Source organism: Vanellus vanellus (genome assembly GCF_965231255.1).
Source record: "Vanellus vanellus genome assembly, chromosome: 21".
In the NCBI taxonomy this organism is placed as follows: domain Eukaryota; kingdom Metazoa; phylum Chordata; class Aves; order Charadriiformes; family Charadriidae; genus Vanellus; species Vanellus vanellus.
The window spans coordinates 6,542,290-6,603,237 of record NC_138926.1 but is presented as its reverse complement, the minus strand read 5'-3'; the positions used below and the strand labels follow the sequence as shown (position 1 = coordinate 6,603,237).

General features: G+C 62.8%; 4 protein-coding genes across 7 annotated transcripts; all 4 read right to left on the bottom strand.

Annotated features, from left to right (window-relative positions):
* Positions 1–1,269: 1,269 nt before the first annotated feature.
* On the bottom strand, positions 1,270–4,088 carry C1QTNF5 (C1q and TNF related 5). Its single transcript, XM_082493874.1, has 3 exons — positions 4,036–4,088; positions 2,884–3,116; positions 1,270–2,294 (listed from the first exon to the last, which is right to left on the bottom strand). The coding sequence occupies exons 2-3, from the start codon at positions 3,095–3,097 to the stop codon at positions 1,777–1,779; spliced, it is 732 nt and encodes a 243-aa protein (XP_082350000.1). The 5' UTR covers positions 3,098–3,116; positions 4,036–4,088; the 3' UTR covers positions 1,270–1,776.
* A 2,249-nt stretch (positions 4,089–6,337) lies between these two features.
* Positions 6,338–10,404, bottom strand: MFRP (membrane frizzled-related protein; the record flags this gene model as incomplete). The annotated part of the gene is made up of 12 exons (XM_082493903.1): positions 6,338–6,562; positions 6,636–6,763; positions 6,911–7,045; positions 7,559–7,689; positions 7,878–8,026; positions 8,166–8,242; positions 8,396–8,521; positions 8,679–8,809; positions 8,901–9,144; positions 9,768–9,896; positions 10,135–10,246; positions 10,351–10,404. The coding sequence occupies 12 exons, from the start codon at positions 10,402–10,404 to the stop codon at positions 6,338–6,340; spliced, it is 1,641 nt and encodes a 546-aa protein (XP_082350029.1).
* Positions 10,405–11,357: 953 nt separating this feature from the next.
* USP2 (ubiquitin specific peptidase 2) lies at positions 11,358–28,450 on the bottom strand (the record flags this gene model as incomplete). Of its 3 annotated transcripts, XM_082493827.1 has the most annotated exons (14): positions 11,358–12,813; positions 12,932–13,052; positions 13,288–13,395; positions 13,500–13,578; positions 13,726–13,806; positions 13,880–13,983; positions 14,077–14,141; positions 14,309–14,419; positions 14,500–14,611; positions 14,910–15,033; positions 15,327–15,377; positions 23,045–23,814; positions 26,494–26,569; positions 28,145–28,450. In XM_082493827.1, the coding sequence occupies 12 exons, from the start codon at positions 23,771–23,773 to the stop codon at positions 12,726–12,728; spliced, it is 1,773 nt and encodes a 590-aa protein (XP_082349953.1). In that variant the 3' UTR covers positions 11,358–12,725. The 3 variants fall into 3 exon arrangements, with proteins under 3 accessions (XP_082349953.1, XP_082349952.1, XP_082349954.1); XM_082493826.1 differs by lacking the exon at positions 26,494–26,569; XM_082493828.1 differs by lacking the exons at positions 23,045–23,814; positions 26,494–26,569; positions 28,145–28,450 and adding an exon at positions 18,028–18,168.
* Positions 28,451–29,893: 1,443 nt separating this feature from the next.
* THY1 (Thy-1 cell surface antigen) lies at positions 29,894–35,684 on the bottom strand. 2 transcript variants are annotated; one of them, XR_014269908.1, is made up of 5 exons: positions 35,616–35,684; positions 33,175–33,256; positions 32,703–33,038; positions 31,523–32,043; positions 29,894–31,110 (listed from the first exon to the last, which is right to left on the bottom strand). XR_014269908.1 is itself a non-coding variant. In XM_082493748.1 (4 exons), the coding sequence occupies exons 2-4, from the start codon at positions 33,209–33,211 to the stop codon at positions 31,931–31,933; spliced, it is 486 nt and encodes a 161-aa protein (XP_082349874.1). In that variant the 5' UTR covers positions 33,212–33,256; positions 35,616–35,684; the 3' UTR covers positions 29,894–31,930. The 2 variants fall into 2 exon arrangements, 1 of the variants encoding a protein (XP_082349874.1); XM_082493748.1 differs by having other exon boundaries at positions 29,894–32,043.
* Positions 35,685–60,948: the final 25,264 nt, after the last annotated feature.

Here is a 60,948-nt window from a genome sequence, read left to right as displayed (position 1 = left end):
TTTGCTCCTGGGCAGCTCTGCTTACAGAAAAGGCCATCATCAACCCAAACAGATGCTTCCGCTGCAACCCAATCCTGCGGCTGGGGCTGGGAAGAGGAGCCTGCAAGACGGCTAGCAAAGCCCCTCTGCACCCCAGGGGAGCGAGGCTTTGCCCCTGGTGCCGGCACCTCCACAGGCCCCTATGGGTTGGGGGTGGCCCTCAGCATTGCCGGACTGTGCATCCCCCCCAGTCCCACACAGCGAGGCTGGTTGCAGTGACATGCCCTTGGCACCAGGCCCCTGCATGGCCCCCAGGCCCAGGATGGGGAGCTGTGGGTAGCCCCCTTTGGGGGCGGCACTGGCCCTCCACAGGAGCACACAGGCTGGCCCCAGGGCTGCTGCCAGCCTGCCCCAGCTCCCGCAGGGTTTGCTCATCCCGGATGGGCATAGCCATAGTCCTGGAGGCTCCGTGCAGCACGTCCTGGGGGGCAGCAGGGGACCCAGGCCAGAGGAGAGGTGGCTGCCCGGCAGTGTAAGGGGGGTCCCAGGATGGTGGGCGCCTGCAAGGTCCTGCTGGCATGGCCGGGAGAAGAGCTGCCACCCCACGGCCGGGCAGAGCACCGTCCCCAGCCCGCTCCGGCAGCAGGGCCCAGTAAGGAGTCCGGCCGCCGGCCAAAAAGCCCCCTCCCTGACTGGTCCCCGCAGGGACCTATTTTGGGCAGGAATGTGGAAGCTCTTCATTCCCCTGCTAAAAATAGGGACCTTTCCCAGCGGCGGGTCACCGCGTTCACACTGGAGCGCGGGGCTGGCAGGGGGGCAGGCAGGAAGGGGGCCCCGCAAGCCCCGTCCCGGGAGCCTGGGGCCAGCGCAACCCCCACCCCGCCTTCGCCCCCCCGTGCCGGGCCGGGGCCCCCGCCCCGCCCCGGGCCAGCCCGCCCCCACCGGGGTGGCCCTCGAGGCAACGGGACCCTCGTGCCCAGCGGGGCGCCGCAGGGAGCCGGGACACCGGGGGGGAAGCGGAGCCTTTGCGGGGGGGCGGGGGGGGGGCGCACGGGGGACTGTCTCAACGGCGTGTCCCCTCGCCGATGCCTCCATCTAGTGGCTCCCGCTGGCCCTGCTGCGGGGGGGGGCGGCCCCCCGGGCACCGCCGGCCCCCCTCTCTGTCCCCGGCGCCCACGCAGCCCCGCCCGTCGGGCGCAGCCCCCCAGCGGGGTGCCAGCCCCCCGAGGAGACACACAGGCAGCAGGCACACGCGTGGCTGAGGAGCCCTTTATTGAGGGGGAGGGAGGAAAGGGAGGCGCCGGGGCGGCCGGAGGGCGGGCAGCGGGGGGGTGACTGCTAGCCCTGAGGCATGCCAGGACCGGGGCGAGAAGGGCCCCTCGCCGTGCCAGCGGCCAGGCGGCCTGGGCGAGCTCTGCGTGCGGGGAGAAGCTGGCAGCACGGGCCGGGGCACCGTGCAGTGCCCGCGCGGCTGTGCTGCGTGCCGAGGCGGCTATGGCGAGTAACATAAGACAACCAGGTTATTGCGGCTCCCCAGCGCGGGCATCTTGCCCCGCAGCCAGGTGCCAGAGATAATACTTAGCTCTTACACAGCGCTGCTGAAGGGATGCTCCCTGTCACCCCCGGGCCGGCAGAGGGGCCGTATTCCTGCCCTGTGCTGGGCAGCAGCAGAGGAGTGGGGCAGGGGTCCCCGTGTCCCGGCTCCCACGCAGCCGGACCCCAGCACTGCCCTCCCCGGGGGCGCCGGTGGCTGGGAAGGGACACGTGCCCTGGTCCCGACCGCAGCCGAGGGCAGGCTCAGGCGAAGACGGCGGAGTTTTGCCAGTAGGAGTAGACGAGGAAGCCGGTGAAGGTGCTGTCTGTCTTGACACTGGCGTAGAAGCCGATGTAGTCCCCCACGCCCACCTGCACCCACACCTCATCCTCGGGCTCCAGGCGGACAAGGGCCCCCCCTGAGAGTGAGGTGGGCTTGGGCCAGTTCCCATAGTACTGGAAGAAGGAGGCAATGGACTGGCCATTCTTCATGATGTCGAACTGGAGGCTGGCACGGTAGACAGTCGCGTGGACAGCAAAGTAGTAGAGGCCAGGCACCTCGCAGGTGAACTTGCCCGTGGCTGGGTCGTAGTGGCCCTGCTCGTTGATGAGCACCACATCGAAGCGGATGGGCTGGTCAGCCAGCGGTGGGCTGCGCGACTCAGAGCGCTTGGCGCTGAAGGCTGAGCGGGGGGCCACCGCGCACTCGCCCTGTGCCCCTTTCTCGCCATGCATGCCATCCACGCCGGGGCTGCCCACCTCCCCGCGGGGACCGGGCGCTCCTGGGGCAGGCGGGAGGGGGACAGGGTTACCTCTAAGCCACTGCCACCCGCACGCCCTCCCGCCATCTCAGCTCCTCTAGACCCCCACCCAGCCTCAATTCCACCGAAGTTACAAGATGCTTGTAGTGAATACCCACTGTGGCCAGTGCTCTGCCTGGGGAAGCAGCGCAAGACGGGGGGACTAAATGCATAAGCAGGCACAGCAGGAACAGAGAGTTGGAGAAACCCCCACAGGATGGGAGAAACCCCAGCCCAGGAGCCAGGGTGGGGATGATGCAACCGTATCAATGGAACAGCTAGGTGGGCACTCCTAAAGCAGGGGTGGAAGGTAGGGATGGCAGTGAGGATGGGGAGAAATGCAGCTTTGCCGGGGACTGGGAGCTGCCGCCTGTTGCAGGACCACAGGGTCACCACAGGCAGGACTGGAGGGGCAGTGATGGCACGAAAGGGGCACTTTTGCAGGATTTGCTCTCGGTTTGGCAATGGGGGGCTTTGCCAGCATCCAGGACTAACTCCCTGGAATGAGGGCATTCCCCACAGGCAGGGCAGAGCAGGTCCCCCTTCCCGGCCAGGACATCTCCTTTCTTACCAGGTGGGCCCATCTCGCCCTTCTCCCCTGGCATCCCCATCGCCCCATCCCGGCCGTCTCGTCCGTCTCTGCCTGGCAGACCCTGGCCCCCATGCAGGCCTGGGGTCCCCGGGATGCCCGGCTGCCCTGAGCACAGCCCAGGGATCTTGTTGTCTTCAATCTGCAAGGAGCTGGCGATGAGCCCGAGGAGGAAGAGGAAGAAGAGCTGCTTCATCTTGTCTGCCGTGGAGGGGCTGGAAGGGGGCAGAGAGGGGTAATGGCTCTGGGGACCTCAGTGAAGAGGGCTGGCAAACAGGTTTGCAGTGCCCAGCAGGGAGTGGGTGTGGGGCGGGTGGGTGGCAGGGGACTGTTCCTCCCTTCTTTCCCCCCTGCCATTTTGTCAGCTCCACATGGCAAGGCTGACCGCTGGCTGCACCTGCCACAGCATCCCCATCACTGGCTGTGCCACCGCACGGTCCCACAGCCCACCAGCATGCTCCTCCACGGGACAGCTCACGGAGGTGCCAGGGCCAGGGAGCTGGGGAGGGAGCTGTGGCATGTGCGGGAGGCAGGAGCTCTGTGTGCACGGTTGGGGGTTGTTTGGGATGGGAGCTGCCACATCGGCGGTGTGTCCGGCTATGGGTGTGCATGGAGGTGCCGGCGGGGGACTGTTGGGGTGTCAGCTGGAGGGCAGCAGGTGAGCTGCAAGACATGCGTGCGTGGGGTGGGGTTGTTGCATCCGGGTGGTGCGTGGCGGGACGGCAGCTTGGGGAGCGTGGGGCTGCGTCGCGGCCCAGCCCTTGGCAGCATCCCTGCTGCCGGCAGCTCTGCTCCACGCCCGGCCGGCTCCCTGGGGCACAGCTGTCTGGGGCTGCAGCATCCCTGCCTGTGCTGGACCACCCCAGTGCCGGGGACCACCCTGCCGCCCGGGATGCCCCCAGCCCTTCCCACACCAACGCAGTGAGAGCAGAGCCCCACGGCCGGCACTCGCCCCCTCCCTGTGGCCTTGCCCGGGGAAAGCTGCTCTCTTCCCCCTCCTGGACGCAACGGCTGCAACAAAGAGGAAAAGGAGGAGAAAAGTGTCTCTCCTCCGCCCAGGCGCCGGAGCCAGGACCCCATCGAGTCCCGTCTCCCCCCGGCACGGGGTGGACGGAGCTGGGTAGCCCCACTCACTGCGATCCTATGGCTCCTGCCCCAGCGCCTCGCTGCTCTCCGGCGTGGAAGGGCTGCGGCTCTTCCTGACCGCTTCGCTCTGACGAAGGCCCTAGGAAAGGCAGCCTCTCCACCCCCCACCCCCCCTCCTCCTCACGTCTCTCCTCCCAAACTCCAAAGGAAATCAAGGGCCTTGGGAGCCAAAAGCTACAAGACAAGGGGAAAAAGAAAAATAATCCCATGGTGTCTGAAGTACTGTAAGCAAGGGGGAAGGGAGAGTAAGGCAAACAGCCTGGCAAAGGGAGAAGAGGAAGGGGTTGCAAACCACCTCGGCTGAACACATCTGGGCACCCGGGCAGCAGGACGGAGGGCGGGGAAACGAGAGAAAACAGGCAGCAGAGTGGACGTGGAACAACAGAAAGGCCAAGGGAAGGAAACCCAGCAAGGACAGGCAGGGTTGGAGCGGGAGAAGGAAGAGGGAGCCCTCGGGGTGTGTGGGTCCCCTGACTGGCAGCCTCAGGGCTGCCTATGGCAGCAGGGCTGAGGCAAGGGGGACTGGCAGTGCCAGCCCTGGGACCACCCGCAGGGAGCTGCGGGACCCAGCCGGGGTGTGCCGGCGTAGGGCCCGGCGGCAGCTCGCGCGGCTGAGCAGGCAGGGACCTTCCAGGCAGCAGCAGGCAGGTGGAAGTGCAGGCAGAAGCGCAGGCAGAGCAGCACTGCGGCCATGCCAGAAAGCAGGGCTAGCCCTAGGGGACCGCAGGGCACGAGGCAAAGCTGGGACTGTGCCGGACTTTCGAAGGCACTCCCAGCTTGCCTTTAGCTCGTTCCAGCACCAAGTGCATCCAAGGGACACCATCAGATGCCAAGCGGTGGGGCGGTCCTGTGTCTGGGGGGAGTCCCCGTGCCCAGCAGCCAGCCTGCAGCAGCTGGGATGGTGCAGGGAGCGAAGGAGCCGGGTGGGCTCGAGCCGCCTGAGCAAGAGCAGCAGTGCGGGAACAGCAGTGCTGTGCTGGCTGCAAGGGCAGAGTGGTGCTGACCCGAGCAGGTCCTGCTCCCAGTAACCCCAGCTGGGCAGAGGACTTTCCCACGCGCTCAGGGCAGGTGAGGGCAGAGGGAAGCATGCTGGCACTGCTGGCTCTCTCCTCCCCATGCTGGTGCCTGCAGCGGTGCGTGTGACACTGCTGGCTGAGCCTTCCTGCCCCAGATGCCCGGGGCCAGGCTGGGTGCTGGCAGGGAGCTGCCTGGCTCCTCTCTCCCAAGGTGTGAAGGGGCTGTTGTTTTTGGCCAGCTGGGAGCTGGTTTGTGGCCGTGGGGTGTTGCCAGGCCTGTGGCCATCAGGATGGCCTGAAGCCAGCATGGCCAGCTCAGACAGTTAAGCCAGCAGGAGCACACCCCCCTTGCTGGGGCAGGATCCCCTCCCTGCACCATGGGGGCACCAGCCTGACAGCCTCTGACACGCATCCATTTCCCTGGGGTCCTGCAAGCCCCCCAGCCCACCAAGGGCACAGCCAGCAGACCGTTCCCCCTTGCAGCCAGGCAGTCTCCGCTGTGTCGCTCCATTCCTGCTCAAACTCCCCAGCCCAGCCCTGGCTTCCCTCCCTTGGCTCCATGACTCAGTTTCCCCTCAGATCTGGCAGCACCCGCACACAGACCCTCCCCAAATGAGCCACCTGCTCCATCGGGTTTGTCAGCTGCTCACGCTGTTTATTCTGCTGGCTTTGGGGCTGCGGGACATGGGCAGCCCTGGGCTCTTCTTGTCTCTGCAGGCTGGCACACCAGGGCCCAGTCTTGCTCCATTTGGAGAGCATTAACTCTTCCCCTGCTAGGCTAGCACCTGCCTGAGGGCTGCAGGAAAGAGGCTGCGCACAGCCTGGAGAGGCTGAAAGAGAGAAGTGGGCTGGGAACCACACACAGCTCTGGCCAGTATCCCTGGGGTTGGCTGAGGATGGGGAGGCATTGCCCAACCCTCTTGCCACCGTCCTGCTGCTTGGCAGGGGGACTTGGCATGGTGTCCCCAGCACAGCTCCAACCTGTGGGCACAGCTCCTCCAGCACAGGCCTTTCCCTGTAGCAAGGCTGGGAAGGGGCACCTGGTCTCCAGGAGCTTGGTCCTGAGGGCAAGCCCATGGCGTCTTGGCTCAGAGCAGAGCGCTGAGCAGAGGGGCTGACCCCAGGGCAGGCGAGGAGCCAGGCAATGGGGTGCTGCTGCTGGGGGCCACCCAGCAGCTGAGTATTTGAAACAGGAGGAGGATGGGAGGGATATCTGGGGCAGTGGGTGGCTCTGGGCAGGCTGCTTCAGCCCCTGCTCCTCTTCTCTTGCCCGGTCAGGGCTGGAAGCACTCTACAGGGTCATTGGAGTCGGGCAGGATGTTGCAGTTGATGGGCCAGAGGATGCCAAGAAGGCTGAGAGACTGCTGGCAGCGCAGCTCAGCAGCCAGGCACACGGCACGGCATGGCTGCAGGACACCACCATCTGGGGTGCACTTGGGCACGAAAAGGCTGCAGATGAGAAGGCGAAGGTGCTGGTAGCAGGCGAGCTCCATCAGCGTCTGCAGGAGAGTGGCAGTGAGTGTGGCACAGTGTGGTGAGGGCAGACCCCTGTGCAGCCCCTGCGCAGCCCACCTGGTAGTCCTGCAGCACCTCGGCAGCTCCCTCCTGGTCCGGGATAGCCAGCCAGATGTTGGGGAAGGAGGTGGCATTGTAGCCCAGCCCCAGGCACATCTCCACTTCCACAGGTTCACAGACAGACCCTGCCACAGGGTGAGGAGCTTCACTTCTTATAGCAGCAGTGATACCCAGGTGCCTCAGGCAGATGTTAGCCATGGGGCAGCTGCCAGCATGTCTCCTGGGCTAGGGGGCTCAGGGGGGCTGAGTGGAGCACTTGGGGGGGCACTCACCGAAGGCTGGGTAGGAGACCCCAGTGCAGTTCAGCTCGTCTGTGCCATCGGGGCAGTCGTGCCAGCCATCACACACAGACTCCAGCGCCCGGCACTCGCCATTTCCACAGGAGAACTCCGCAGGGCTGCAGGTCTCTGTAAGATGAGAGAGGACAGCGCGGCAGGGCATGGGCTTGGGTATGGGTACAGGCAGAGAGCAGGCCTCCTTGCTGGGAGTCAGCCTGTTCCCATACTGACCACCCCTGTCTCTGCTCTCCTTGGTCACTGGCCAGGGGACATCCAGGTGAGTGGTTGCAGAGCACTGCCATCTGGCAGCCATGGCTGATAGGTGACCATCGCTGGCCCAGTTTACGGGGATCCCAAATTCCCTGGATTATTTGGGGGCAGCCCTCAGGTGATGGATTGTGCCTCTGTGCAGGTGAGCCCTTGCAGGCCACATCCCCATGGCTAGGATCAATAGGGTTATAGGGTAATTCAGGTGAGAAGGGACCCCAGGGGCCTGTAGCCCAACCTCCTGCTCCCAGCAGGGTCAGCTATGCGGTGAGAGCAGTTTTTCCCAGGGCTTTATCCAGTCCGGCCTTGAAACTCCCCAAGGATGATGACTGCACAGCCCCTCTGGGCAGCCTGTGCCCCTGCTTGGCTACCTACTCTCTGTGGCATTGCGGGCTTGGTAAGTGGCGAAGAACCCATCGTCGGCTACTCCCTCGTCCGCCACGAAGAGGATGGTCATGACATGGCGTGAGGAGGTCAGAATGGGTGGCAGCTGGTGGCCGCAGAACCTGCCGGGGTCGTGGGGTGAGGGATGGGGTCAGGGTGGGCAGCGGGGCTGACCAGCACCTCCCGAAACCCTGTCCTCTGGTGGCTTGTCCTCCCCAGCCTACCCTGTGCCTCAGTTTCCGCAGCTGAGCCACAGGAGCCCAGTGCACCCAGTGCAGCAGGGCCGGAGATATCAGGGGTGTGTCTGTACCTGCCCATGAGGCTGGCGGCCCCTGTGCCCGCGCTGTCGTGCACCTCCACGAAGTCAAAGCTGCAGTCCTCATGTGACTCCAGGCTGAAGTTGTGGAAGTGCAGGTCGATGACGTGGCCCACGGGCACTGAGATCTGCCAGAGGCACAGCTGCAGGGCAGGGGGCAGCCGGCGACACCCATGAAGCCAGGCAGGGGCACCCACAGCTCTCCCCGGTGGGAGGTTGCCTTCCTCCCTGCCTGCCCTCACCCTCCTCCTGCCCCCATCCCGCTGGCATCCCTTCTCTCACCTGCTGGTGCGGGTATGGCTGAGGATGGCTTGGGGTGGAGAAGTGCCCCTCCAAGGCGGTCAGTGGCCCTCCACACTCTAGAGGGACACACACACATGCAGCTTTACCCCCTGCCCGTCTCCCTTCACCCTGTGTCCCCACTCCCCCGCCCCTGCCTCCCACTGCCCATCGCCATGCCCTCTGGCTGGGTGCCCTGGAGGCTGTGGGCTGCAGGCGGGGGGCTGGCCCACCTTTGTGTTTCAGACTGCAGTTGGCCTCATCACTCTTGTCCACGCAGTCATGGAAGCCGTCACAGACGAAGCCCAGGTGGAGGCAGAGCCCCTGATCACACAAGTGCTCGTCCCAGGCACAGCTCTCTGCAGTGCAGGCAGAGATGGCCAGGCTGGCAGTGGTGTCCCATGGGGCATCCTCCCCTGCCCTGGTGCCCTGGGCATTATGGGAGAGCATCCGGTGCTACCCACTGCCTGCCCACAGCGAGGAGTCCTGGCAGTGCCCGGGGGCAGGGGTACTCACTCTCGCTGGGAGCCACGGCGCGGTAGCGGGCGCTGAAGCCTGGGGCACCCACGCTGCTGTCGGAGACGAAGATGACACGCAGGTGATTGGAGTTGGTGTTGAAGGTTGGGGGGACCACGTTGCCGCAAAACCTGGGGGCACAACAAGGGGCAACACTGCTCACCCTGGGAGATGCTGTCTCCCCCCCGCACTGCCATGCTCCCTGGGTGCGAGGGGCCCTACCTGGTTGGGCCCACCCTATCCGGGGCAGGATCCGTGCTGCCGGCCCCCTGCTCCTCGTAGAGCTCCACACGGTCGAAGAGGCAGGAGGCAGTGCCCTCCACGCTGAAGGTCTCCATCTTCAGCTGGATGGCGAGGCCAGGGCCCACCTCAATGCGCCAGATGCAGAGTGTGTCGGGTGGGTAGGGGCCAGGGTAGTTGGGAGAGCTGAAGGAGCCCTCAGGGCCCTGCAGGGTTCCACCACAGGCTGCACAGGGCAACAGCGTGGGCATGAGGTAGTGCTGCAGGGCACCGCCACCCTGCACACCGCCCCACGCGGGACTTACCCGGTGCTGGCGGTGCTGGCGTGCCGGCTGTGGGCAGCCAGCTCTGGGTTGGGGTGGTAGCTGTTTTGGGAGCCAGGGGGGCCCTTCGGGTGGGTGCTACGGTGGTGGAGCCGGTGCTGTGGGCAGGCAGGGCTGTAGCTGGGGTGCTAGGTGGCTGCGGGGACGTCAGCTCTGCGCCCAGGGAAGAGCAGGGACAGCTCAGCCCCAGCAGGGAGAAATGCTGCAGTGCAGGGCAGGGGCTTAGGAAGCCCACCCAGCCCCATGTCCTGTGCTCCCACCCTACCCCACACGTGTGCAGGTCCCGGGGGATCCCACACAGCTCTCATAGGACCCAGTGACCTTGCCAGATCCCAGGGAGGTGGAGATCCCCCTTGCTCCTAAGCACGGGGGCGCTCTCTCCCCACGACAGGCAGACCCTGTGAGGTCCTGTGTAGGGTGGATGTCCCCGCTGTGGCCCTCTCTGCCTCTGAGCCCGTTCTGTGTCCCACCCGCCACGGTCACAGCCACAGCCCGGTTCCCCAGCCCTCCCTGCTCAGGCACTCACGGTGGATGACGATGCCCAGCAGGAGGGCGATGAGGAAGAGGAGGATGGCACTCATCAGAGCCACGCAGAGCCAGGTGAACTTGCAGTCAGCGTGGTACCGCCAGCCTGCCTGGCCCCAGAGCTGCCGACCTGTGGGAGGGCAGAGCCAGGGTGCTGCTAGCCATGCCCCCACCCTGCCACCTTCCTGCGCGGCCGGCTGAGCCCTGGCTGGGCATATCCCGACCTCTTGTCCCCAGGGTGTTAGTGGGTCACCCAGATGGCCCCAAAGCCCTGTGGGGAGCTTGCCCAACCACCCCGATCCCAGACCCATGGCTGCTCCTGGCGGCCCCATAGACAGGGGCATGTGTACAAACCCCCAGGTGGGTACCGAGGCTGTCCCGGGGCAATGCAGGGCTGGTCCCATCCTCCTCTGGCGGGTGCTTGGCATTTGGCGCTGCCTGGGGCTCCTCACCCTCAAAGACAGGGTTGCAGAACTCGGTCTGCAGGAGAGCAGGCGTGGGTGGCACCGCGGGTCCCATGCTGCAGGGACCCACAGATGGCCAGGCAGGAACCCTCCAGGCAGCACCCCCATCCCCAGCCCTACCTTGCTGTGGTCCAGAGCCTCGGGGCAAAGCGTGATTTCAGTGAAGTCTTTCATGGCAGCGGGCGATTCCCAGTGCAGCCTGGCTAAAAGCCTCCCCAGCGTGCTCTGCCCCCCGGCACAGGTGCCTGCCCCACCACCCGTTCCTCCCCAGCCGCCCCCATCGGCCCCGGGGCGGCGTGGGGACCTCTGCTCCACGCACCGGGGCAGAGGCGGTGGCAGCACCGACTGCCTATGCGTGCCACCCCAGTGCCGGACTCCGTGGAGCCCCAAGGGCCATGTCCACTGTGCCACAAGTGCGGGGAGCCCCAGGAGGCCAGCAGCCCCAATCCCCTCTGCAGGCCCCTTCCCCCCCACCCTGTTAATCCAGCTCAGCTGAGGATGCCGAGGTCAGACTCTGGCACAGAGAACCAGCGTCTTAAAGGGGAAGGTGTGCTCACACCCGCCCCGCTGGGAGCCCGTCCCACTGGAGACCCTGCTTTTGGGTGTTGGGAGGGGCCGTTGGTTTGCCTGCTGCCCCTGGGCTCCCCGCCGGCACAGGGCGGCACTGAAGGGGCTGTGTCGGGGAGCCCAGGCTGAACATGCCCCTCCTTCCCTCGCGCCATCCAGGCACTGGGTGCCTGAGCCCCACCGCCTGAATTCCCACTGCCCCTTAATGCCTCTGTATCCGTCTCCGTCCCTAAGCAGGGGAGAAAGGGGCCATTGTTCAGGGGCTTTGGAGGAAGAGCGTGGGCACTGGGAGCTCTGCAGGACTGGAGGAGGAGGAAAGGCTCCCTCTGTCCGCAGGCACCACAGGCGGCTGGATGAGAGGGACTCCCAGCTGCACCCACATCTCCCTTGCTCCAAGCAAGTGCAAGGGCACAGATGCTCCTGGGCCTCTGGAGCCACAGACAGGCAGGCTGCTCTGGCACCAGTGGTGTTGCAGTCCTGCTTCGTGCCTCAGTTTCCCTCCCACTACTGGAGGCAGTCCTTCGCCTGCCCACCCAAAGACAAGCACACGTACACAGCACTCTGTTCAAGCTAAAATTTATTCCTGCACAAGTTTCCCTTGTACGAGACACTTCCCACCCATCTTGCTTACACAGTAAACAAGCCACCTGCCAAGCAGCAATGCTGCCCCAGTCCGGTACCTGCCGCGGGCAGCCCCTCCATCCTAGCCTGCCCTCCCCCAAGCCCCTCTGGGACGCCCTGGGCTGGGCAGGATGCTCATGGCATGAGTGCTCAGCCTGTGCCCGCAGGGCCAGTGAGGGTGAAGCAGGATGGGTTGCTGGGTTGGACGTAGCTGCCTTGCGGTCTGGGGCTGGGATTGTGCTGGGTCGGGCCCATTTCTCCTCCCGCTGCACCTCAGGCAAGGCAGGAAAGGTAGTAGAATAAATTAGAGAAAAGGCTAAAAAGGCCACTGGCTTTTGCTAGCTGGAGGACAGAGCACAGGGCGGGTGGGGACACACATCCCCGGGCACCCAGGGGGGCTCCTGATCACAGGGAGAAGAAAGCCCCAATTGCAGATGGTCCCGGAAAGCCGCTGTCCTCCCCTCCCTCTCCTCCGCAGGACAGACATTCCTGTGCAACTCCAATGGCCTCCCGCTCCCCTAAATGGTTTAAGGCACCGTCGTATGAGGAGGCAGGTAAAAACCTACCCAAAGCATCCTCTGGCACAAGTCCCTGGAGAGCCAGGAAGCCGCAGGGTGCTCCGGGTTGAGCGAAGTCCACTACAAATAGATATAAATTCCACAAAATGTTTTCCTCCCTCCTGTCTGAGTCTAGGCCTGAACTCAGGCTGCTTTGAGGAGTGTGCACAGGGCAGCTGGTGGGGATGTGCTGCCTGAAACGGGACGGAGGCAACTGAAGGGCTGGGGTCCTTTGCCAGGAGGTTCGGAAGTGCTGGGAAGAGGCTGGGAGCAGTTCACGAATCCTCTGGTTCAGCCAAGCAGAACAGGAGTGCCAAGAGGCCAGGAGGGATGCAGGATGCTCTCCTGGGTCCCCAGCTCTGGGTGCTCCCCCAGGGGAGCAGAGGTCCTGGCCTAGTCAACGGGGCAGGAGGCCCCATGCCCGCAGAGTCCCTTGCTCAGTATTTTTATTACACACCAAAAAAAAAAAAAAGAAAGAAACTAAAACGTACCCCAAGGTAAGAACCAAACGCCAGCAACCAGGAGGTGCCTGAGCTGCCTGGGCCCTGCCCTGCCATGGGCTGCCCTCCTCAGTTCAGAGCTGGGGCGTCCTTGCCTGGGGTCTGCTCCTGGCTGCCCCCAGCCTCCTCCTGCAGCCGCCTCGGGGTCTCTCCTCTTCACCTCCCTCTTGCACCTGGGGGGCAAATGGCCAAAACCTGGAGGGGCTGGCTCTGAGGGGTGGCACAGGGGTCCCCAGGGAGGCAGGGCTGGCTACATGCGGGAGGACGGGCTGGCCAGCTCGTAGAAGAGCAGGTAGGCATCGCTGCTGCGTACGTGGCTGGATGACATCGGGGTAACACTGTGGAGATGAGGAGATGTGCTGTGAGCAATGGGGATGAGGCACTGGGATGCCCTGGGCAGGGGGGTCCCTGCTCACCCCAACCCCACAGCCACCCCTGTGCCACCCACAGCCTCACCGGGAGTCGTTGAAACTATGCCACTCGCTGGAGATGGGGCTCTTGCAGTAGGCGGTGTAGTGTCCCCCCATGGTGGTGCCCGAGTGGTTGGAGACGGCGTAAAGGTTGTAAATGGCGTGGTCTGTGGGGAGCGAGGGCAGCACTCAGCCATACTTACTGCTGCCCCTCTGCCCCCCAACATACTAGCACAGAGCTGGGGCCAGGAGGGACTGGCACACTGGATGTCTGTGGCTCCCAGCCCCTGTGCCTCTGCCCCCCCACCGCAGGCTGCAGCACCCTGGGGGGCTTGAAGGACCCAGCCAGGAGCTGCCGGGAGCCCAGGGCTGGGCTGGAGCCATGCAGGGCCTGTCACTCACTGCAGCTCTGTGAGGCAAACTCCCGGAGGTCCAGGTCCTTCAGCTGGAAGTTGACGAAGGTGGTGAGCTTGCTCATTCGTATCCTGGCCTCTGAGAAGCGCTTCAGGTCTAGGGGGACATGTCAAGGAGACGAGGGACAAAGAAGAGCCTGCGAGGAACCGCCTGACCCCCCACCAGCACCCCTTGGCCCTGTCCCTCCACCTGAAGGATACGAAGCACCAGGATCTTGGGGAACTTCTGGATGCTGAATTTCTTTGTGCACCTCGTCCTGGCTTTGCAGCGACAACACGTCTGTGAGAGACAAACAGCATGAGCAGGAGGGTTAGAGCAGAGGCCAGCCCCACCGGGCACCAAGCTCACAGACCTGGCAACACAGGCATGGAGGGAAAGGGCCCCAACCTGCACCAAGGCAAGCTCACTTGTCCCCATGGCCCGTACCGGTTTCTCATCCCCATCCAGCACGTCCTCTTTGGTGAAGAGCCGCAGGCAGTCCATGAGGGTCACCTCCCCGTAGCCTTTCTGTGGGAGCACAGAGCAGGTCAGGGACAGGGTGCGTGGGGCAGGGGGACGGGGGTTGGCAGGGACCCCTTACCTTGGGGATGGGCAGGGACAGGTCCCAGAAGGGGTCGAAGGCTGTGGAGCAGTAGCCGCACTCGCTGCAGGTCAGCGAACTCTTCAGCTGCCCAACAAAGAGGTCTGGTGGGGATGGGACAAAGCAGGGTGAGACCCCCGGGAGTGAGCCCCACTCCCAGCCCAGCCCTGCCCTCCTCCCCTCACAGCCCTGCTCACCGCCAATGCGGCTGTCCTCCCTCTCCTGGTACCTCCTCCACATCTGGCGGCTCTTCTCATCGTCACTGCAAGACATGGGGAGACAGAGCGGTACTGAGTGTGGCCTGGCAGACGCCAACCCCTGTGACACAGCCCAGAGGGACCCACATGGTTACTGTCCCTGGGCCAGGCTTGCCGGCAGTGAGCTTGTCTGTGGGGCTTGTCCACTGCCTCTGTCCCAGCCAGAACTTACGGGAGGTGGTCCAGGGTGTCTGTGCTGGCCCGTGGCCGCACCAGCACACGGTTCACCTCGCTGTGCAGCCCGTCGAGCAGGAACCGCAGGAACTCCTGTGCATCCTGCTGGCTGCAAGACATGGGGCATGGCCAGTGAGCAGCAGCAGGGGCTTGGCTCCTCCCTGCCACCCCCACACCAACACCCCTTACTTGTAGCCAACGAAGCGGGGGGCGTATCTCTGGATCTGTGTCTTGAACTCGGAGGGGCTCACGCTATCATTGGGGGATGAGGTCCAGAGCAGCTGAATCAGCTTTGCAAACTCTGTGGGCAGAGAGGCAGGTCAGTGGCACAGCTGGCCATGGTGGCATGGCATCACTGTGCCCTCCAGGGGATAGCTCAGCACCCCACTCTCGGGTCCCCATGGCCAGCCCCATTCCCTCTGGAGATCCCACTGGCTGGGCACCCACAGCACAGCACCTGCCCCAGCAAGGCTGGGGAGAAGCACCGACCTCTGGGTGGGGGTCCCCCAGGACATGGGGTGGCCCAGGGCAGCAAGCATGTGCTACAAGGGTGGGAGTCAGGGAAGGTGTGAAGCCAGGGGCCGGTGACTGATGGTTACCTGTCATGAGCGCGGTACGCATGCGGCTGTTGTTGTTGAGGTCCCGCAGGTACTGGTTCTGCAGGCAGTAATCCCGCAGCTCCTTGGTGTTGCTCAGGCACTGCAGGATGGAGTTCATGAAGCACTGGGGGAGGCAGAAGAGAAAACCATGGCAACAGGAGGCAGAGAGAGGCAGGCAGTGGCAGGGGGACACCTGGGGTGGATGGGCAGAGGATGGGGATGAAGCAGTGCAGAGCACAGAAAACCCTTCCGCCGCCAGCACCATCGGGAGCAGGGTGCAGGGAGCTGCCAGGGTGAGAGTGTGGGTGCTAGGGGTGAGGTGAAAGGACAGGGCTCCCCACTACCCCACAGATGTGCCCACAGAAGAGCACGGTGTGAGCTGGGGCTGCACAGCCAGGTGCCTGGGTAAGCACTCACCGTATTGCCGAGGTTTCGCAAGCCGGTCAGCCCCTGCACTGCCTTGGAGCTCTGCAGAGAGAAGGAATAGGGCTGAGACAGTGCCTGGCACAGGCTGGCTGTGCCTGTGGGCAGCCCAGGGAGGCTGTGTTGCCGTGGGCACCCATGTGGAGCATACCCTCAAGTGCAAGCAGAGGCAGCTGCTCTCTGCATGGGTTGCATGCGGGACCATGGCTGAGGACCTGGTGGTAAGCCACAACTAGCCTGCCCCATTCTGCTTGCCTAGCTGCTGCTGGCCCGGGACAATGCATACGGCTCAAAGTCCTCCCTGCCTGGCGGCACTGCTGCCCCATGCCCTGGGCTGCAGGCCAGAGCAGCCCCCCTGCTGCCTCCCCTTGCCAGCCCTGTGCCCTGGGAAGCTGGGGGGTGGCAGCGCCCCATGCCTGCCCACAGCTGCAGGAGGTGCACAGTGCCCCCACCGCTGCCCGCTTTGTCCACACTGGGTATCCCCTCCAGGACACCCTGCACAAGCGGAGCCCAGACTTTGGCACAGCTGTTTTGCAGGATAAAGTCCACCTGGAAAAGTGCAAGCCCAGCCCTGTGGCAGTCAGCCCGGGGGGCTGGGGCTGCATGCCCAGCGGTGCCCTCCCAGCTGCTCACTGGCTTGGCTGTGCTGCGCCTGTGCCGCAGGACTCTTCCTGGTCCTCAGGTACCTCCTGAGCCAGGCAGGCTCATGCCAAGCAGAGATGGGCATGAGTAGCTGGGCGCTGGGGCAGGAAGCATTGCCACTCTTTGCTGGAGAGACCGAGAGCAGAGTGGTCTGGAGCGCCACAGGGCTGCCCACCCCTCTCCTAGTGTGGGGGACAGGGTGCTGGTAGGGACGAGTGGTGGGAGCCCAGGGGTCCTGCTCCCAGCCCTGCATGCCAGTCTGGCACAGAGGGTAGTGGTGGGGAGAACCTCCCTAGAGCTGTGCCTGGAGCAGGGTCAGGGGCCGACAGGGCTTGCAGGGTCAGAGTGCTGGCCATGCCCCCCAGCCTGACCAGGTTTTAAGGATCCTCAGGCAAACACCCCAGCTGCCCACCCCAGGCGTGAGGAGTGGGAGGAGGAGAGGAGAGGAGGGGGCCCAGCAGCTCCGAAATAGCAGCAGCTGGTGTGTGTGTGGGAGGTGCTGAGCACCCAGCCCTGACAGCAGCCCAAAATAACCCAGATCCAGTTACACGTGCTCCTTAGCGACGGTGCAGGCATCACCCACTCCAGGGGAGCCCAGCACCAGTGGGGTCTTGGCCGCCCCGTGCAGGCGCACGCGATGCTACCAGACCAACCGGGTACCCTGTGTGCCATGCGAATGCTCCCTCGGTGCCCAGCGCACAGAGGTGTCCCCATCCGTGGCTGGCCACGGCGCTCAGTACTGGGGGGTGACTATGCAAAAGTGCCAGGCAACCCCACCGCTTATCCCCAGGCAGGGACCCCGGGACTGTGGGGCAGGCTCAGCCAGGCAAGGGGTGCCAGCAGGAGGTGGCAGGTCAGCGCCACACCGCAGCTGGAGGAGCTGGCCTGGCTCTGGTCCCTGAGCAGATGGGGCCAAGCAGGCAGCAGGAGAGGTGGTCCTGTGTCCCAACAGCCTATATCCCTTGAAGGGGCTGACCGTCTGAGGGCTTGCTGCTTGTGTCCCCATGCCTATTGCAGGGAAGGTCACAGTACCAGGGGAGGTAGCAGCAGCTCCTGGCAGCTGCCCCGGTGTGCCCCAGCCATCCCCACGAGCACGCTGCTCGTCCACTTGCCCTGATTGGGCAGCTCGCACCGTGTGCCACGAGGGACCAGAGTGTCCCACCAATGTGGGTGCAAACCTCCCCAACAGACCTGACATTTGCCCGCTGCCTGGCCAGGCCAGGACCTGGGCTGCCCTCCCTTCTGGGGCTGGGGTGGGGGGACCCACCAGGTGCCCCCGTACCGTGGCACAAGCCTGTGTGCACCGAGGTCTTATTTCCACCCACCCCCCCCCCCCCCAGTTTTCCCTCCCCTGGGTGACTCAACTCCAGCTAATCCCCATCGCCCGTCCGGGGCTTTATCTAGGACACGGCGCTGCTCAGAGGCGGCGAAGGAGAGTTGGCTCACGCGGCGGCAGCGGGGGAGTCCCTGAGGCTGCACTGCAGGAGGGGGACAGGGGACAGGGGATGGGGACAGGGCACAAGATTGGGACTGTCCTGCCCCGTTACGCGACCGCACACCAAGTGCCCGGCGGCAGGAGAGCTGGAGCAGCCAGACTTACATAAGTGCCGAGCCCCTGCCCTCCCTGCCCCCCGCCACCGCCGTCCCCGCAGGGGGACACCTGCCCGGCACTGTGGCTCCGAGGACAGCCAAGCTCAGTCCGGTGACACCGTCAAGGGGCTGGCGTGGCCAGGAGCCCCTTCCTTGCAGCGAGTAGGGCTGGGGCACGGGGACTTGACCAAGGTCACCGCAGGGCCAGGGCTGGGAGAGGGACCCCAGCGCCCTGACACGCGCTTTCACCTGCTCCCTGCCCCTCCTGCGGGACGCCGCGGCGCGCCGGCCCCACGGCCGGCCAGGACGGGCGCCCACCCCCAGGCACCCCATCCTCCGGCGAGGGGGACGCCGCGGGGTACGCCACGCTCCCCGGCGAGGGCAGGGGCTGCCCCTTCCCCACGCCCCCTCCTCTGCCCCCAAGGCGGAGGGCAGGGGCTGCGGGCAGCCGCAGGGCTCGTACCTTGGTCTTGTTGAGGACGAGCCCGACGAAGGTGGAGACCAGCAGGGACCCTGGCATGGAGGTGCGGGGACGCAGGTCCTTGTGAAGGTCGGGGAGCGCGGGGGGCTCCTCGGGCAGCGTCACCGTGTAGGAGTCCCTCATGGCGGCCCCGGCGGGCAGGGCGAGGCGGCGGCGGACAGCGGCGGGCAGGGGGCTGCCGGGGGCTGCCGCCTGGGCACCCCTCGCCGCGGGCCAGCGGAGCCCTGGGGCACGGGGTCAGCGCCGTGCCCGGGCGTGCGGCGCCGTTAAGCCGGTGCCGGCTGCGGGGCTGACGGCACCTGAGCGGCTCTGACATCAAATGGGAGGAGAGGCGGCAGCCGGGCTCCGTGACGGCCGGCCCCCGCCGCACCGCGTGGTACAGCCCCGCCGCCAGCCGAGGGGGCCCGCGAGGGGCGGCGGGGCCCGGGGGCCGCCAGCCCGGTACGCCGAGCCCGCGGCGGCAGCGCCCCGGCACCGGCACCGGCGGCCTCGGGGGAGGATGCGGGCAGCGCCCCGGGGGCAGCCCCGCCGGCGCGCCGCAAGCCCGGCGGCTCTCGGCCCCCGCGCTGCCCGTCCCCCAGCAGCGGGGGGGCGACGGGGCACTTAGCGCACGGCGGCGGCGGGAGGAGCGCCTGCTCCCCTCCCGGGCTCCCCCGGGGCTCCCCCATGCTCCCGGCTCCGGGGGCCGGGGGCTGATGGGACCGCCTCCCCCGGTGCTGCCGGCGCGGTGCTGGCCCGAGAGCTGGGCGGGCGCTGGGCAGAGAGCGGGTCTGCCCCGGCCGGGGGTCACTCGCCAAAATTAGCTGGGTAAAACGGGGGCAGCCCCACAGCGTGTGGGTGCAGGGGGTGCCTGTAGCCGGAGAAGGGCTGAGGGCTGCCTGAGAGGGTTGTGGGGCTGCCGGGCATGTGCCTTCCCTGCAGGGCTGGTGCCAGGCTCGCGGGCAGTGCTGTTCTGGGGGAACTGAGCAACAGCAGACAGCGCATACCCCCCTCTTTGGGGGAAGCATTAGCACCAAGCTCAGAGGGCGTTTCAGTGCCTTGCTTCCTTTGTTGGAGAAAAACTCCCCCCAAATCCTAGGGGGAGCAAAGACCCCGTATGGTGCCTCCCTTCTGAGTGCTGGGTAAACTGAGGCACGGAGCAGGCAGGGCTCCGGCTCTTCTGCAGCAAGGGCAGATGCGGAGGCTGGCAGGGAGCCCAGGTGTCCTGCGTCCCAGTCCTGCGTCTCCCTCTGCTTCACCCCTCTGACCGCAGCAGGGTGAGCGGTGGCTGCTTGCGACTGCTGTGTGTGCCCAGGTGTCTCACCCGCCTGCTCAGGGAAATTTCCATGGGCGACCGAGGCAGGGAGTGCAGCCGGGCTGCTCCGAGGACAGCCAGAGCCTCCAGCCTCACCCAGGGGGCTGGAGGCACCAAGCAGAGGCTGCTTTCCTCCCACGCCAGCCCCCACCAATACACCCCCAGCCAGAGCCAGTGGCTGCTGTTTGATTCCTAATTGCTGCAGATGCAGCCTTCCCTGTCCGCGGCATGAGCTCGGCACAGCTCAGAGGGGCTGACTGGGGGGGGGGAGGGAGGGAGACTATTTTTGGCACCAGCAAAAATATCTGAGGAGGCATCTTGCAGCGTTATTCATCTGCAGGGCCAGGGCTTTTTGCATCACAACAGGATGCTTGTCGTAATCTCTGCTTGCGTGTGCGTGCGCATGTGTATATATATACACACCCCATGGTGTGTACACCATACACACACAGGGACACAGCATGCACACAGGGGTGTGCACCCCACTGGCCTCGAGCAGATGGCGTGGGTGCCCTGCAACATTCTCTCGCAGCCCCTGCAGATCGGATCCTGGGCCCCAGGGCCATGACACAACTCCCCAGTGCGTGTACTGCTGTACCAGTGCTGCACACGCCAGCCAGGGCTCCCGCCACCCTGCCCCGCAGCCTGGTGGGTGGCCTGGGGGCAGGATACTCCCCAGTGCGCAGCCTGCCCCAAGCGCTGTGCAGGGTGCCGGTGCAGCACTCTCCCTGGGGATGCACTGTGTCAGCAGAGCTGGTTCCAGGGCAAGAGAGGTAGCGTTCAGCCACATCCCGTGCTGAACCTTGTGCCACGGTGACATCAGGCGCCCCGGGCCAAGGACCAAATTCTCCTCCAGCCAGAGCAACCTGCAGGCTCTCAGGGCAAGGCTGGAGCGGGAGAGGAAAGGGGAGCTCCAGCGGGATGGCATCTCTCAGAGACAGCTCTGTGCCCTCAGCCATCCCCTCTGCAGCGGTCACCTTCTGCCACAGGCAGAGGTTGCCACAGGCCCGGTCGGCACTGCGAAAGCAGGCAGGGCCGGGACTGGCTGCAGGCCAGAGACGTCAGCTGCTCAGGATGGGGCTGTGGAGAGCTGCTGGCAATTTTGTGGGTGGCTCTGGCCTTCTGACCCTATGTTCACGCAGGGTGGTTAATGGGGCGGCACAGCTCCGGTCCTGCCCCCCGCCAGCCTGCCCTCCCTGGGAGTCAGCATGGCCCTGCATGGAGCTGGCAGCTCAGCAGGCATGGCCACTCGCTGCAGCTGCATGTGCTTCCCTTGGCCCTGTGGGACGGTAAACTGAGGCGCGAAGTGATGGTGTGGGTAGGAACAAATGTGGGCACCCTTGCCTCCTGGCTGCAAACTCCTCTGGATGGTGGTTTGTGTGGTGCAGAGGCAGGAGGCGTCTGGGGAAGAAAGGATGGGAGGAGGCACGGAGCCAGCCTGGCCATGCCCTGGCTCTGGCAGGAGCGGGTGCTGGTGGCACTGCCCTCAGGGCTGGGTAATGGGGCAGAACTGATGGAAGCACCGGGACTGCACCATGTGCTTGTTTCCTGCATCTGGCATGACTGCCAGCACCCAAGTCTGTTTTATGATTGGTACATTTGCTTCCCAGGTTGGGAAAGGGAGGAAAAAAAGCACAGGAGTGGAAAATTGCAGGTGTGCCCATCAAAGCACCAAGGAAACCTAAGCCAGTGTCACCGATCCAGCCTCCCCGCCTGCTCCGGCATGGGTGCCCGCTCAGCACCCTGTGCCAGCTGCCAAGCCCTGCTCACCTTTGCTACCCGTCAGCCCTGGCTGGAAAGCCCCTGGCTGTGTTCACATGCAAGACCACAAGGCTGCAGTTTGGGAGTAGCACAGTCCCTGCTGCCCCACGGCCATCCCATGGCAGCAGGCTGACACCCGCATCGAAGTGGTGTGTGGGCACCTGGGGGTGGGGACCCCTGCCCTAGCAGTGGTGGCGAGGGCTCTAGTGAATGCCCGTGGCTGGCAACGGCTGCTGGGTCCCCCATCCATCCGCCCTACCAGGGCCTGGCATGCAAGTGGGAGGCAGGAATTCCCTTCCCCAGCATGGCTCCTCCTCTTGTCCCAGGGCTGGGGGCCAGGGACCAGGCAGGTTGGGCACAGGGGGTCCCAAACCAGGGCAGGGTACCACTGGCGCTGCACGTGGTGCAGCTGGTTCTGGGGTGGAGGGTGCTGGGGAAGGGGCAGCCAAGATGCCAGCAGCAGGCTGTGATGCTGCACCCCCTCCATTGCCCCTGCTCCCCTGCCTGGGGGTTCAGGTGGATGTTTAAAACCCAGGTGAGTGCCAGAGAGAGGGAAGAGGGGAGCCAGCCCTGCTAGGAACAGGATGGACAGCTCCAGAGGGACAGGGAGGACACCTTTCCCGCTGAGCCCCAGCTGCGAGCATGTGGTGGGCAGGAGTGGCTGCCTCTCCTTCCTACCCCATGCCTACGGCTATACCTCACCAGCCCAAGGGCACGGGCCAGACATCCACGCTGCTCCCACAGCCCTTATCCTCAGCCCTTGGGCAGAGGGAGGGATGTGGGGCCACTGGCTGGAAAGGGGAAGAGCTTCCTCTGCTGCTCGCAGGGAAGCAGAAAAGACTCCCCCAGCCCTTATTTTCCCAGTTTAGCAGACAGTATTGGGACAGAGCCACAGGGTAGCAAAGGGCAGGTCAGACCCTGTGCTAGGTCAGACCAGCTTCCACCATGGGTGAACGAAGGCTGACTGGAAAGAGAGGGAGACAACGCGGGCAGAGCCTGACCAGATCTTGGAAGGAAACCTGAGTGGAAAATTACCAGGCTGCTCTCCTGCGCGCCCGAGCCGGGCTGCGTTTGTGATGCCTGCTCCCAGCCCGGGCTGAGGCTCTGGGGATGGTGCAGCACTGATTGATACCTGGGGCACCGAGTGCCTGCCACCACGTGTGATGCTGTACAGAGCAGCTGCTGCCATGGAGAAACTGCTGCTTCCCACGGCCCATGCTGGGGTCTGGGGCACGGGGCCCCAAGATGGCAGTAACAGACTGTGCCAGGGATCAGGCATCACAAGGCACCAGCGAAAAACCTGACTGGCAGCTGGGCACCAAGTCACTGTGCCAGAGCCAGCACCAGCCAAACCAGCCTTCCCAGCTGGGTGTCTCCAGCAGGGTGAGCGCCCAGCCCGGTCATGTCACCTTCTCTAGTGGGGATGAGGCAGCAGGAAACCCCCTTCAGCGCCGCACTGGGTTAGGGCCAGGAGGGAGCAGAGGGCAGGGGGTGCGGGCACAGTCCCACAGGTGTGGGGACACGGTGCACGGTGTGCACCCATGCAGGTTTGCACGCACGGGGGTGTGAGTTTGCCTGCGTGTGCCATCACCCGCTGTCAGGCACACATGCAGAAAGGTGCAGCGCACACACTCCCAGCAGCACGTGGGCACCCTTAGCCCCAAGGCACCCGTGGGGACCCCCGTGAACTGTGCTCCCAGCAGTGCACAGCCGCTCAGAGGACACCTGCCTGCCTGCCCAGCAAGCTGTGCCAGCAAGAGCAGCTCAGACGGTCAGTGGCAGCCCTGGCATGGATGCAGAAACTGAGGCACAGAGCAACGCACCAAGATTCCCAGTGAGAGCACGCAAGGAGCCGCGGGCTCCCCGGCTCAGCACAAGCGGGCGTGGACTACATACCCCACTGCAGCCCGGCTTTGTCCCCCGCCCCCCGCAGGCGCCACGTACCGTGGGGTCCCGGGCGGGCATGTCGCAGTAGCCGTCATTCCTCTCGCAGGGCTGGCTGGCACAGCGGGTGCCCGAGGGTGGCAGGGCAGAGCCGAGGGTGGCCTGTGAGGGGCTGAGGGAGCCCATGGGGAGGCTGCCATGGCTACTTTTCCTCCCGTAGCTGTCCAGGTAGCTCCGGACGTAGTCAGAGTGTGCAGCAGCCTGGTAGAGACCCTGCAGGGCACCGAGCTCCTGGCGGCCCCGGGTGCTGAGGGGGCCAGGGCTGAGTGTGTAGGCGCTGTCTGAGGCGTGCAGCCCTGAAAACTCCCGTGCCAGGTCCGTGTGGCTGATGGATTTGCGGCGGCTGAGAGGCGCTGTGGTGGACAGGTAGCCTGGGGGGCTGCTGGGGGCCCCCGCGAAGGTGTAGCATGCACCCCCGCTCAGCCCTCCGTGGAGTGACCGGGGCTGGGTGCGCATGTACGTGGGGCTCAGGCGGATGCTGGAGTCAGAGTACAGGGGCAGCCGGCTGCTGTCATAGCCACTGGTTGGGGACAGCCCCGTGTGGTGGTACCGGGGGGAGGGCAGGTAGCTGGTTTTGAAGCCGATTTTGTCACTGTCTGCATACGATGTGGTTAAGGTGGATCCATAGGAGGTGTAGGAGCTGTAGCCACTGGGCACCTTGCTGTAGGTGGTCTCGGCATAGCGGGACGAGTCGACGTACCGCTTCAGGGTGGAGGAGAGCTGGGACATGCTGGAGGCTGGAGCTCAGTGGGCTCTCCTGGAGGCATCGACTGCAAAAGAAGAGCCCAGGGGTCAGTTTCTACAGGCCGTGGTCAGTATAATGGGGTGCCCACCACCAGCACCCACCCAGTAGCTTGCTGGCTCCTGCCTTGCCTGGAGACCCTAGGAGGGGTGGGCAGGCAATGGCGGGAGCCCAGGGGGTGAAGGGTGCAGGAAGGCTGTGGAGTGCAGTGTGGCCATGGCTCCTGCCTCCTGCCAGCCCTCCTGGAGAGTTTGGGACAGCAGGGCCCAGCTGGCACTGCCATCCGTGTGCCTTTGGGCACCTTGTACCACAGAAGTGAGCCCCGGGGCACAGCCAGAGGCACCCAGCATCCCATCATCCACGGTCACCGAAGCCAAGGGACCGCAGTGATGACCTCTGCCCCAGCCCTGGCATCCCGGCCACACCATCCTGTGGGTATTCCATTCCTGAGGCTGGAGGGGCATCCTCAGTGCTTCCTCCAGATAGGAGGCAGTTGCCTGGTGATAGAGATGATGCTTAGGCTCAACTCTGGCTGAGACAGGCAGATGGGATGGACTGATCCAGCCAGCCCAGCACCTTCTCCTGGTTATTCAGAGCCAGCGCCAGGGCTTGGCAGGGGGCTAGCATTTCCAGCTCACTGCTGTAACACACCCCGTTTGGCTGAGAGGGAAACTGAGGCAAGGTCAGGAATCAGCTTAGGAGCCCTTGCTGTCCATCCCTGCTCCCCACTTGGTGCCTGGCACCAGGCAGTGGGTGAAGACCTGAGTGCAGCCACGACCACCCAGGGTCCTTGGGGAACTGTGGGGACAGCAAGGGGTCCCCTCATTGCAGGGGCATGGCACCCAAGCAGCCTCCCCGTCTCCCTGCCACAGCTGTGCCCTGCTAACCTCCCATCAATAATTCAAGCCGACGTGAGTCCTCTCTGTGAGGCAGCTGCTGTGCTCCCACCATCCGGGCAGAGACAGCCCTTAGGGGTGGGTGGACAGCCCAGCACTTGGTCCCCACAGGGAGCTGGTGGCTTCTGCCCCATGACACCTGCACAGGGCAGGAGAGGGGGACAGGGACAGAGGTGCCCAGAGCACAACAGAGCCAGCGCAGAGGTGGAACAGGGCAGCATGGCAGCCAGCAGCCTCCAGTGCCTGCAAACACAGGCTGTCCGGAGCTGGAGGAAAGTTTGCTCTCAGCACACATGCTGGTGGACTGATGGCTGGTCCCCTACCTGTTCTGGGGGCTGTGGCTAGCACCGTGGCGGTCAGGACCCCAACCTCCTCTGTCCTGGCGTTGCTGGCGCTCGGCTCCCTGGGTGCTTGGCGTCCCTTCCCTGGCAGGACAGTGGCTCATGTGGCTCTGAGAGTCTCCAGTCGCCCAGGAGATGACCCTGATTCAGAGGCTTTTCCCAGCCCAGCCAGGGCGGGCTCTGGCCCAGCTCCAAACCAGGAGGTGACGGAGACGGTGCCTGGCCCAGCCCTCACACAGCCCCGGCAGCACACAGTGCGCATCCAGGCTTGGGCACGGGCACTGGATCCCCAGCAAGAGGAGCCACCGGGCATGCCTGCCCCTAGTGGACCCCCTTGCCTGGGGGAGCCAGCAGCACTCCTCTGCAAGTGTCACCCCGGGGACAGGAGCCACCCGGAGCCTCCCTGCTGTGGCCCCAGTGCACGTGCCCTGCATTTTCCATGGCAGGCAGCCGACAGCGATCCCTGTGAAACTGGAGCGATGAGAGGGTGTGGTGCATGGCAGGGATGAGACCCCTTGGCTCCACAGACCCCAGGGCAGGGGGTGAGGTGGCTGCAGTGTCAGCTCCCCCAGCCACCCCTGCCCATCTAAGCCCGGTGTGGAAATGCCCCAGGACTGCTTTTAGGAGGCGGTGGTGAGAAGTGCCATCCAGCCACCATGGCCCCCTGATGGGCAGCCCGGCTTTCCAGCCAGCTGGCTGCATTCCGGTTGCTGTTGTTATTGCCCAGGGAACAACCATCCCACAGTGGAGAGGAAACTATTTACAAGCAAGAGCAAGGTGGAGCGCACAGACCTGTTCGGGAATGGAGGCTGAGGGGTGAATAATCTGCTCCCAGGCAAGGACTCCACGAAACACCTGGCTCTTCCCGGCCAGGCCACCCTTGCCAGCACTGGAAGGGCCCAGGAGTGGTTCTGCCAGCCGAGATTTGACATGCGCAGTGGGGAATTTTGCTTGGTGGGACATGGGACCCCAGCCACAGGACTGGCACCTCCCACAGGCACCAGAGTGAGAGCAATGGAGCCCCTCGGCTCCCAGGGGACCCAATGCCTGGCTGCCAGCCTTGCTGGGACACAGCAGCATGGCACAGGGACCCTCTCTGGGCTGCCTCTGCTCCCCATCCCTCTAGCCAGCAGAGGTGACCCAGGCTCGGGACAGGCACCTCAGTGCCGGGACAGCCCCATGGCATCGCCCACTGCCAGCGGTGCCCGTGCCCTCCCACTGAATAGTGCCACCGCCAGCACCGGCAGCAGCTCCCCGTGGGTGTGCGCAGGGAGCCTCTGCCCCCTGGAGAGCTGCTGGCTTGGGAGCGGGAGGGCAGCAGGCGCTTTCTGGCAGCGGGAGAGGTCTCCACAGGGCAGCACGTGCCCTGGGGAAGTGGGGGAGCCGATGGAGGGATGTGGGGCCCGGGAGGGGGAACCTGCTCCAGACACAACAGCTAAGCCATTGGCGTTGCAGGAAGAGAGGTCTTACCATGGAGGACTGCCACATCTGCTAGGACCACCTGCGCTGCGGAGTCCCCATGTCACATCAGAGCGGACCCCAAGGGCTGCGGGAGAGCAGAGCGTGCCAGGAGCCAGAGGAGCCGAGGGGGTGTGAGAAAACCCCGGTTCCTCCCATCCCTTCCTGGCCTGCCTGGCCCCTCCCTGCCTGTAATAGTGCTGAGCTTTCCTGCCGCCTGGCAAAGCCCTGGGGCAGGCATGGCTGAGTCAGGCCTCCTGCACCCTCATCATCCTCTTGGGGTGTCAGGGGAGGCTGAGGCACCGGAATGTCCGGTCCGCCATCACGTGCCCAGGCAGCAGCCAGCCCCGGGAACCCGGGAGCTGGGCCACCGCGGGGCTGCTGGGGCGTCCTGCCCTGGCCTCCAGCTCCGGCAGCCTTCCCGATGGGAGGCTCAGCCCAAAGCTGGGAGGCAAACCCTTCACCCTGGAGGCAGGGGAGCAGAGACCCTGCTCCTTCTCCAGCTGCTGTCCTCTGCCGGCGACTTCCTGCCCGTGGCCCGGTGGCAGCTGTCCCCCTTGGTGGCCGTGGAGCCCCAGGGCAGGCTCAGCTTACACAGCACTGACTCGGTCCAAGGTGTTACGGCACAGCTGCTTCTCGCTTACGCAGGCTTGGAGCTGTGTCCCCTGTCCCCTGAGACACAATGTCCCAGCCTGGAGGTTACGTGGGAGCTCACAGCCCTCTGCAATGTTGCAGGCAGAGGGGGGACCCTGTGCGAAGCACCTTGCCTGCTCCAGCCTGCAAGTGGTTTGGGGCAGAGGGGCTCAGTGTCCACCCGGCCGTGCTGAAGGGGTGGGACAGCCTCCTGCCGGTTCCCCGAGGCGGACGAGGCAAGGAATCCCTCTGGGTACCTGCATTTCCCTCTAGGAAAGGTGGCCCCAAGCAGCCCTGGGGGGAATGTGCTGCAAAGCGTTTTTTGCCTGCAAGGGGCCAGAGTCACCAAGGGGTGTCCTCAGTCAGCAGACAGAGACCCCAGCGCCCGGGGCACTGCCGGCAGCCCTTCTCGGGCACTCAGAGAAGCTGCCCTGACTCCAGCGCTGCCTCCCCATCGCTCGCACACCCCAGAGCGATGGGACCTGCCCAAGGTTATGCATGCAGCTGGGGCCAGCCTGGCCATGGCCCTTCCCCTACCAGCCACGGAGTCTGAGAACCCTCCAAACTCACGCCACGTGTGCTGGCCGGGAGTCATCGCCCTGGACTGTGCTGCTGACACATACCCACCTGGCTGCAGAACCTGCTACTTGCCACTCCCGAGCCACCCTCCCGGCAGTAAAACCCCAAACACACGGGAAACCTTGACGTAAGACCCAGGGCATGTTATTGCTTTGAGGTCTGTGGATGGAAAAAAAGAAGGTACCCCAGGGAAGTGCCCGGACATGCGGTTCTGCCCATGCTGGGGGACGAGGCGGGTGCTGGGGAGCGTGGCTTGCTGGCAGAGAGCTGCCAAGTTTTCACGCGTGAACTCTGAACCTGCTCTCTGGAGATGTAGAGACTGCAAGCCTCTCCCCCGTGGTTTTACCCAGTCAAAGGAAAAGGTGGGGGCAGTTTTGCCAGCATGTCTGAGTGTCTGATGCTGCAGCCCCCTCCCTGGGGCGGGCATCCCCGCAGCACCCCCTCCACTCACCTGCATGCAGGTCGGCAGGGTGGGCGGCCGGTGGCTGGTCAGGGGTGCGAGGCCGGCATGGTGAGTGGCGAGCAGCTGGTCATGGGGTGATGCCCGTGGGGCTGAGTGCGGGGACCCAATCCCGCCTCCTCGGGGCGCTTCCCCTGGGGCCAAAGGAGAGTGAGCGATGTGGAGAGGCTGGCAGGACCCGAGCCCTTTGGAGAGGACAGGCCACCCCAAAGCTCAGCTCCTCCACCCTGCAGGGAGCGGACGCAATGGCCAGAGGGGGCTGAGCCGGAGGCATGTGGGGCCTCGTAAAAACACCACCACAGAAATTCACGGCTCAGGTTACCAGCTAGATAAATATAGTGTCTTTATCTGACCTCACAGGGCGCCGAAATGCTCCTCTCGCATTCCAGCTTCAGGGAGGCTTAAAGGGGACGTGAACCCAAGCGGGCTGGTGATCCACGGCAAGGGGGTGCTGGGAGGGGAGGCTGCAGAGGCAGGGAATGAAGAAGGATGACTGTGGGTAAGTGTGGGGAGGGGAGAGGTTTGGGGAGGGAGTTGGAGGTCAAGGAGGGAAAGGTTGGACAGAGGGTTGCGAGAGGGAGTGGGGTGGGACACAATTTGGTGTGGGAATCGGGGAGGCAGAGAGAGGGGATACCTGTGGCTGCCAGTAAGGTCTGGAGCAGGGCATCAAGGTGAGGGGAGGAGGTGGTCTGGGTTTTGCACTCCTTGGGGCAAGCTGTAGGGGGAAGAGCTCCCTAAGCCTGCTGCAAAGGAGGGCACGGGGCAGCCAGTGTGGCGGTGAAGGCACAGGAGCACCCTCATGGCTCCACGGGGATGCTGGGGCACCCACTCAGCACCGCTCCCCGACGCCTGACCCACCCAGGGCGGCACGGCCTCGCGTTACGCTGGCACTCAGGTGGCCGTGACTCAGTGAGCACCTGCCGAGGATAATTAGGAGGGATGCAATTATAGTGGCATTTTCCTCCCTCCTGCCCGGCTCCAGCCCTGAAACAGGGAGGGCTACAGGAGGGATGCGTCTGGGTGTGACTCTGGGAGGCTGCCACGGGGTCACCAGAGGTGTTAGGGGGTGGCGGCAGGGCCCTGCTCCCAAACCCGAGGGTGAGCGTGCCCTGCAGTCCCCAGGTCCCAGGGAGGCATCTTGACCCCAGGCAGGGAGCAGTGTGCGGCTGCTCCAGCTGCTCTAGAGGATGTGGGGGCCCTTGGCAGTCCTACGGGGCAGCGAGCAGGCACAGGGGCGCAGGAAGGACCATGGCGTGACAGGGACACTGCCCCAGGGCGGGGAGCTTCAGGACGCGTGGGCACACCCAGCCCTACTCCTACAAGCGCTCCCAGCCCAGCAATTCCCTCCCCAGAGGGTGGCTGGGCCAGGGGTACCCGCTCATACGTACCCCGCTTTGCCCCCTTGCTGACACAGTGCACAGCCCCGGCCATGAGCTCACAATGGGGCCAAGGGAGGGCCCCCAGGATGGAGCAGGGGTGGATAGGGACAGGGATGCGATGGGGGCACAGGGATCTGTGCTCCAGAAGGGCAGGAGGGGGTCACCCTCCCTGGAGAAGGCGAGTCTTGTCCCTGTCTGCTTCCCTCCCACGGGGCTCGGGCTGCAGGAGGCCTGGGGAGAGGCACGGTGGGGGCTGCCTGGGAAGGGTGGCCCCCCCCAGCAGGGAGGCTGAGGGCACAGGCTGGAGCTCAGCCCTGCCACAGCCCCTCGCCCTGTCGCCGCACACACGGGTGGCCGTGGCTCCAACACACAACCTCGGGTTTTATTGTGCAGACAGAGGAACACTCCTGGAGGATAGGTTGCTTTTTGTTGTTGCTTTTCGTAGGGTTCTTTTTTTCCCCCCCTTAACAGAATTTCTTTCACAACAAGCTGTGGAAACAACTACAAATGTTCACAAAAAAATGAGACTCGAGACGCATCCGCGCTCTGCCGGCTGGGCTCTCTGCGCCTGCCCCGGCGCTCACCAGCAAGCCCAGGGGCCTGGGCACAGCCAGACCTCAGCTATACACGGCCTCAGCAGCACTAGACAGCAAGCAAGCAGGCAGGGATGGGCAGGGAACGGGCATGGGGGTAGGAGGCAGCTCGCGGTGTCTGGAGAAGAGGAAGGAGTGGGGAGCAGCTGCTGTGAATTGCTCTCAGCCGTGGTGGCACAGCCCAGGCTGCTCGGGTAGCTCAGCGGCACTGTGGTTCACCGGATGCTCCTGCCTGTGTCTTCCCCTGCCCCGTGCCCTCCCCTGGGCGAGTGTGCAGCAATGCCGGCCCTCCGGCCTCTCTCCCTGTGGCTGGGTGGGCTGCTCCTCGCCTGGGAGCTGCCAGGGTTGGGAAGTTGGGGCACCAGCCCACTGGCTCCGCGGGGTCCTCGAGGGGCACTGGGGCAGGCCTGGGCTGGCAGAGGTGGGCTGTGCTCAGCGTCCCTCTTCTCACTCTCGCCGACCCCTAGGAAGTTCCGGGCCTTATAGAGGTGGTGGCCAAGAGCTGGGCTACCCTTAGGGCCTTTTCTGCTCTTAAATGGAGACAGAGAAATGCTGAAAGGGAGAGGGCACATGGGCTTCTCCTAGCGGTATGGTAGGACTGGAGGAAGACTGTGGTGGAGAAAGGCTGCTGAGCCTACCCAGAGCCAGGCACCTGGACATGTACCATGAGGAAGGAATGGGCCCCCCAGATGTTCCTTCAGAGAAGACAGGGTGATGGTGCAGGGGTCATGCTCCCACAGGGGAGCCCCCTCCACACCAGCCTGCTTGGATCCAGCTCTGGGAGCCTCGGGGAGGGGGGCAGGGGTGAAGGCAGGGCTGTGGCTAGCTCAGAGAGGCTCTGCTTGCCTCCACTGCGAGCGGGTGCTGGCAGCAATTCTCTCGTCACAGCTAAGGGCTGGTCCCCGAGGAGAGCAAGTGGTGTCTCGGGCTTGGGCAGCCCAAAGGTACCAGATGATGTCTGGAGGAGGCCTCACTTCCAGCTCAGCTGTAAAAAGCAGATTAGGAAAAACTCATTGCCAAAGCACGTTTCCAGTGAGCCCCCTCCCAGGGCCCCAGAAGAGCCCTAAGGAGGCAGGGGCATTTGATGGACATCTCCTAGACCTGCTCCCCTCTCTCTTCCCAGCCTGTCCAGGCCCAGCATCATCCCATGCTCCCCCTGTTCCCTCTGCCTCTTCCCTGCTTGCTCTGAGACAGGACTCGCCTCATGCCCCCTCCCAGTCGCGGCAGCTCAGGGTGACTCAGGGTGAGAGGAGCAGGCTGAGAAATCAGTAAGTCACCTGGCTAGCGGGCAGGGCGAGTCGGGGACACCGGCAGCCCCATCTCCTCCAGGGGCCGTGGGCACAGCACCCAGCATTGGGGACCCCTCTGCATGCTCTCACATCATCTCTCTCTCTTACCTGCCAGTCCAGCTGTCTTTCCCCAGTTGAGAACAGGCAAACCCCAAAAGTTAAAGGGACAGGAGAAGCGGGCTGTGCGGGGCTGAGGCTCCAGTGCTTCCAGCATGAGCAAACCAGCCAGCCTGCCGAGCAGGGAGGTGCGATGGGAGAAGCAACGCTGCCTAGCAGAGCCACCATGCTTCGGAGCAGGGCATGTGTGCATGTGATGGTGAGTCTCGGCACAGGACGGTGGTTAGCATTAGATATACGGCTATATAGAGATAACACAGAGAGGGGTTTCACTTGTTCCAAATGGTTCAGCTTCTCTTTCCAAGGGCTGCGTTCTGGCGGGGGAGGAGGGTTTGCTGGGGTACTCGGTGTGTGTGTGCACATGTATGCGTGTCTGTGTGCGTGCGTGCGCTTTTCCTTTCACAGGGACACGAAGTCCACTGCTTGCAGGAGAGGCAGGGAAAGGAGAAGCAGCAGGAGCCATGAAGTGTTCTGGATCAAGAGGCTGAAGCCGGCGCATTTCTCCAGTTTGTCTGTGAGGACAGAGAACAGGGAGGGAGAGAAGAGCCACAATGAAATGCCTTAGGAGCAGGGACCAGACTGGGTTATAAGGGGTACTAGGACTCAGCTTCTTGCCTTTTCTCTGCCCAGAAATGCAGCAAGTCCCATTCTGGCCCCTTGCCTTTTTCCCCTCCCACCTTGTGCCCGTGTAGCTTTTGGGGGCACAGAGACTCTGGGAAGCATCATCCTGCCTGTGCCTGACTGAGCTGACAAGGGGATGGGCACCAGGTAAGACGAAGGGCTCTGCAACTGGAGGAGTGCTCCTGTGGGGCATTAAGTGTGGAAAATCGCCACTGCGCTCCCGGACCACATACCTCTTCAGTCCTTCACCAGTAGACTTGTGCCCTCTGCTGGGACTGACTATGAAGCATAATCTACGGGAGGACACCCGGGCAACGCACTCGAGGTTGGGCCCACGAGAGGCAGGGATCGGCAGTCTGAGATGGGGCAGAGTCAGGCCAGCTGTGGGGCTGACTGCTCTGCTTGCAGTAGGAAGGGCATGTAAACATTTATGGGGCTCAGGAAGGGTTTAGGGATGCCATAGCGGGTGGTGGTTTTCTCTGCTGGCCCTGCCAAGCCAAGGAGCAGGTGGGAAGGAGGGGCTGAGGCCAGGCATCGCTGCCTGTCTCACCTTTGATGACAGTGATGTTCTTTATCTGGTTGCCAGTGTAGTCGTTGGTGGCCTTCAGCTCGCACATGTAGACACCCTCATCACTGGTGGTGAAGCTCTGCAGGTAGAGGCACACCAGGTTCTTGTGCATGGTGACATTGGTTCGGCTCCGGTAGATGTTCTCAGAGACGCCGATGGTGCTGTGGATGACGTGCTTCCTGTTGTCCTTGGTGATGCTGAACTCGTAGGTCAGGGGGTTGCTGGTTTTGTTCTCATAACGGCAGTCCACCCGGAGGCTCTGGCCCAGCAGGCAGGCACTCAGGTCCTTGATCATCTGGCAGTGGGCGGCCTGGAGGACTGGGAGAGGCAAGCAGGGGTTGGACAAGGAACACCGAGCCCTAGGGATGCCCATGCAGCCTCCTGGCCCTTGCCTGGCTGCTCTGGGCCAAGCTTGCTAGTGAGCAGGGAGGGGATGTGCATCTGCAGGCTGTACCTGTCAGGATGACAGCGATGCCAACGGTGGGGTTCATCTCTCCGCTGAGGTGGCCGGCGGTGGCTGCCACCGAGAGGGGAACCTGGGCAGGCGGAGAGAGAGAGGCAGTTAGCCAGGCAGGCTATTGCCCCAGCACACAGACGTGGGTGCTTGGTGGGGCGGGCGTGGGCACACATGGCACAGGCAGGCAGGCTGCCTCTTCTCACGCAAATAACGCTCTATAGCGTGCTCCTCTTCATGATGTCTGATGCACTGCACAGGGACCAGCTGGCCCCACAACGCGCTAGGGAGTCAGTCACTGTGTGTCTGGCCAGCATCACCTTCCCCTATCCCCAGGCAATACCAGCCGCGCTCTCTTTTCTCTGTCTGCATCCTCTACGCCAGACATTGAGTGAGAGTGGCACAGACCTGCAGCTGCCTGCAGCGAGGCCCGCATGCACTGCACTCCTCTCCTTCTGCCTCCTGCCCAGGCTGGGTGCCCGGTCAAGGGACAGGCGGGAGAAACGAGGATGCGCCCAGGTGCCTGCACATCATGGCCAGGGGGTTGCGGCTCTGGGGGAGCGTGGTGCCAGGTGAGGAACCCTCCTTGGTGCCGGCGGGCACCAGGCCTGCCAGCCCCCCTGCAGCTCCAGCGGGTGAGCTCAGCAAAGATGACTCATTGCAATGCAGTGAGGGAAAGGGGCCAAGAGCAGCGAGAAGGAGGGACGCAGCAGCTGGACAGGGAGCCAAGACCGCCGAAGGATGGCTCCAAGACTCCAGGGGCTGACCTCAACCTGCCTGGCCACAGGGCGGAAGGGTTTTGGGGTGGCAGAGTCCACCCTCTGGGGCCCTGGCCCGGTGCCCACCTCTCTTCAGTCTGCTTCCTGGTCTGTGTGGGTAAGGGGCCCAGGATGTGCCTTCAAAACCCCAGGGCTGCTGACAGTCCAATCCAGCTGAGAGGAATCAGTTAAAGGTTTGCAGCCCAGCCAAGCAGCCGCATGGGGAATTCAGCCGCAGACATGCGGAATGGAGGGAGAGGGTGGGGGAGCAGCAAAGCAGATGCCGGGGCTGAAGGACACGCGGAGCACCCTGCTCCTCCAGGTCCTCTAGGGCGGGGATGTGGGGCCAGGTCCAAGAAGGGGAGGTGAACTACTGCCCCTTTGGGATTCCAGGCTGGCAGAGGGGGGAGCAGACGCCCAGTTTGCTCCCTCTGAGCCTGGCTAAACATCCAGGGAAGAGCTAGGAACTGCCTGTACTGCAGCCAGCAGGATTTTTCTTTTTAGCATTTTTTGGGTCTTTCATCTAACGTTTTTAGGAGGAAATACCAAAACCATTTGCTCACTCTGAAGTTGTGAAAGATCTCTATATCCGCAACCCTGAACCCTGGCCAGGAAGGAAAATTCCTTTCTGTTTGGTCTTGACAACCAAGAGGTTGCAAATGGGGGCAAAGCCATGATGGAGGAGACTGAGTCTCCTCTGGGTTCCTAGAAACTGTTCCCTGGTGCTCACTTTGTCATTTTGCAGCTCTGACCCACTCCTCTTGGAATGTCCTGGGACACTATCTAGGTCACAGCCAGGCTTTCCTCCAAAAGATCAGTGCCCATAAGCTCCCAGAGAGAGGGGCGTCCTCCCACCTAGGTGCAAAAGTGCTCAGATCGTCTAGCCTCTGGGTTCGCGAGCCCTTGGATGCCTTGTACCCCTCCTCTCCTCCTGACGGCAGTGCCAGGAGCAGAGCTAGCCAGGTGACTCCTGCTCCTGCATGATCCCAGGGGCTTCGCGCAGGGACAGGACTCACGAGGACAGTATCATTAGAGCGAGTCCAGCCCTTGCAGAGCAAAGCTCTCTGGCGCAGTCTACACCACCTGCTTGGGGCCCCACCACGGCAGTACCTCTGTGCCACCGCCACCGTGGCAAGCTAAGGGTGACAAACGGGCTGTGGGGACGGGTGGAGGGGAAGAAGAGAGCCAGACTAAGGGCTGGGAGAAACCAAGCGCCCCAGGAACCTGGCTGTGCTCAGGGGGGGTGCACGGGGGGCTCCCGAGCGCGCAGTGCGTGTGTGCGCGGGGCAGGGGGGTCGGGGTGCGAGCCGCCCCGCTGCAGGGAGCGGGCGCGCGTGTGGCGGCGGGTGCGTGTGCGCACAGGCGTGCCCACGGAGGAATGCCGCAGTCCCGATCCTCGGGAGGAGGCGGAGGAGGGCGGAGGGGGGGGGGATGTCAGGACGGGGGGGACCAGCACCAGTGCGAAAAACCCCAGCGCGTCTCCCTCGCTGACCGCCGCTCTCCAGACCCGGCCCCTCCCCGGGCGGCAGAGCACCCCTCCACCCGGGCAGGGGCAAAGGCTCCCCCGGCCCCGCCGCCCCGCCGGGCGGCTGCCCACCCTCCCCGCGGGGCACCCCCCCCGCCTCGGCCGCCCACATCCCCCCGCCTTGGACTGGGGGGGGGTCTGCCCGGGGCCGCGCGTACCTGCCCGCCGCTGTCCGGTGCTGCCCGCGGGGCCGCCGGCGCTGTCCGGTGCTGCTGCCGCCCGGCGGGGCTGTGGGCGGCGCGGCGCTCCCGCAGTTTGGGAAGGGCCGGGCGGGCGGACCCAGCGAATCAAGTGCCGGGCGGCGTCACGCAGGCTCGGCCCCCGGCCCTGCGGCGCGGGGGGGGAGACGCGGGGGGGGGGGGGGCTGCCTCTGCGGGCCGCCCCCGCAGCGGGCGGCGGCCGCCCCCGCACCCGGTGGGCTCGGGCCAAAGCCCCGGGAGGGTGCGGGGCGCCGGGGAGGAAGGGAGACCCTCGGCCAAAGGGGGGTAGCACCGGGGTGGGTGGGGGGGGTGTCCTCAACCTGGCCCGGCCGGGGCAGGCATCGGGGCGGGGGTCCCGTTCGTGTCGTGTCCTCCCCCCCGCCCTTTCCCCTCTTTCTGGAAGGGGCGACAGGTCCCCATTGCCATGGGAACATGACATGGTGCAGAAGAGCTGCCAACCCCCATCCTCTCCCCCCACCCCGGCAACGTGGGAGTTGTTTTTCTGGGAAAGGAGGGTGCCTCGGGAGCGGAGTGGAGAGCTTGGCTCGGGCTTTGCCGAGGAGGGGGGAAGCATTCCCCGTCCCCAAATGCATAATGCTCGGCTGCCCAGCAAGGCCGGCCCGCACAAGTCACCAAAGACCCGTGCAATGCAGGTCCCCAGGCAGGAAATGGTGGCAGGAATGGTGTGGGACACAGCTGAAGCTCTGTCGGTCATGCCACTGGCCACAAGCCTTAAGTGTTAAGCCCAGGGCTGGTGGCAGTGAGGACACAAACAAGGGCTTGCTGCTCACAAACTCCCACCACCACATGGTTAGGAAGGGGCTAAACAGAGCTGCTTCTGCACAGGGAAAATGGCTTTGGATGCAGAAAGCAGGCTGGCAAAAGGCCTCTTCCCTGCTCTTGAGGCAAGGTGGAGATGACAGGCGAGGAGGGCAGCACCAGGGAGTTGCTCTCCCGGCGGGTTTGGGTGCCACGGCACCCCAGGAAGGAGCAGAGGCATGCAGGATGGCATGCCCCGTCCTCACCTCCTCCCACACCCCCTGGCTGGGCTCTGCAAAAAGGGCTGGCGCTGTGAAAGTTGATATGAAAAGTCATATTCTGCTCCAGCAGAACCTGATCCCAGGTGACGTTCGAGTGCTGAAGTTTTGCAAGCTGGCTGTGCAGCAGGGTTTTGCTAATTCTACAAAATCTTGGCGCCGGCTGCTTGCTGACTACGTGGGCTGTGGGCATGCTGCCCCAAACAGGGCCGGACACCCAGGCTGGCCGGGGGGCCTGTGATGCCCAGGGAGTGTGTGGCAGAGTTACCAGTGTGCTGCCATGAGAAGGGAAAAGGCCTGACCCCATCTGTTGTGGCGCCTGGGTATTGAATGGACCCAAGCTGCGGGATCGCACACAGCTGCATGTGCACAGCAGCACAACTACTCTGGTGGCTGAGGATGGTACGGACCGACGGTGCTGGCTAAGGACGGGATTAAAGACATGGCAAACTGGCACAGAAAGCCACTGCTACCATGACTGGAAGCAGATCGATGCAACACAAACATACAAATGCCAGACACGTGTTGCCACGTCAGGGTGCAAATAATGCAAGCAGGAGGTCTGCATCCAAACACAGCTGTGATGTGGGGCAGCGCATGTAACCATGTGTGCACTGTTGCGCACACACGCACACGGGTGCCTTTCGCATCTAGCCCCACATCCCCACAAGCTGTGTCTCCTCCACAGCCCCACCCTCACCCCAGCTATGTAATCATAGGCAACTAGGGAATCCAAGCTCGAAGGATGGGTTTTTGGAGGCATGCAGTTGCCCGAGTACCATTGCAGGAGATTTCAGCTCCCTTTAAATCTGTGGCTGGTGGCGCTGCGGAGGCAGGTGTGATCGTGCAGTTTCTAGGCAGCGCTGGCAGCAAGTACCCTGCCTAGCTATTTGCAGGAGGCTCCTTGCAGAGGTTCTCCAGCTGGATAGTCCCTTCACTGCAGATTGCAGTCTGGCTGCCATCCATAAACCAAAGAAAATCAGTCCCCAAGTCATACGTAATGCAGAGGCCTCCAGATAGCGGCCAAAGGAAAAGAAAAGGGTGGGGAGAAGAAAATCTAATGACAAGCAGGCAAATGGAGAGGGAGGCAGGCAGCATTTGCAGTGGCAGGTGTCAGGCAGAGACACAGGCAGACGAGCACAAACAGGGCCGAGGCGGCAGCCAAACAGACACAGTGCAGCACAGCAGTGCAGATACCAGCAGGTGTGGTTCGATGCAGCAGGACAGTGGGACAAGCAGGCAGAGGCAGGGCACAGACAGCACTGCTAGGAGCTCAGATCAGCCAAACTGCCCCTAGCTCCTGTCTGGAGAGAAAGCCAGGACATGCAGGGAGTCCTTCTGCTCCGCTGGAGCGCGTCAGCGGCACTGCTGCTCAAGGACCGTCCCCAGTAGCTGCAGGAGGCAGGCTGGGAGCAGAGGCACTGAGGGGGGACCATGACTCGGGTGTTTGGTGCTGCTGCAGCAATTAAAACCCGGCCTTGCCCAAGGACATCCTGCTGCAGGGGATGCCCTTCTTCTAGGAGAAAGGTGGGTGCACATCCTTCCCAAGAGGAACGTCTCTCCCCTGCCCTCAGCCTACCCCCAAACACGGGAAGAAGAGAGAGTCTCTGCCTCTCCCTCCTGCTCATGAATCACTGCACAGCAGTACACTCTGGGCCCGGCTCACAACGTGACAGCAGGATGCCCACACAGCAGCGGGTCCCTACCAGCAACCATTTGCTCCCCCACTGCTAATTACTGGGAAGGGGGTACATGAGGTCCCAGCCGGCAGGACCTGAGGGCAGTGCTCCTGGGGAGAGGCCCGCGGTATCCTCTCCAAGGCCGTCAGAGCTAGGGAGTTATGGAATAGGGTGAGGGAGGGAGGACGTCCGAGAATCAGTGCTATTGATCCGGCAGAGATCGTAGCTCTGAGCTTGACTGATGGAAACGCTCACCTGCCTCACAGCGCAGCATGTCCCCACTCTGCCTGGCAGGCTAGCCAGGCCCCAGAGCTCCAGCTGGCAGGACCCCCCTGTGAGGGACTCGCTTCTCAGTGTGCTAAGCCAAACCCAGGCCCTTCCCACCCCATCTTCGAGGAACAAGAAAGGGAGGCTGCAGAAAAGCTTTGCCCTTGATTGGAGAGACAGAATGGCCCCCGGGAGCCCAGCGAGGCCCCACAGATGCTATATGTAGCATGGCCCAGATATGAAGCCCCTGGGCTTTGTGGCACTGCTGTACAGAGCAGGGGTGGAGGAGACTGTGCTCCCCTCCTTCCTGCACACAGCACACAGCCTCGGAAAACAGGGACAGACAGGGCTCCTGCTGCAGCACTGGCCTGGGGTCTGCTGTGCTTTGAGCAGCCATGTTGGCCTAGCAAAGGAGGTAGCTGGCTGGCACAAAGCCCCAGCTCTGCGATGGTGGTTTGCCTGCAGCGTGCAGGGCTCCTGCTTGGTAGCCTGTACCTGTTTTATGGCTGTGTGGTGGGTACAGAGAAGCCCCAGAGACTGAAGACCTCAGTCCAACAAAGAGTTATCCAGGGCTCAGAAGTGCCTGTGAGGAATCAGCTCCCATCCCTGGACTTAGACACCTGCCAGCAGGAACATCCCTCCCTTCTCTCCCTTCCTCCCTGTTTGCTTGCACGCTGTGGCTAGCAGGAACTCCTCCCTCTGTGCTCACAGCCAGCCATGCAAGAGTGCCGCAGACTGGAGATGTGCCCTCCTGATTGTTGTAGTGACTTGCCTTGAAGGGAGGCTTCTCTGGGAGGCTGCCAGCAGTGAGTATTCACTACAGTGCAGGATCACCCGTAGTAAATGCCTTCTTCATCTGGCACTGCCACCTTGCCACCTTTCCACCCTACTGGCATCTGGGAGCTATTAGGCAAGTTCCCAGCAGCGCAGCTCTCCTGCCCAACCACAGCAGAGCAATTCTCCTTGCGGTCTGGTGTCCATCTGAAGGAGTGGCTGACTGTGTCCATCTGCCTCTAGCCCTTCCTGCCCAGGGCCGCTAAAATCTCCCTGCAAGAGACTTGGAAATCTTTGTGGGAGCCAGCCAGGATGCTAGGAGCCAACTCAGCCTGGAAGAGGGGGTTGACTAAGGCACGGAGCTCTCAGCTTGCTGCATCTGCTCCCCAGACTGAGTGGGAGCGGTGCTTGGCTGCCTGCTCCAGCCTCCTCCCCACTGCCTCCCATTGCAGCCAGCCATGCGTCCTGCTGGTGCTTGGCAGGGGCCAGTTTTTTTCCCACACAGCTGCTGGGATAAGAGCGCTGCTTTCTGCACCATGTCCTGCAAACCTGACCTCTGCTGAGCTTAGAGGGAGACTTGTCCCTGGGGGAAGGAGAAGCATCTCTGCCGGCTGAACCAGGCAGGCTTGGCAGATAACTCAGCTCCTAGCTCAGAGCTTGCAGACCCACAACTCTTACCTGCAGGGTGAGTGGCCAGACCACCTGTATGCAGCCTCTTTGCAAAGGTGCCGCAACCCACGGGCTCTTCGTATGAGAGTTAACATGGATAGAGAGTTTGAACTGGGAAAAGATGCTACTTCAGATGGTGAAACTCCCCTCCTGCACCAGCTAAACACCTTACCCTGTGACACATCATCCACCACCTTCCACCTTGCCTCAGGATGGTCATCGAGGGGAGTACCTATGGGGGCTGCTGCCAGGTTGTGCAGACCCAGACAGGCAGCTGATCCCCAGAGCAACTTTAGACCCTTTTGTTTTGGTGTTTTGGGGAAATTTACCTGTGTGGAAAAGGAAAAGTGCCTAGGAGCCTCCTAGGAAGATGCTGTACAGAGAAAGGGGCGTAGAGCACAGCGTTGCTTCTGCTCCCCATCCCCAGCCTAACTTTCTCTTCTCTGTCTCAGGAAAGATGAATAATCCAAGCAAACGGAAATAGCTTCCCTGAATATTGTCCTCCTACCTGCTGGTCCTTAAGGAATGGAAACTGTTTATTAGCGTTCATTTTTTATGAAGAAACCATCAGGCCAGGATGGTTAACTCTCGCCATGCAGGTTTCTGCAGATTGTTCCAGAGAAGAAGAGCCCCTAGAAGCAGCTGCCTGCAGGGTCCCCCTGTGCTCCAAGCCAGGCGGGAAGCTCCTCACTCTGGAGAGAGACAGGTTAAATAAAGGCAGGCAGGACTGCCTCTTTTAGGCACAGAACAGAGCTCAGCCCTACGTTGAGGCTGGAGGCTGTCAGGAGGCCTGGCTTTCGCCCTGGCAGTGCTGGAAGGACAGGGGCTGTCACTGCGGCGCACACAGTGCTTCCCTTGAGCAGCCAGCCAGCTGCTTCCCGCACTTGGGTTTGTGTCATCAGCTCCAGCGCCCACTCATCTCCCCCATTGTTAGCGGGGACAATGGGAGCGTGTACTCGGGCTGAGCGAGGAAGGGCTTCCCCCTGCGCCCTGCCTTCTCTGCAGCTTATAGGGACCAGCCGGCGTGCCTCCCCAGCCCTTCTGCCCCAAGGACACCCAAGGGCCTGGGCAGAGGAGGAGAGAGCACCGCTTGCCCGGAGCCCGATGGCAGCTCTCCTCAGGGGCACCTGGCAAGTCCTGCTCTCTGCATTACGCTTCTTCTCACTGCCAAGCCACAAACACCAGCATCCCTCCAGCCACATCTGGCCGTGCAACCAGACTTGCGCTGTCTGTAGTCACTCAGCGATTCCTCCCAGTCCGTAATGACACATTGTTTGGAGCAGAGGGAGATTTTCAAGCACTTCCCAGGCAGCTTTTTACCCACTGTTGTCTGCTGCTGTTTGCTTAGGAGGCTGGAGAACCTTGTGTTTCTGGGCTCTTGTGGCAGAGCTATGGAGCCCGAGACCCCCATCCCCATCTCTTCTACAGTCTCCTTTAGGGACAGGAATTGGGTCACTTCATATCTCTGTGCATCAGCTTTACCACAGAAAAACATGTCCTGAAGAAATTTCCTTCCTTTTTTGTCCAGGCCAACCCTCTGATTTGAGTTATCAGTCTCTAGGAGACAGATTGCCAATAAAGATAGCACAATCAAAAAGAATCACTGAGCTTTTGTAGAGAGAAACCCAAAGCCATGGGTACCAGTTAGAAACAAAAGGGAAAGTAAAAAGCATTGATTGTAATGGTGGAGGAGTTACCGAGGCACCCACTGAAGAACTATGCTGGCATGAGCACTCTTCCATACACTCGTTACTACAAGCACCAAGGCAGCAGGCGGAGGCCCTCCAGCAAACACAGTCATCATCACTTCCTGTAAGCTACAGCACAGATTGTTTCCAACAGTGGTACACCATCAAGTGTCTGAAAATGCTGTTGTCTTGGGGCAGGCAAGAGGGCCCAGCCTTAGCCCAGCATGACCCTCGTGCCCTGTAGTACAACAGCTCTCGTGCAGACCGCCCCAGGTGTTTCTGCACCTTTGGAGCACCAAAGACAGGTGCTTCCAGGGACCCAAAGTTTGTGGACAAGTGGGGTCCTGCCAAGGAAGAGCAGACTCAGCCTGGGCTCTGGCCCTGCGGGCCAGTAGCAGCACAGCCTTCATAACTCAGCGCTTAACCAAAGAGAGAGAAGTGGAAAGAGGTGCAAGACATGATGGGATTTTGCCCAGCTACAGGCTTGCTTTGCCTGTGGGGTGATAAAGCAGAACAAATGAGGCTGTGTCTAAAGAACCCATCTCTTACCAGAGAAGCAATGGTATGGCAAGGGCTGGAACTCCCATGTTGGATAAACAGTGTTAAATGGGCCTTAGATGTCCTCAAGTAGCATGCTTTTAAGAACATTTTCTGTGCTAAAAGAACTCATGCCTCTGGAGCTGCATTATTGCTGCAAGCAATTTTTGGGAAAGTTTAGTTGGAAATTTAGCATGACCCTCAATCATACAATGCTGTTAGTAATCTTAAACTTAGAAAACTAACTCCAAGGTAAACTAACTCCAAGGTGAACATATTTATTCCAAAATACAGAATCACAGCAACACAGAATGGTCAGGGTTGGAAGGGACCTCTGGAGATCATCTAGTCCAACCCCCCTGCCAGAGCAGGGTCACCTACAGCAGTGGCACAGGACGGTGTGCAGGCGGGTTTTGAATGTCTCCAGAGAGACTCCACAACCTCTCTGGGCAGCCTGTGCCAGTGCTCTGCCACCCTCACAGTAAAGAAGTTTCACCTCATGTTAAGATGGAACTTCCTATGCTCAAGTTTGTGCCCATTACCTCTTGTCCTATCACTGAGCACCACTGAAAAAAGACTGTTCCCATGCCCCTGGCACTCTCCCTTTAAGTACTTATAACCATTAATAAGATCCTGCCTCAGTCTTCTTTTCTCTAGACTAAAAAGCCCCAAGTCCCTCAGCCTTTCCTCATAGGAGAAGTGTTCTAATCCCCTAATCATCTTTGTAGCCCTTTGCTGGACCCTCTCCAGCAGATCCCTGTCTTTCTTGAACTGGGGAGCCCAGAACTGGACACAGTGTTCCAGATGTGGCCTCACCAGAGCAGAGCAGAGGGGGAGGATGACCTCCCTCGACCTGCTGGCCACACTCTTCTTGATGCATCCCAGGATGCCATTGGCCTTCTTGGCCACCAGGGCACATTGCTGGCTCATGGGCATCCTGTTGTCCACCAGGACTCCCAGGTCCCTTTCCACAGAGCTGCTCTCCAGGAGGTCAGCCCCCAACCTGTACTGATGCACGGGGTTATTCCTCCCCAGGTGCAGTACCCTACACTTACCCTTGTTGAATTCCATGAGGTTTCTCTCTGCCCAACTCTCCAGCCTGTCCAGGTCATGCTGTAAGGCGGCACAGCCTTCTGGCGTGTCAGTCACTCCTCCCAGTTTCGTGTCAACAAACTTGCTGATGGTACACTCTGTCCCTTCATCCAGGTCATTGATGAATATATTGAACAGGACTGGACCCAGTACTGACCCCTGAGGGACACCACTCGTTACTGACCTCCAACTAGACTCTGCACCACTAACCACAACACTCTGAGCTCTATCTGTCAGCCAGTTCTCAATCCACCCCACTGTCCACTCACCTAACCCCCACTTCCTAAGCTTGCCTGTGAGGATGATGTGGGAGACAGTGTGAAAAGCCTTGCCGAAGTCAAGGTAGGCAACATCCACTGCCCTCCCTTCACCCACCCATCCAGTCACCACATCATAGAAGGCTATCAGATTAGTCAGACATGACTTCCCCTTGGTGAATCCATGTTGACTACTTCTGATAACCTTCTTTTCTTCCAGATGCTTTGAGATGACACCCAGAACAAGCTGTTCCATCGTCTTTCCAGGGATGGAGATGAGGCTGACCAACCTGTAGTTTCCCAGGTCATCCTTCTTGCCCTTTTCGAAGACTAGAGTGATGGCTTTCCTCCAGTCCTCAGGCACCTCACCTGTTGTCCAGGACCTTTCAAAGATGATGGAGAGCGGCCCAGCAATGACTTCCCCTCAGCACTCAAGGGTGCATCCTATTAGGCCCCATGGACTTGAGGATATCCAGTGTATCTAACTGATCTCTAACTTGTTCCTCATCAACCAAGGGAAAGTCTTACTTCCTCCAGACTTTCTCTGTTACCTGCAAACTCTGGGTCTCCCGAGGACTGGCCCGAGCAGTGAAGACAGAAGCAAAGAAGGCATTCAGCAACTCTGCCTTCTCTGCATCATCTGTCACCACGGCACCTGTCTCGTTCAACAGCGGGCCCACGTTTTCCCTAGTTTTCCTTTTATCTCCTATATACTTAAAGAAACCCTTCCTATTGGCCTTGACATCCCTTGCCAGGTTCAATTCCAAGGCTGCCTTGGCTTTCCTTGTTTCCTCCCTGCATACCCTGACAACGTTCTTACACTCTTCCCAAGCGGTCAGCCCCTTTTTCCACCTATTGTAAATTCCCTTCTTCCACCTGAGCTTTTTCAGAAGGTCCCTACTTAGCCATGCAGGTCTCCTTCTTCCCTTGCTTGATTTCTTGCTCTTTGGGATGCACTGATCCTGAGCTTGGAGGAAGTGATGCTTAAATAGCAGCCAGGTCTCTTGAGCCACCTTACCCTCTAGAGCCCTCTCCCATGGGTTCGTCCAAGCAATTCCTTGAAGTGATCAGAGTTAGCTCTCCTGAATTTTAAGGTTTCAACCCTACTTGTCATTTTGTGTACACTGCACTTAATCCTGAACTCAATCTTCTCATGATCACTGCAGCCCAGTCTGCCCCCAACCTTAACATCCTCCACTAGTCCTTCTTTGTTAGTCAGTACTAGGCCCAGTAGTACACCTCTCCTAGTGGGCTCCTCCACCACCTGAGTCAAAAAGTTATCATCAATGCATTGGAGGAACCTCCTGGACCATACAAGCTCAGCTGTGTGGCCTTCCCAGGGATATCAGGGTAGTTGAAGTCCCCCATGAGAACCAAGGCCTGTGACTGTGAGGCGATTCTCACCTGTCTGTAGAAGGCCTCATCAACTTCCCCATCCCAAACAGGTGGCCGGTAACAGACACCCACAACAGTGTCTCTCATATTACCCTGCCCCTTAATCTGTACCCACAAGCTCTCAACTTGCTCTTCGTCTGCTCCCAGGGAGAGCTCGATACATTCCAGTTGCTCTCTTACATAAAGAGCGACTGCACCACCTCGCCTTGCTGGCCTATCTTTCCTAAAGAGAACGCAGCCCTCCATGACAGCGTTCCAGTCGTGTGAGCTATCCCACCACATCTCAGTAATTACAATGAGATCAATGAGACACAATGAGATCAATAAGTCAATAAAACACATTTCCTCCATAGTCAAATCTGAGGACTGCCTTTTGATTGTCATTTGCAAGCATAAGCTGACAGCAAAATCTTTCTTAATTGTAAGTTTCACCCTATCACCATTTCCCCAGGAAGATAAACCTTAAATGCAGTTTTGGTTTGTGTGTTGGAAAGAAGATTAGCTCCCCAACATGGTCTTATCATCTTTCTGAGCTATTTCTGCTTTATCTAAAACATCAGTAACTGAACAAGCTGAGGCCCTTCTATTGCTAGTATGTTTGAAGTTTAGCCTGGTAGCACAACGTAGATAACAGGAAACGGAACAGCACACTTCTCGCTTTGAGGACTTCGTCGAGGGACAACAGTGCAGCTCGTAATTACTGTCTGCTCTGTAACCACAAGCATCGAAAAGAAACAGTGTGAAAAGAGGACATCACTGGCGAGACCCCCACAGAGAGCAGTACGATGAGCACCACAGCCACGCTCAGCAGTGCTGCCCGTTCTGCACTAGCTGCTCTGTGCCAGATGCCATTTCAATATTGCAACAGCTGCCCATTTACTCCTTTAAGTGCCACCAAAACCTCTCCCTGGGAATTTCACATCAAAGCTGTCACTCTCACAAAACAGTGGGTTTATTCCAAACCTTTCATATTACACAGCACAAGACAGGGACACCAGATGCTGGCACAAGCTCAGCTTGCTTGGTTTAGAGGCCCTTTTCTTTGGCACTGACAGCTGAAAAACTGTATAGCCATGTGCCACCCATAGAAAAAAACAAGTAAAGGCAACACATAAAGAATGAACCTCTGCAACTTTTAAAAAGTCTTTACTACAAAAAATAAGTGTCCCCACACCTATGTTTAGTGGAAGAAATCCCTCTTTGTGGCTTTAGATACCTTGAGCATGTTCAGAATCAGAAGCTACAGACCACTTTACTAAGTATTTACTCCTAATGCAGTTTAGGAACCTGCCAGCCAGTGCTTGATTAAAATTAACTACTAATCTTTTAAATGAATTTACAGGGTTTATTAATCTGCATATTGCTTCTAAAAACGTAACAATATCCTGTATGCTATTAGCACAGCTTTATATTTTTCTGCAAACAAACGACCTGGCAACAGGCTGAGACTGTCGAAGTCACATAACCTCAGCTGCCTTCTAGTGTGCTCAGCCAAGCTTTTCCAAGCGGCCACTCCAGACCCCCAAAACGCTGCAGTACTGCCACACAGCCCCACAAATTCCCCATTTCACTGTTCCCTTATCTGCCTCCAGTATTTTTCTGATTATTGGCTTTGAGAGCTGCTTAAAAGCAACAGCAGAATAAAACCCATACATAAACAACCCCAAATGCAGCAACAGAGCCATGCTCTCTTTTTTTATTTTAAAAGGAATTTGTGTGTTCTCCCATTCAAGCAAATCCTCTCCTACAGTGGGTACATAAACTGCGCCCAGGGAGTCCTGCTCCCAGATTAGACAGGTTGCCAAGTGGCTCGGCGAGTGGGGCTAGACCCCACACATGGGTTGGGCAGAGACTAGAGCACCTTGGGAAACCCGCCAGTGGCCCCAGTGCTCTGCCCCATAAGATGTCTGCTGTAGCACTGCAATGTCACCTATCTGGACACCACATCAAGAAGCCACTTGGAATCCCCTAGGACAAATACACAACAATCTTGAGATAGCAATAAGTAAAAATGTGTTCCAAAAATAAAAAAAAACTTGTAGTACAACCTTATGAAAAAACATAACAGAAAAACTAAATATGAAAACTGCAACGAATACCACACAGATTTCGAAAAAGAATTTTATTAAGAACACAGAACAAAAAGAAACAGGAAAAAGGGAAATCCAAATTCTATTCCTGAAGACAAAATACATTACTGTTCCAAATGCCGTGCTCCAGACACGTTCTCATCTGCAAAGACGCTGCAATGAAAAAAAAATTAAGAAAAAAAGAACTAAAAAGACTCGAACTCAGAGAACAGAAAAGACACAAACCACAAGCTCTACAACACAAAATCCCCCTCCATATTACAGGGATATCCCCATTCCCCAAAACAGCATAAATGACACAGAAACAATCTGCAAAGGAAGCAATAAACAGGAATGTGCTACATCGAACTATGAAATGACAATTCCCACAATTGTAAAAAAGCCCTCCTACTCCAGCTTGTCTCACCAGAGTGGTGCACAGAAGAGATCCATACCGCACTGCAGCTGGGCTCGGAGGCAGGCGCCCTGGGCAAATGCAGCTGGGCATGCAAAGCGGCGGCTAAAGAGGCTGCGCCCCTGCTTACAGGGGGCTCGAGCCGCCGCCTGGACCGCAAAGCGCCTGGGACTCCAGGGCACTGGCCGGACCCCGACTTACAGGGCAGCCCTGGTCCCAAAGGCCCTCGGAGGCTCCTTCTCTCCGATTTGGGGGCACTCTGACCCGCACCCCGCTAGCGGGGCGGTCACCCCACACAGGCTGCCGGCGGAGCGCAAAGGCTCCCAGACCCGGACCCTGGTTACAGGCGGGTCGACACCCAGAGAGTCAGGGAGCTCAGCCTTCCCCCACAGCCACAGGAACGAGACTCAACAGCCAGACAGCAGAGCTTCGTGGCCAAAGGCCAGGGGCCGGGGGCCCAGTCCCAAGGACAGGGAGGGCACACGCACGGCCCCACACACCCTGGCCCCATGCCTCTGAAAGGCCGGGGCCAGAGATACCCGCCTGATTACAGGGGGTCCCCCTCCAAGAACCTCCCGCCGAGCGCAGGGGACACGCACAGCCCTACTTACAGGGCGGTGCCCCTGGGCTCAGCACTCCCAACAAGCCCCACGGAGCCGGAGGCTCCCACCTGCGCCCGCGTTACGGGCCGGCCGGCCTGGCTGCAGCACAACACCACCTCTTTGGGAGCCCAGGGGGCGACCTCGACCCCAACGGCGGGGAGGTCACCCCTGCCAAAAGCAGCGCCAAAGGCGCAACTGCGCCCTCCGGCACAGCGCTTCCTCAACCTGCACCCGCAAAAGGGCGAGGGAGGGCTCGTTCCTGTCGGCTGGCTAAAGCAGCCTCCCCAGCCCTGCTTACAGGGAGGCTGGGCTGCTCCTGGGGACAGAGGGCTCCACGGTTCGTGACACGTGCCCTGATTACGGGGCTGTCACACCGACCAGGCCACCAACGGGCAGAAAGCCAGCGGGGCGGGGGGAGGCGAGAAGGGAAACGGACCTCCCCTGCTAAACAGGGTGGCGACAACCTGCACGGAAGCCAGAGTGGCCTCAACGTGCCAAGGGGCTTCAGAGGTAGTCAAGGGGCAAATGCCGTGACACGCCACAACTCACGGGGGTCACGCTGGCCAGGCCGCCAGCAGGCAGAAAGCCGCCGGGGCAGGAGGAGGGGGCCGGGGAATCGGCCCTCCCCTGCTTACAGGGCGGGCTTAGGGGCCGGAGAGCTCCATTTCCCCCTCGGGTGTGGAGACGGTGGCTCTCACCCTCCTTACAGGGTTGCCACTCTCTCCGGGCAGCCAAAGGAGCAAGACGGCAAAAGGCCAACAGCAGCAACAGCAAAGACCGAGCCCTGATTACAGGGAGGTCGCCCAGCGCAAAGCCAGCCGGGCCACCCCAAAGGTGCCGGCGATGCTCTTACGTGACCGCGCCCTGGTGACAATACGGAGGTCCCTTTGCCCAGAGCGCCTTTCTCGTGGCCCCTCTTCTCCAGCCCGACGACGCTCCTCTTCTCGCTCGCTCTTGCCTCGCCGTTCCAAACGACGCCTCTTCCTTTGCCGCCGCCGCCAGCTGCCGCCAATGAAGGAGGACACAGTCACGCCTGAGAAGCGCCAATGCCAACGCCCCCGCCCGCCTGCCCGCTGGCAAGAGGGACCCCCTAAGCCCCCGGAGGGAGCTCCCCACGGCACCACCCACCCGCCGGCCCCGCAAAACGCTCCCGCGCTTCAGCTTGCCTCACCAAATCGACGCGTAGCAGAGCTCCGGCCGGCGCTGGAGCTGGGCTCGGAGGCAGGCGCCCTGGGCAAATGCAGCTGGGCATGCAAAGCGGCGGCTAAAGAGGCTGCGCCCCTGCTTACAGGGGGCTCGAGCCGCCGCCTGGACCGCAAAGCGCCTGGGACTCCAGGGCACTGGCCGGACCCCGACTTACAGGGCAGCCCTGGTCCCAAAGGCCCTCGGAGGCTCCTTCTCTCCGATTTGGGGGCACTCTGACCCGCACCCCGCTAGCGGGGCGGTCACCCCACACAGGCTGCCGGCGGAGCGCAAAGGCTCCCAGACCCGGACCCTGGTTACAGGCGGGTCGACACCCAGAGAGTCAGGGAGCTCAGCCTTCCCCCACAGCCACAGGAACGAGACTCAACAGCCAGGCAGCAGAGCTTCGTGGCCAAAGGCCAGGGGCCGGGGGCCCAGTCCCAAGGACAGGGAGGGCACACGCACGGCCCCACACACCCTGGCCCCATGCCTCTGAAAGGCCGGGGCCAGAGATACCCGCCTGATTACAGGGGGTCCCCCTCCAAGAACCTCCCGCCGAGCGCAGGGGACACGCACAGCCCTACTTACAGGGCGGTGCCCCTGGGCTCAGCACTCCCAACAAGCCCCACGGAGCCGGAGGCTCCCACCTGCGCCCGCGTTACGGGCCGGCCGGCCTGGCTGCAGCACAACACCACCTCTTTGGGAGCCCAGGGGGCGACCTCGACCCCAACGGCGGGGAGGTCACCCCTGCCAAAAGCAGCGCCAAAGGCGCAACTGCGCCCTCCGGCACAGCGCTTCCTCAACCTGCACCCGCAAAAGGGCGAGGGAGGGCTCGTTCCTGTCGGCTGGCTAAAGCAGCCTCCCCAGCCCTGCTTACAGGGAGGCCGGGCTGCTCCTGGGGACAGAGGGCTCCACGGTTCGTGACACGCGCCCCGATTACGGGGCTGTCACGCTGGCGGGTCGCCAGCAGGACGGGCAGCCACGCAGGCAGCGACTCAGGCCCTGACTACAGGCGGGTCGCATTGGCCATACTATGACTAAGCGGCTTCGCTCCATCCTGAGAAAGAAGGGGGGAGCCTGAACTCTCCCTCCACTCGCGGGCTCAGAGGGGACCCCCTGTTACTGCACAGAGCCCTCTTTCTCTCCTGGGAAGTTTAAGCTAAGTACGCTGCAGTAACTTTAACAGGGGCCTAAACAAGAAGCTCATTCGCTCTCTCACACACATGGACGCAGACACGGACAGGCATGAACAGGGACAAAGAGAACTTCCCGGAAGAGAGAGCGAGCCCCGTGCAGCCAATGCCTGGGGAGCCATCCCTACCGCTGAGCAGGATATGGGAGGTGCAGACCTGCCCCGCTGGGGTGCATGCAGGCTTGAGGGGCCTCAACATGCCATGGGCCTTCAGAGGTGGTCAAGGAGTAAATGCCGTGACACGCCACAACTCACGGGGGTCACGCTGGCCAGGCCGCCAGCAGGCAGAAAGCCGCCGGGGCAGGAGGAGGGGGCCGGGGAATCGGCCCTCCCCTGCTTACAGGGTGGGCTTAGGGGCCGGAGAGCTCCATTTCCCCCTCGGGTGTGGAGACGGTGGCTCTCACCCTCCTTACAGGGTTGCCACTCTCTCCGGGCAGCCAAAGGAGCAAGACGGCAAAAGGCCAACAGCAGCAACAGCAAAGACCGAGCCCTGATTACAGGGAGGTCGCCCAGCGCAAAGCCAGCCGGGCCACCCCAAAGGTGCCGGCGATGCTCTTACGTGACCGCGCCCTGGTGACAATACGGAGGTCCCTTTGCCCAGAGCGCCTTTCTCGTGGCCCCTCTTCTCCAGCCCGACGACGCTCCTCTTCTCGCTCGCTCTTGCCTCGCCGTTCCAAACGACGCCTCTTCCTTTGCCGCTGCCGCCAGCTGCCGCCAATGAAGGAGGACACAGTCACGCCTGAGAAGCGCCAATGCCAACGCCCCCGCCCGCCTGCCCGCTGGCAAGAGGGACCCCCTAAGCCCCCGGAGGGAGCTCCCCACGGCACCACCCACCCGCCGGCCCCGCAAAACGCTCCCGCGCTTCAGCTTGCCTCACCAAATCGACGCGTAGCAGAGCTCCGGCCGGCGCTGGAGCTGGGCTCGGAGGCAGGCGCCCTGGGCAAATGCAGCTGGGCATGCAAAGCGGCGGCTAAAGAGGCTGCGCCCCTGCTTACAGGGGGCTCGAGCCGCCGCCTGGACCGCAAAGCGCCTGGGACTCCAGGGCACTGGCCGGACCCCGACTTACAGGGCAGCCCTGGTCCCAAAGGCCCGCGGAGGCTCCTTCTCTCCGATTTGGGGGCACTCTGACCCGCACCCCGCTAGCGGGGCGGTCACCCCACACAGGCTGCCGGCGGAGCGCAAAGGCTCCCAGACCCGGACCCTGGTTACAGGCGGGTCGACACCCAGAGAGTCAGGGAGCTCAGCCTTCCCCCACAGCCACAGGAACGAGACTCAACAGCCAGGCAGCAGAGCTTCGTGGCCAAAGGCCAGGGGCCGGGGGCCCAGTCCCAAGGACAGGGAGGGCACACGCACGGCCCCACACACCCTGGCCCCATGCCTCTGAAAGGCCGGGGCCAGAGATACCCGCCTGATTACAGGGGGTCCCCCTCCAAGAACCTCCCGCCGAGCGCAGGGGACACGCACAGCCCTACTTACAGGGCGGTGCCCCTGGGCTCGGCACTCCCAACAAGCCCCACGGAGCCGGAGGCTCCCACCTGCGCCCGCGTTACGGGCCGGCCGGCCTGGCTGCAGCACAACACCACCTCTTTGGGAGCCCAGGGGGTGACCTCGACCCCAACGGCGGGGAGGTCACCCCTGCCAAAAGCAGCGCCAAAGGCGCAACTGCGCCCTCCGGCACAGCGCTTCCTCAACCTGCACCCGCAAAAGGGCGAGGGAGGGCTCGTTCCTGTCGGCTGGCTAAAGCAGCCTCCCCAGCCCTGCTTACAGGGAGGCTGGGCTGCTCCTGGGGACAGAGGGCTCCACGGTTCGTGACACGTGCCCTGATTACGGGGCTGTCACACCGACCAGGCCACCAACGGGCAGAAAGCCAGCGGGGCGGGGGGAGGCGAGAAGGGAAACGGACCTCCCCTGCTAAACAGGGTGGCGACAACCTGCACGGAAGCCAGAGTGGCCTCAACGTGCCAAGGGGCTTCAGAGGTAGTCAAGGGGCAAATGCCGTGACACGCCACAACTCACGGGGGTCACGCTGGCCAGGCCGCCAGCAGGCAGAAAGCCGCCGGGGCAGGAGGAGGGGGCCGGGGAATCGGCCCTCCCCTGCTTACAGGGCGGGCTTAGGGGCCGGAGAGCTCCATTTCCCCCTCGGGTGTGGAGACGGTGGCTCTCACCCTCCTTACAGGGTTGCCACTCTCTCCGGGCAGCCAAAGGAGCAAGACGGCAAAAGGCCAACAGCAGCAACAGCAAAGACCGAGCCCTGATTACAGGGAGGTCGCCCAGCGCAAAGCCAGCCGGGCCACCCCAAAGGTGCCGGCGATGCTCTTACGTGACCGCGCCCTGGTGACAATACGGAGGTCCCTTTGCCCAGAGCGCCTTTCTCGTGGCCCCTCTTCTCCAGCCCGACGACGCTCCTCTTCTCGCTCGCTCTTGCCTCGCCGTTCCAAACGACGCCTCTTCCTTTGCCGCCGCCGCCAGCTGCCGCCAATGAAGGAGGACACAGTCACGCCTGAGAAGCGCCAATGCCAACGCCCCCGCCCGCCTGCCCGCTGGCAAGAGGGACCCCCTAAGCCCCCGGAGGGAGCTCCCCACGGCACCACCCACCCGCCGGCCCCGCAAAACGCTCCCGCGCTTCAGCTTGCCTCACCAAATCGACGCGTAGCAGAGCTCCGGCCGGCGCTGGAGCTGGGCTCGGAGGCAGGCGCCCTGGGCAAATGCAGCTGGGCATGCAAAGCGGCGGCTAAAGAGGCTGCGCCCCTGCTTACAGGGGGCTCGAGCCGCCGCCTGGACCGCAAAGCGCCTGGGACTCCAGGGCACTGGCCGGACCCCGACTTACAGGGCAGCCCTGGTCCCAAAGGCCCGCGGAGGCTCCTTCTCTCCGATTTGGGGGCACTCTGACCCGCACCCCGCTAGCGGGGCGGTCACCCCACACAGGCTGCCGGCGGAGCGCAAAGGCTCCCAGACCCGGACCCTGGTTACAGGCGGGTCGACACCCAGAGAGTCAGGGAGCTCAGCCTTCCCCCACAGCCACAGGAACGAGACTCAACAGCCAGGCAGCAGAGCTTCGTGGCCAAAGGCCAGGGGCCGGGGGCCCAGTCCCAAGGACAGGGAGGGCACATGCACGGCCCCACACACCCTGGCCCCATGCCTCTGAAAGGCCGGGGCCAGAGATACCCGCCTGATTACAGGGGGTCCCCCTCCAAGAACCTCCCGCCGAGCGCAGGGGACACGCACAGCCCTACTTACAGGGCGGTGCCCCTGGGCTCAGCACTCCCAACAAGCCCCACGGAGCCGGAGGCTCCCACCTGCGCCCGCGTTACGGGCCGGCCGGCCTGGCTGCAGCACAACACCACCTCTTTGGGAGCCCAGGGGGCGACCTCGACCCCAACGGCGGGGAGGTCACCCCTGCCAAAAGCAGCGCCAAAGGCGCAACTGCGCCCTCCGGCACAGCGCTTCCTCAACCTGCACCCGCAAAAGGGCGAGGGAGGGCTCGTTCCTGTCGGCTGGCTAAAGCAGCCTCCCCAGCCCTGCTTACAGGGAGGCCGGGCTGCTCCTGGGGACAGAGGGCTCCACGGTTCGTGACACGCGCCCCGATTACGGGGCTGTCACGCTGGCGGGTCGCCAGCAGGACGGGCAGCCACGCAGGCAGCGACTCAGGCCCTGACTACAGGCGGGTCGCATTGGCCATACTATGACTAAGCGGCTTCGCTCCATCCTGAGAAAGAAGGGGGGAGCCTGAACTCTCCCTCCACTCGCGGGCTCAGAGGGGACCCCCTGTTACTGCACAGAGCCCTCTTTCTCTCCTGGGAAGTTTAAGCTAAGTACGCTGCAGTAACTTTAACAGGGGCCTAAACAAGAAGCTCATTCGCTCTCTCACACACACGGACGCAGACACGGACAGGCATGAACAGGGACAAAGAGAACTTCCCGGAAGAGAGAGCGAGCCCTGTGCAGCCAATGCCTGGGGAGCCATCCCTACCGCTGAGCAGGATATGGGAGGTGCAGACCTGCCCCGCTGGGGTGCATGGAGGCTTGAGGGGCCTCAACATGCCATGGGCCTTCAGAGGTGGTCAAGGAGTAAATGCCGTGACACGCCACAACTCACGGGGGTCACGCTGGCCAGGCCGCCAGCAGGCAGAAAGCCGCCGGGGCAGGAGGAGGGGGCCGGGGAATCGGCCCTCCCCTGCTTACAGGGTGGGCTTAGGGGCCGGAGAGCTCCATTTCCCCCTCGGGTGTGGAGACGGTGGCTCTCACCCTCCTTACAGGGTTGCCACTCTCTCCGGGCAGCCAAAGGAGCAAGACGGCAAAAGGCCAACAGCAGCAACAGCAAAGACCGAGCCCTGATTACAGGGAGGTCGCCCAGCGCAAAGCCAGCCGGGCCACCCCAAAGGTGCCGGCGATGCTCTTACGTGACCGCGCCCTGGTGACAATACGGAGGTCCCTTTGCCCAGAGCGCCTTTCTCGTGGCCCCTCTTCTCCAGCCCGACGACGCTCCTCTTCTCGCTCGCTCTTGCCTCGCCGTTCCAAACGACGCCTCTTCCTTTGCCGCCGCCGCCAGCTGCCGCCAATGAAGGAGGACACAGTCACGCCTGAGAAGCGCCAATGCCAACGCCCCCGCCCGCCTGCCCGCTGGCAAGAGGGACCCCCTAAGCCCCCGGAGGGAGCTCCCCACGGCACCACCCACCCGCCGGCCCCGCAAAACGCTCCCGCGCTTCAGCTTGCCTCACCAAATCGACGCGTAGCAGAGCTCCGGCCGGCGCTGGAGCTGGGCTCGGAGGCAGGCGCCCTGGGCAAATGCAGCTGGGCATGCAAAGCGGCGGCTAAAGAGGCTGCGCCCCTGCTTACAGGGGGCTCGAGCCGCCGCCTGGACCGCAAAGCGCCTGGGACTCCAGGGCACTGGCCGGACCCCGACTTACAGGGCAGCCCTGGTCCCAAAGGCCCTCGGAGGCTCCTTCTCTCCGATTTGGGGGCACTCTGACCCGCACCCCGCTAGCGGGGCGGTCACCCCACACAGGCTGCCGGCGGAGCGCAAAGGCTCCCAGACCCGGACCCTGGTTACAGGCGGGTCGACACCCAGAGAGTCAGGGAGCTCAGCCTTCCCCCACAGCCACAGGAACGAGACTCAACAGCCAGGCAGCAGAGCTTCGTGGCCAAAGGCCAGGGGCCGGGGGCCCAGTCCCAAGGACAGGGAGGGCACACGCACGGCCCCACACACCCTGGCCCCATGCCTCTGAAAGGCCGGGGCCAGAGATACCCGCCTGATTACAGGGGGTCCCCCTCCAAGAACCTCCCGCCGAGCGCAGGGGACACGCACAGCCCTACTTACAGGGCGGTGCCCCTGGGCTCGGCACTCCCAACAAGCCCCACGGAGCCGGAGGCTCCCACCTGCGCCCGCGTTACGGGCCGGCCGGCCTGGCTGCAGCACAACACCACCTCTTTGGGAGCCCAGGGGGCGACCTCGACCCCAACGGCGGGGAGGTCACCCCTGCCAAAAGCAGCGCCAAAGGCGCAACTGCGCCCTCCGGCACAGCGCTTCCTCAACCTGCACCCGCAAAAGGGCGAGGGAGGGCTCGTTCCTGTCGGCTGGCTAAAGCAGCCTCCCCAGCCCTGCTTACAGGGAGGCCGGGCTGCTCCTGGGGACAGAGGGCTCCACGGTTCGTGACACGTGCCCTGATTACGGGGCTGTCACACCGACCAGGCCACCAACGGGCAGAAAGCCAGCGGGGCGGGGGGAGGCGAGAAGGGAAACGGACCTCCCCTGCTAAACAGGGTGGCGACAACCTGCATGGAAGCCAGAGTGGCCTCAACGTGCCAAGGGGCTTCAGAGGTAGTCAAGGGGCAAATGCCGTGACACGCCACAACTCACGGGGGTCACGCTGGCCAGGCCGCCAGCAGGCAGAAAGCCGCCGGGGCAGGAGGAGGGGGCCGGGGAATCGGCCCTCCCCTGCTTACAGGGTGGGCTTAGGGGCCGGAGAGCTCCATTTCCCCCTCGGGTGTGGAGACGGTGGCTCTCACCCTCCTTACAGGGTTGCCACTCTCTCCGGGCAGCCAAAGGAGCAAGACGGCAAAAGGCCAACAGCAGCAACAGCAAAGACCGAGCCCTGATTACAGGGAGGTCGCCCAGCGCAAAGCCAGCCGGGCCACCCCAAAGGTGCCGGCGATGCTCTTACGTGACCGCGCCCTGGTGACAATACGGAGGTCCCTTTGCCCAGAGCGCCTTTCTCGTGGCCCCTCTTCTCCAGCCCGACGACGCTCCTCTTCTCGCTCGCTCTTGCCTCGCCGTTCCAAACGACGCCTCTTCCTTTGCCGCCGCCGCCAGCTGCCGCCAATGAAGGAGGACACAGTCACGCCTGAGAAGCGCCAATGCCAACGCCCCCGCCCGCCTGCCCGCTGGCAAGAGGGACCCCCTAAGCCCCCGGAGGGAGCTCCCCACGGCACCACCCACCCGCCGGCCCCGCAAAACGCTCCCGCGCTTCAGCTTGCCTCACCAAATCGACGCGTAGCAGAGCTCCGGCCGGCGCTGGAGCTGGGCTCGGAGGCAGGCGCCCTGGGCAAATGCAGCTGGGCATGCAAAGCGGCGGCTAAAGAGGCTGCGCCCCTGCTTACAGGGGGCTCGAGCCGCCGCCTGGACCGCAAAGCGCCTGGGACTCCAGGGCACTGGCCGGACCCCGACTTACAGGGCAGCCCTGGTCCCAAAGGCCCGCGGAGGCTCCTTCTCTCCGATTTGGGGGCACTCTGACCCGCACCCCGCTAGCGGGGCGGTCACCCCACACAGGCTGCCGGCGGAGCGCAAAGGCTCCCAGACCCGGACCCTGGTTACAGGCGGGTCGACACCCAGAGAGTCAGGGAGCTCAGCCTTCCCCCACAGCCACAGGAACGAGACTCAACAGCCAGGCAGCAGAGCTTCGTGGCCAAAGGCCAGGGGCCGGGGGCCCAGTCCCAAGGACAGGGAGGGCACACGCACGGCCCCACACACCCTGGCCCCATGCCTCTGAAAGGCCGGGGCCAGAGATACCCGCCTGATTACAGGGGGTCCCCCTCCAAGAACCTCCCGCCGAGCGCAGGGGACACGCACAGCCCTACTTACAGGGCGGTGCCCCTGGGCTCGGCACTCCCAACAAGCCCCACGGAGCCGGAGGCTCCCACCTGCGCCCGCGTTACGGGCCGGCCGGCCTGGCTGCAGCACAACACCACCTCTTTGGGAGCCCAGGGGGCGACCTCGACCCCAACGGCGGGGAGGTCACCCCTGCCAAAAGCAGCGCCAAAGGCGCAACTGCGCCCTCCGGCACAGCGCTTCCTCAACCTGCACCCGCAAAAGGGCGAGGGAGGGCTCGTTCCTGTCGGCTGGCTAAAGCAGCCTCCCCAGCCCTGCTTACAGGGAGGCCGGGCTGCTCCTGGGGACAGAGGGCTCCACGGTTCGTGACACGTGCCCTGATTACGGGGCTGTCACACCGACCAGGCCACCAACGGGCAGAAAGCCAGCGGGGCAGGGGGAGGCGAGAAGGGAAACGGACCTCCCCTGCTAAACAGGGTGGCGACAACCTGCACGGAAGCCAGAGTGGCCTCAACGTGCCAAGGGGCTTCAGAGGTAGTCAAGGGGCAAATGCCGTGACACGCCACAACTCACGGGGGTCACGCTGGCCAGGCCGCCAGCAGGCAGAAAGCCGCCGGGGCAGGAGGAGGGGGCCGGGGAATCGGCCCTCCCCTGCTTACAGGGCGGGCTTAGGGGCCGGAGAGCTCCATTTCCCCCTCGGGTGTGGAGACGGTGGCTCTCACCCTCCTTACAGGGTTGCCACTCTCTCCGGGCAGCCAAAGGAGCAAGACGGCAAAAGGCCAACAGCAGCAACAGCAAAGACCGAGCCCTGATTACAGGGAGGTCGCCCAGCGCAAAGCCAGCCGGGCCACCCCAAAGGTGCCGGCGATGCTCTTACGTGACCGCGCCCTGGTGACAATACGGAGGTCCCTTTGCCCAGAGCGCCTTTCTCGTGGCCCCTCTTCTCCAGCCCGACGACGCTCCTCTTCTCGCTCGCTCTTGCCTCGCCGTTCCAAACGACGCCTCTTCCTTTGCCGCCACCGCCAGCTGCCGCCAATGAAGGAGGACACAGTCACGCCTGAGAAGCGCCAATGCCAACGCCCCCGCCCGCCTGCCCGCTGGCAAGAGGGACCCCCTAAGCCCCCGGAGGGAGCTCCCCACGGCACCACCCACCCGCCGGCCCCGCAAAACGCTCCCGCGCTTCAGCTTGCCTCACCAAATCGACGCGTAGCAGAGCTCCGGCCGGCGCTGGAGCTGGGCTCGGAGGCAGGCGCCCTGGGCAAATGCAGCTGGGCATGCAAAGCGGCGGCTAAAGAGGCTGCGCCCCTGCTTACAGGGGGCTCGAGCCGCCGCCTGGACCGCAAAGCGCCTGGGACTCCAGGGCACTGGCCGGACCCCGACTTACAGGGCAGCCCTGGTCCCAAAGGCCCTCGGAGGCTCCTTCTCTCCGATTTGGGGGCACTCTGACCCGCACCCCGCTAGCGGGGCGGTCACCCCACACAGGCTGCCGGCGGAGCGCAAAGGCTCCCAGACCCGGACCCTGGTTACAGGCGGGTCGACACCCAGAGAGTCAGGGAGCTCAGCCTTCCCCCACAGCCACAGGAACGAGACTCAACAGCCAGGCAGCAGAGCTTCGTGGCCAAAGGCCAGGGGCCGGGGGCCCAGTCCCAAGGACAGGGAGGGCACATGCACGGCCCCACACACCCTGGCCCCATGCCTCTGAAAGGCCGGGGCCAGAGATACCCGCCTGATTACAGGGGGTCCCCCTCCAAGAACCTCCCGCCGAGCGCAGGGGACACGCACAGCCCTACTTACAGGGCGGTGCCCCTGGGCTCAGCACTCCCAACAAGCCCCACGGAGCCGGAGGCTCCCACCTGCGCCCGCGTTACGGGCCGGCCGGCCTGGCTGCAGCACAACACCACCTCTTTGGGAGCCCAGGGGGCGACCTCGACCCCAACGGCGGGGAGGTCACCCCTGCCAAAAGCAGCGCCAAAGGCGCAACTGCGCCCTCCGGCACAGCGCTTCCTCAACCTGCACCCGCAAAAGGGCGAGGGAGGGCTCGTTCCTGTCGGCTGGCTAAAGCAGCCTCCCCAGCCCTGCTTACAGGGAGGCCGGGCTGCTCCTGGGGACAGAGGGCTCCACGGTTCGTGACACGCGCCCCGATTACGGGGCTGTCACGCTGGCGGGTCGCCAGCAGGACGGGCAGCCACGCAGGCAGCGACTCAGGCCCTGACTACAGGCGGGTCGCATTGGCCATACTATGACTAAGCGGCTTCGCTCCATCCTGAGAAAGAAGGGGGGAGCCTGAACTCTCCCTCCACTCGCGGGCTCAGAGGGGACCCCCTGTTACTGCACAGAGCCCTCTTTCTCTCCTGGGAAGTTTAAGCTAAGTACGCTGCAGTAACTTTAACAGGGGCCTAAACAAGAAGCTCATTCGCTCTCTCACACACACGGACGCAGACACGGACAGGCATGAACAGGGACAAAGAGAACTTCCCGGAAGAGAGAGCGAGCCCTGTGCAGCCAATGCCTGGGGAGCCATCCCTACCGCTGAGCAGGATATGGGAGGTGAAGACCTGCCCCGCTGGGGTGCATGCAGGCTTGAGGGGCCTCAACATGCCATGGGCCTTCAGAGGTGGTCAAGGAGTAAATGCCGTGACACGCCACAACTCACGGGGGTCACGCTGGCCAGGCCGCCAGCAGGCAGAAAGCCGCCGGGGCAGGAGGAGGGGGCCGGGGAATCGGCCCTCCCCTGCTTACAGGGTGGGCTTAGGGGCCGGAGAGCTCCATTTCCCCCTCGGGTGTGGAGACGGTGGCTCTCACCCTCCTTACAGGGTTGCCACTCTCTCCGGGCAGCCAAAGGAGCAAGACGGCAAAAGGCCAACAGCAGCAACAGCAAAGACCGAGCCCTGATTACAGGGAGGTCGCCCAGCGCAAAGCCAGCCGGGCCACCCCAAAGGTGCCGGCGATGCTCTTACGTGACCGCGCCCTGGTGACAATACGGAGGTCCCTTTGCCCAGAGCGCCTTTCTCGTGGCCCCTCTTCTCCAGCCCGACGACGCTCCTCTTCTCGCTCGCTCTTGCCTCGCCGTTCCAAACGACGCCTCTTCCTTTGCCGCCGCCGCCAGCTGCCGCCAATGAAGGAGGACACAGTCACGCCTGAGAAGCGCCAATGCCAACGCCCCCGCCCGCCTGCCCGCTGGCAAGAGGGACCCCCTAAGCCCCCGGAGGGAGCTCCCCACGGCACCACCCACCCGCCGGCCCCGCAAAACGCTCCCGCGCTTCAGCTTGCCTCACCAAATCGACGCGTAGCAGAGCTCCGGCCGGCGCTGGAGCTGGGCTCGGAGGCAGGCGCCCTGGGCAAATGCAGCTGGGCATGCAAAGCGGCGGCTAAAGAGGCTGCGCCCCTGCTT

What these genes read in the sequence shown, in the direction of transcription:
- C1QTNF5 (XM_082493874.1), bottom strand. Translation starts at nt 3,097, where the DNA reads ATGAAGCAGCTCTTCTTCCTCTTCCTCCTCGGGCTCATCGCCAGCTCC. An exon ending in GGGCGAGATGGGCCCACCTG is followed by an intron (nt 2,295 to 2,883) that starts GTAAGAAAGGAG and finishes CGCCTGCCCCAG; the next exon opens with GAGCGCCCGGTCCCCGCGGG.
- THY1 (XM_082493748.1), bottom strand. Translation starts at nt 33,211, where the DNA reads ATGAACCCCACCGTTGGCATCGCTGTCATCCTGACAG. An exon ending in CATCGCTGTCATCCTGACAG is followed by an intron (nt 33,039 to 33,174) that starts GTACAGCCTGCA and finishes TGCCTCTCCCAG; the next exon opens with TCCTCCAGGCCGCCCACTGC. An exon ending in GAACATCACTGTCATCAAAG is followed by an intron (nt 32,044 to 32,702) that starts GTGAGACAGGCA and finishes CTGTCCTCACAG; the next exon opens with ACAAACTGGAGAAATGCGCC.